This window comes from Equus przewalskii, chromosome 4 (genome assembly GCF_037783145.1).
Source record: "Equus przewalskii isolate Varuska chromosome 4, EquPr2, whole genome shotgun sequence".
Classification (NCBI taxonomy): Eukaryota; Metazoa; Chordata; class Mammalia; order Perissodactyla; family Equidae; genus Equus; species Equus przewalskii.
The window spans coordinates 52593341-52665429 of NC_091834.1; the positions used below are offsets into that span (position 1 = coordinate 52593341).

The 72089-nt window shown below is 46.2% G+C and overlaps 1 long non-coding RNA gene across 1 annotated transcript; it reads left to right on the forward strand.

Annotated features, from left to right (window-relative positions):
* The first annotated feature begins 8074 nt into the window (after positions 1–8074).
* LOC139082821 (uncharacterized) lies at positions 8075–52467 on the forward strand. The gene is made up of 3 exons (XR_011539084.1): positions 8075–8575; positions 14977–15109; positions 50422–52467. It is a non-coding gene; the product is annotated as an uncharacterized lncRNA (long non-coding RNA).
* The last annotated feature ends 19622 nt before the right edge of the window (positions 52468–72089 follow it).

Genomic DNA, 72089 nt, shown 5'->3' on the forward strand with positions numbered 1-72089 from the left:
CATGGCTGCCAAGCAGTGCCATGTCCGCACCCGGGATCCGAACCAGCGAACCCCGGGCCGCCGAGAAGCGGAACGTGCGAACTTAACCGCTGCGCCACCGGGCCGGCCCCTAGCGTCCTTAGCTTTTATCAGATTCTCAAAAAGTTGACTGACCCTAAAAACTTATGAATCAATGCTTTCTAAGGTAGATACATTCGGGAGGAGTAGATGTAAGCAAAATGTTTAGGTTCAAGTATAGACATATATTATATGTGTGTATGTGTGTATATATGTATACATATATATTTACATCATCTTCTGCCACTAATTTACAGGCTCCACAAATTCCTGTTTCAGTACTTACCACAATAAGACTCTTTAAATATGTTACATATCTACACTCTCTGAGGTGGTTGAAAATGTTTTTTGAGATTTACAAGTAAACTAATATCCAGCTCCCTTTCACACAAATAAACCAAAAAACAAACAAACAAACAAAAACTTATCTTATGTAATCACTATTTCAACCAGGAAGACAAGTAAAGTAATATAAATTAAAGTGGCTACATATGGAGATGTCCAGCAAACTTTTCTTTTAAAAGAGCATATGCAAAGAAAATGTAGATTCATTCTGTCCTATAACTGATTTCATCTTGTTCTCAAGCCATATGCTGCTAGATAACAAGAGAAAAACATTAACTTTTCCAACCAAAAGTATTAAATACCTTCTAGCCTAAAAGAATATACAAGTTATACACATACATTCACATGCACATACATGCATACATAGGATTCATGAAGACCCCCTCACTCCCTCATTCCCTCTGAATCCCTTGCATGCCAGTGTAGGCTATGAGGAACTAGGAGCCTCTCCCTCAAGTTCATATATCTAGAAAACTTCCTCTGCTAATGCTGCATTTTGGCTCTGAATCAGGATGTGTAACAGGGCAAATGTGTAGGGTGTCCTAAGTGCGCTCCCTGGGAAAGCAGGCCACCAACCTAGACATCTTCCCAGGTGCCCCCATATTCATCTGGATGTTACTATGGCACCCCACCTCCCCAGGTCCACTGCCACAATATTCCCCAAGAAGGGAAAAAGCGAAGACACTGCTCAATTTCAAATAATTTATTGAAAGAAGACCTTATATTATCTAAATTAAATTCTAAATATGAAAACCACAGAACCCAAACATGGCCCAATTAGATGACTTTAGATAAGTTAGAACCTCATTGAAAAAGCAACATCAGAAGTTTAGGTCTTCTCATTCCAAATTCATCCTTCTTTCCACACAGTGCTTTATATCCTCTTAATTCTGTCTTTGATACTCATGAATCAGAACACAATCCACATTTAAATAACAATGTAGTTGAATGTTAGTCACAGAGCATTTTCCATGTAACAGACATGCACATGATAAATTATCCATACCACAGTCAAAGTGGTATTTTTCAAAATACCTTTATTTACGTAGCAAACATTTCTATAGCATTGAAAATGTGTCAAGAACCATTCAAAGCAATTTACAAATATTAATTATTTGATCCTCATTCTAATCTCATGTAGCAGGTACCATGATCATCCCATTTTACAGGTAAGAAAACAGAGTCACAAAGAAAAAAATAACTTGCCCAAAGTCACCCAGTTGATGACAGGTCAAGGAGCCAAGACTCAATTGAGGCAGTCTAGCTCCATAGTCCATTCACTCAGATATTGTCACTCCTCTGCCTGAAAACATCCATTATCTTCCCATTTCATGCAGAATGAAAGTCAAACAATGAATTACTAGGTCCTACATATCACTGGTCTATCTTAGAGGAACCAAGCAATCTCCCATCTCAGGATCTTTGAGCTGTCCCTCCATCTGAAGCACTCTTCTTCCATATACACATTCAGCTTGCTCTCTTGCCTGCTCTGTTTCCCACCCAGGCACTGCTCATCTTCCCCACTCCGCTTTATTTCTCTCCAGAGCACTTATTACCTCTACATATTTATTTGTTTATATATGCATTGATTTATTTGCTTTGGTCTATTTCCACCCACTTAAATCCACCCCCGCCCTTGCAAGTTCCATGGGGCAAACGCTCTGTCTTTTGTTTGCTGCTGTATCTCCAGTGCCTAGAACAGTGGCTGGCATGTAGCAGACACTCATTTACCATCTGTTGGACAACTAAACAATGACAGAACGAATGTGTAGAAGATGCTCACATATGTGAAGAAAAAGAAGTAGGAATTCTTGATCCTACTCTTTCTAGTCCGCCGTTTTGACCCCAGTGCTATTTGACCTAACATTTGACTCTGCTGCTTGCTTTTTGCTTCAACAAGACCCAGAGTACAAAGTGATTCAAAGTATACAGAAAATTATACTTGCAATGCAGGAAGCCAATCTTGAACACAGAATAGTGCTAAAATATTTGTAAAGAATTATTATAGTTTTCTCATGACTTAGCTAAAATTTACATATAAGATTTTAAATAATTTATAATAAATATTACTAGTAAAAATAATCGACATATTCTAGTCATGATAAAATGTTTTATAAATTAAAAACTGACAAAAACCTATATCTTGCTGATAGAATTTATAGTCACAAGAACACAGCAAGAATTATACTTTGTACAAATAAACTATAAAAAGTAAATTGATAGCAGTTAAGCCTGTACAACTTATTCACTTAAAAATACTTACATAGGTTTATAAGCTTAGCACTATTCTAAGAGTGTTTAAAAAAAAATTAATTTATTAATCCTCCCATAGGATTAATCATAGAATTATCATAAAATGTTACAAAATATCCTATGAGTTAGATGTAAATATTACCCCTTTTTATAGCTGAGAGCAGAGAAACAGGAAGAAGTTAAGTAACATCCCAGAGACATAGCAGGCAATGGCAGAGGCAGGTCTGGAACCTGTCAATTTAGTCCTAGAGTTTGTTCTACGTACTGCTCCCTTGCAAAGAAAACTTTATTATTCATTAGAAAATTAAAGAAGATTCACATTCTTCCTATTGGAATTTATAGCTACAAATTTTGACACAATCAAATTGAGCTTGTTAGAAAGAACAGCCACAAAAGAAAAGTCACAATGGCAAAAGTTAAAATCAGTGCAATATGATATAAACAAAACAACTATGAACTAATAAATTTGGGGAATTTGCATAAAAAACAGTTGATCCTAGTGAAAATAATTTCTGAAAATAAAATGAAAAGAAAAAAATTTAAATAACAAAAGGATACTGTACAAAATAGCATCAAAGAAAGAAATAGGTTTTATGGAGTTGCCTCTTTTATACCAACTGAGATGAGCTAAATAAAGCAATGGTAACAGATGACAACCAATTTCAATCACTTCAATGGCGTGAAGCTGGAAAGTTTATTTTTCATTCATGCTACATTTCTACCATATTTTGGCAGGGGTTTCTGCACCCATTGTCCTCTCTTGGGACTTTCATCATCTAGTGTGTCACTGGTTGAGGTGACCAGCATCATCTCTCATATTTCATAGGCCACAGCAAGTCACATGGCCATGCCTACCTTAAAGCAGGTGGTGCGGTGCCATCCCCTTTGCACTGAGAAATAGAGGGGAGCCACCTATTAGTGAGCAAGTTTTCAGTCAATGTTTATCAGCATGTGGCTCCCAGATAAACACACAAAATCAATGCTCAGATTACAAGGAAGATGGAGCAGCAGGAAATGTCCGTAGGGTAGGCAACCAACATTTTCTGCCACCACAAATGATGGGAAAAAAATAAACATGATAATAACAGCCCGCATTTATTGAGAGTTCACAAAATGCCAGGCTCTGTGCTTTGTATGCATTTCTCATTTAATCTCACAAGGAGATTAAATTTTTTATTTTACAGAAAAGAAAAGTGAAGAATAGAGAAGTAGAATACATTTCTGGGCCTAAGAGCTAGTACCTACTGGAGCTAGGACAAGAACCTAGGCAATCTGATAAATACCCCTCTTAGAACTGCTCCCCTAGTCTGCTGCCCTTACTGTGCTTTGCTCCAGAATTGCACACGATTCAGAGTTTAGAGCACTTTACCTCTGGATATTGCAGGTTTTACGACAGTATTCATCAGTGGATCTTGAGTGCAAAATAGAATTTGACCCTGATGGTTTAGCTATAACTGGAAAAAACAATTTCCACAAAATTCTCTAATAAAGCCTGTTGCCAAGATCATTGAGAACAGCATGTGCTTTTCCAGATTACAGCGATAAGAAGAGCCATGTTGCTGAGAGCTGCAAGTCCTAACAGGGCTGCATGTCTCCAGGAGAGGGATATTTCCGCTGGCCTCCACAAAAGCCTGTGCACTGGCTTCTTGGGGAGGAGCTGGCTGAGACTACTGGGAAACACATTGAAGAGATTCCTGCTGTTGGAAGCGCTGTCAACAGGAAATGGTCAATAGATGGCCCTAAATCCACTGAGCTTGCAGAAGGGTACTGCTGCAATAGTCTGGACATGCCAGGCTGTCCATTCCCTTGAAGACTAAAAGACTCCTTCTGTTCTAAAAGCAGGAGTAATTGAAGAAAAAAGGAGTCTCTGCCTAAATAGGATGTATTCAAATTACCCACACCTGGGAATTTACACTAATCATACCAAAAAAAGAAAAAAAGGAACTATTACAGTGTCTGGTGTCAGCTGAGCTGTAAATCTCTTCAATAGGTGCTTACTGTCATGGGCTGGTAGACACTGATCATAATGGCCTCTAGCCATCATCCCTACCAACACACACTCCATGTCTTCCTAGTTTGGCCCCAAGTTCCTTCAAGCCACTGGATCTCTTTCAACACTCTGCACCTCTACTGGATCCTTTCTCTCACCTCTGGGGTACTCAGGACTCCGTGAGGAGGTCCTCAGAGCTATTAGCTCAGGCTGGTCTGCTATGCCAGCACCACGATAACCAGGGAGCTTCTGACACGCTTCCAGTCTCCCCTGGCTACACTTCGGTACCCTGGGATATCATGCACCAATTCCCTTCTGTTTGGGAGGTGGGAGTGAGGAGACACAGGGCAGGATTTGGGTCTCTCATTAACTCTTACCTCATCATACATTCTGTTGATTTTGGCACAATCTCTCTGCCTTGTTATCCTCAGGACTTTGGACTCTGATATCCAAAGCCAAGCTTTTGAATTGTAAAGTACCTTATCTGTCTCAAGCACTTGGCTTTCAAGACTTTTGTTTCTGCTATGAGTTTCAAAATCCATCCATCAATCCAACTGACGTCCCCTTTCTAATCTATATTTGCCCTCCCTCTGCAGGCAGTGGATAAATAAAATTATATTGGGCAGAAGGGAAATGGGATCCAAGCCGCCCAGTGGAGGAGCAGGAAAGTGGGGTCAAGAACTCTGACTAATGTATCTCAAAATATTGTGTGTTGGATATGCCTTCTGGAATGCTGGTAGTTTCCTGCTATTTTGAGGTTACTCTAACAATTGTTATAGCTACATTTACGTAGCACTTACTATGTGCCAGCACCTTAGATGACTTTATCCTCTAACCCTCACAAAACACTGAGTTGAAGCTTTTATCTCCTCTCACAGATAAGGAAAGGGAATCTTGGATACATTTATTAACCTACCTAAGTTCATCCAGGTAGTAGATGGTGGAGCCAGGCACTATGTTAGTACCGGGGTGTACAAAGACTAATCATACAGAGATGAATAATACAAAGATGAATCACCAACCGGTTTAGACATCAGATACTCAAATGGATCCTGATAGTGCATGTCGCTAGGACTGTTCTTGAGATTCACATACAAAGCAGAGGCGTTTGACTAAGGATTACGGAAGACTTCCTAAAGAGATTAACACCTGAGTTGATTCAAGAAGGATAAGCAGGAAAGTTATACAAGTGAAAGGAACAGGAAAGGAGGAAAAGAAACAGTATTTAGGTCCCAAGAAAGAACATCAACAAAAGCACAGAGGCAAGCTGAAACAGAATGGTTTGCTCCCTGTTTAGGACTATTTCTCCAGTTATCTAGCGCTGTGTAACAAGCCACCTGAAAACTTAGCGTCTTGGAACAGTTATTTGCAGTTATTTTGCTTATGAACCTGCAATTTGGACAGGGCTTTGTTGGGAACCCTCATCTCTGCTCTACCCGGCATCATCTGGGAGAGCTCAAAGGTGGGGCTAGAATCAACTGAAGGCTCACTCATATGTGAGTTGATAATGGCAGTAGGCTGAGACATTAGCTGGGTCTGTGGGTTCATAAACCTACTCCTGGGTGTGGCTTGAGCTTCCTCACAACATGGTAGCTTGATTGCAAGGGTGAGCATCCAGAGAGAGAGTAAACCAGGTGGAAGTCTTGTCACATTTTTTATCTAACCTTGTAAATCACAGTGTCACTTTCCCCACATTCTCTTTGCCAAGACAGCCACAAAATGCCACCCAATTTCAGAAAGAGAAGCAAAGCCCTCAACCCTTGAGGGGTGTATGGCAAGGTTTTAGAAGAGAATGTGGATTTGGAAATATGGGTGTAATCATTTTCTAAATATACAATCTGACACCACTCTAAACCCGAAAGAACAATATAAAATACAAATAGCCACCTCCCATAACAATGCTGTCTTTCCTGATCTAATCACACTATTAGCCACATGAGATCATTAACTGACTCACTGCTTACTAGGAGGGGGTTACCAGCACAAAGCCAAGAAAAGAATTGAAATCATTCACAAGGCATCAACACGACTTACCCACACAGTAGGCTGGCCACAGGGAAATTCGGTCATCACTGCACAAAATGCTTGTTGTGTTCTCTTGGCCACACAGAAAACAACACATTCACGAACCGTCTGCAACAAAGACTGAGCTAAAAATTGTGTCCAAAGGCTTGAATTTCATTCTTGCAACTAAAAGACCATTTCAAGCCATTTGTTCCAGACTGCCATGATGGCTTTATTTCTCTAGGCAATAATCTATATGCCTTGACCAAGAAGCCCTAATGACTGTGCAGAGTGATTTCAGGAAGGGTCTTATGGTTTGTAGAAATGTTCTCAGAATGGCTTGAATGCTTTTAGCTTCGTCTCACAAACTGGGTACAGCAATCATAGCCCCATGCCATTTATTTGTAACAGTGCAACTGGAAGACCCTGTTGTTTCCATATCCTACAAGGGCCCAGAGTGCAAGTGGCTCAGTACTGCACGTGATGCTAATAAAATGTACAGTTCCTGTTCTCCGGCACCTCGGAATGAAGCTAAAACGATTAGAGCGCTCCTATCTTAAAGAATTTATCTCTGAATTTTCAGCTTCTTAACACCTCACCCCACCACACCCAGCCACCCACGGGATCATCAGAAACACAGAGTAGAGAAGCAATGACGTTTACAATCTCCCACAGTGATGAGAGAAGAAATAACCGTGAGCAAACGCAGGCATGGGCCCTGTTACCAAGGAATTTACATTTTAGTCGGAGGAACAGAAATTAATCAAATAGTCACACACATATTGGATATAACTGAGAAGGGAAAATGCTATGAGGGAAAAGCACCTAGGAGAGCATATTATAAGGAACCTGACTACGCGTGGGGAAGGCTTCTCTGAGGCCCTGACGGTGGGGCGGGGGCTGAAGACCGAGTCTCAGCTAACACGCGGCGCAGTCCGGGCTGAGAAGGGGAAGGGGACGGAGGGAGTCCAGGCAGAGAGAACAAAATGAGCAGGGCCTCACAGCACGGAGCAGGGTGAGCTCAAGGAGTGAGATGTTTGCAAGTGTGGGACTGGGTGACACTGGGGGACATCTGTCCTAAGGACGAGGAGAAGCCATGAACCAGCTGGGAGCCTCTAGATCCTGAAGTTCAGTCCAGTCAGGCTCACAGAATTTCCGCCCAGGGAAACGGAGTGAGAGCCGCGCCGTCGTTTTCCTGTCGACCCTGCTCGCCTTCTGCCAGAGCCTGGCAGTCGGACACCAGCGGGGTTAGCGACGCACGTTCCCCTCACCTGCACCTCCTCTCCGGCTCCTTCCATCCCCCGCACCGCGGTGGAGGAGTCCGCCTCGCCCAGGCCCGGGGCCGCGGCGGCGCTGGCGGGAAAGCGGCCGCCGGAAGCGAGCGGCCGCCGGCAGGAGGACCCGGATCTTGACGCCCACGCGGCTGAGGAGCCAGGCTCCCGCGGTCACCACAAGGCCCCGGCCGTGGACCTCCGGCACCGGCAGGTCGTCTTCCTCTTCGGTTTCTGCGTCATCTTGGTCCTTGGCAGCAAGCACCTTTGTGGCTTCTCTGCCTGACGACAGATGCTGGCGTGGGCTGGCCGGAAGCTGACAGGCTGGAGAAACGCCGAGAGGCCGGTGGCCTCGCGACCGTGGACTCCAGCTGCTTCGACCCGGCGACATCAGCGGCTGGACAGGGATGCGGACTGCCCCGTGCCAAGTGGGACCCAGGAGGAGCCCCCTTCGCCACCCCTGGGCGCCATCCTGCGCTCTCCTCAGGGCACCTCGTTGAAGGCCTAGAAGTCTGAAAGGTCTTTTTTCTTCAGCCTTTCAGAACTTTATTAGGTGGCGTTTGGGCAAAAGAGAAAACCCCTGAAACAGCCGCTCAGCTGTTCCGACGACTGGAAGAGAGAAGCAGCCTTTGTTGGCTGACGTTCTCTCACTGAGGTGAAAGCATGAGCTTGGACTTGTTTTTAAGGGGAACAAACTGGCTGAACATCTCGAGTACAAATTCAGGTTATTTTAAAAACGGCCAACCAGAGGAAAGCAGGTCTTTGGGGCAGAATCAGAGCAGAAGCAGAAGCCCCTGCTCTATCTGAAGGCAAACAGGAGCCAGTTCTCTGTTGAGTGCGGGGGTGGGGGTGGGGGTGTCTCTGCGGTCTCCAGATCGAGATTTGATGGGGAGGGAACATGAAAAATGACGAAAGGACCAGGATACAGGAATTACACAGGGAAGAAAGCTCAGATGATGGTTTACAAGAGAGCGAGATAAGTACCTGACCCCAGTACCCAATCAGTTCATCTTCCTACAGTGGCATTCTTTTAGAGGCAAATTTAGAAGGGAGGGTGAGTTCCAAGGCTCCTCTTTGTCATTTCTGCTCCTATACTATGTGTGTCCTACGCAGCCTGCTCCCACTCTTCCCCAAATGAATCTTCCACTTCATCTGAACTCTGTATTTATTTCCACCTCCATGCTTGTGCTCGTGTCATTCCTCCTCCCTGGAATGATCCTGCTCTCTTCCTACCCTGGCCGTTGCTTACTCACCCATTAGAACACCCCACTACATCCAGCCACCCACGGGATCATCAGAAACACAGAGTAGAGAAGCAATGACGTTTACAATCTCCCATAGTGATGAGAGAAGAAATAACCGTGAGCAAAGTCCCACATCTGGGTCCCACATCTGTGGAAGCTTCCCGGTGCGCTCCGGTTTACATTTACTTCTCTCTCTCAGATCTTATAGCCCCTGTTACCTCTACCCTTCGTATTTGCAACTAGTCACAAATGAATGCACACTCTTGTGACATTCTGTAGCTATTCACAAAGGTCTTGTCTCTTCCAAGGAAAACACAAGTTCCTTGTCAGGAGTCATGTGTTTAATCTCTTGATTAACATTAGAGTTCTCTTGAGAGTGGGCAATTCCATTTCATAGCCAACGCTGTCATCTAGTGGTGGCAAAGTTGCATGGCTTCTTCTGACTTTTTAGTGGCTGGACAAGGCGTTTATAAAGGGAATGTTATAGATTATTCAATGAACCCAAATTATTCCAATTACACTTGCTCATGAAGGGATTTCAAATGCTTATTTTTGTGCTCTGCCATCCCAGTGCCTTCCCCACCCTCCTGTGGTCCAGAGACCCGCAAACTGCTGGTAAGGGGTCCCTGCATGAGCTCTTGCAAACCACAGCTTCTCTTTCCCTTAGGAAGATCACCAGAAGCTTTCATGGTGATTGTGTGATTTTTAATTCTCTGCTTCCTGTTAAGATAGAGTTTTATGTTCGTAAATATTTATTTTGGAAATAAAATATGTAATTTAGGAAGAAATTTGAGATGATAAATATGATACCCAGAGTAGAAACTCATTTCAAAGCCAAATGGGAGGAAAGCATTGTGGTACAGAGGAACGCTTGCGGACTTTGGCTCCTGAGGGACTTGGGATCAACTGCCAGGTCTTCTCACTAAAGTCACGTGGTAGTTGTGACAGACTATCAAATCTGGAACTCAACTTTCTCATCCCAGCCAGACAATGAAGATGATATATGCCTTGCCAGGCTGCTTTGGGGGGGATTAAATAGAATCGTGTACCATAACATTTTGGCCCAGAATAGGTAGACAATAAAAGATAGCTATTATCATTGTTTACATTTTACTAAAAATAATTGTCATCATGTTTTCAATATGATATTTTAGGAAACCAAAATCGTGTTTTTCAAGTTTGGGAATATCAGCAACTAACTTTGATTCTGAATAAAATTACCTCATCTCTCTTGGTTTCAGATGCTTAAGTTGTAAAGTAATGAGTTTGGGGAAAGTATATTAAATCTCTGAAAATAAAATAGGAACTCTAATCTACCACAGACATCAAAATTTGAATAGTAATGAAAGGTTTAGAAGAACAAGACCAGACTGAAATTATCTTTATAAAGACAACTTGAAAAATGACCTCTTTAACTCAAGTTATAAATTGTGAAGATGACCTGGATTTGTGGAGGGAGAAAAAAGCGCTAGGAATAAATACATAAACAAATTTATCGCAAGAAAATACTGTGAAGTACTGATTTGCGTGACCCCCCCGTGGGCAAAATATGAATCGCAATCACCCTTTCAAAATGTTTGTACTTTTTTTGGAAAGCATCATCTGAGTCTTCTAAGTTTTACCTGAACCCTAAGATAAAGCAAGAACTTGTTTCAGAAGTTTACATTTTTTGCTTATTATTTGGAACTTTGCAAACTTTTTTCCATGTAAGGAATGTTATATATGGTGGTTTATTTCCCAGTCGATCCCACAAGTTAATGTCACAGTTAGGCCTTGACTATATAACCCCACAAATAGTACAAGCCCCAGTAGCAACTATTGTCAGTGTTGTTTCTTTGGGAATGTCAAAGAACAATAGAATTTCTGGGTTGGAAGAAATTGAATGGCATTCTGGTAAAGTTCTGACCAATGGTCTCCAAACCTGGCCACACATCTCAGAACCAAGGGAGCTTTTAGGAAATGCATACTTCTGGGCCTTATGCCAGAGATTCTGATTCAGAAGAACTGAGATAGGGGCCGGCCCGGTGGCGAAGCAGTTAAGTTCGCATGTTCTGCTTCTTGGCAGCCCAGGACTCGCCGGTGTGGATGCCAGGTGCTGACATGGCACCACTTGGCACGCCATGCTGTGGTAGGCATCTCACATATAAAGTAGAGGAAGATGGGCATGGATGTTAGCTCAGGGCCAGGCTTCCTCAGCAAAAAGAGGAGTACTGGCAGTAGTTAGCTCAGGGCTAATCTTCCTCAAAAAAAAAAGAACTGAGATAGAGTTCTAGATTTTGTATTTTAAAAGCTCCTCAGGAGATGTAAAAGTAGGCAGGGAATCCCTGAGCTATAGGATCCTTTTAAGCGACAAAATTCTGCAACCTGTAGATAATAACTTCCCCTTTTTTGCAGGCAGGTAGGATTTTTGTTGTATTGCTTATGTAACTTTGTTTGAAACTTTATTATTTGTATCTTAATCTCCCTGGGTTTAACTAGAGAAGAATAACAGGTACTGATTTGCCCATAAGAAAGTCATGATGAAATTTTGCTCAGGTGGAGAAAGAGATGAGTGACAGAAAATTAAAAAGGAAAAATGCTTAAAGTGACCATGTAGCACTGAGTGCAGAAAATAACAGTGATGAAGGTGCCCATTCGTTCTGTGATCACAGGCTCTGGCTTAACATGTAATATTTCTTTGAAGCCTCAGGATAGCCTTATGAAGGAGGAAATATTATACATATCTTAATCTGGGTGCCAGAAAAGTTAAGTCACACGAAATGGTAAAGCAGGATTCACACTTGTCTCTCTAACTTTAAAGCAGAGGATCTCAGAGATGTCAGTGTCTGCTGTGCCTTCCAGGAAATTCCACCAGAGGCCACAAATAAAGGAGGGGAAGTGGATAGTAACTAGAGGGTCAAGGAAGCAGTATTTTGTACGTTGTAACACCTCCCAGGTGGCAACATTTCAGTGGTCTGCCCTCCTTGTTGTGCCCCAGCTGCCTTTGTTTGCCCCACCTACAGACCTCCCTTTCTGAAGCTGTCACTGTGAAGGCAACACTCTTATTTATGACCACAAATGTTGCCACGCTTTATCATTTACAGTGTGCAGTCACAGCTATCTCATTTACTATCCTCAAAAAACAGTATTCAACAAAGGCAGAAGCCAAGATTAAAGTGACTGGTCTAAAGCAGGGTTTCCAAACCTAAGTATTATTGGGCTGGATGATTTTTGTTGCAGGGCTGTGTCCTGTGTGTTGCCCGATGTTTAGCAACATTCATGGATACACCCATTAGATGCACCACCTCTTCCAACTGTAACACCAAACATGTCTCCAGACATTGTCAGATGTCCTCTGGGGGACAAAATCACCCCTAGTTCAGAACCACTGGCCTGAAGTGATGCAGCGAACAGGTAGAAGATACTCTCTGACCCACAGCTTCTGGCTACAAATGAATGCAAGTTCCATTGCATCCCTGAAGCCTCCCTGGAATCATGAAATTTTGGAGCCCAGAGCTTTTAGTGACGTCCAGGAAATTATTTTGCTGATGAGCAAGCCAAAGCACAGAGAAGTGACGTGACTATCACAATTTTATGTCTGAAAACCATTTAAAAATAATCTTTAGCATTCCTAAGAGTCTTGTGAAGAGTCACCTTACTGATATGCCTCATACGCTGAGGGCACCTCTTGTCCTGTAGCCACATCTGTTAGCCGTCGTATCTCTCACAAGAGAGTGCTTCTGTCATACCAGTCTTTGGATCATGAATCTCCTTCACCCTCCACTGCAAACTCTCCACAGGGTCTAGCAGTGCTGACTGAGTTATCAAATTACAACAGTGAGTTAATGGCATTGATTCCTGTGGATGATCTTCCTGAAATCAAGGCTTGTAGACACAAGGGTGTTATAACAATGGAGAAGCCAAGTTCATTCGCAGAGAGAGAAAATTTCACTGGAACAGCAGACTCGTCCAAGAGATGTTGTCAGGTCCCCCACTGTCATTGCCTGGCTCACAGAATGCCTATGGCTGAAGCTTATCTAGTCCCTCCCTTTCCCCATAATCGTTTTTGCCCCTTGCTAAGATCAAAAAAAGGATCTGTTCTTATCATTTTAACGTCCAATTAGCCTTTACCAGACTTGGAGCAACTTGAAGGCAAAGACTGTCCTTGGTTTATTCTCTGCTACGTCCTCAGTAACTAACACAAACTAGGTGGCCAATAAATAGTTATTAGACAACTTAAAAAGAAAAATCAGGGCTTCCTGATTTCATGATCCCAGTGTCCACCAAGCAATTTGTTTCTCTGGTCAACTTTCAAAATTCTGCCTCTTTGTCCTTACCCGGGAGAACCTACAGGAGTGATCATCCTCATCTGGTGAGCACCTTGGGGTTTCCAAGCACGAGTGCTCTGGCCTACCAGAGTTCCACATCTTCTGGTAGGGTGAGACTTGGAAAAGACAATTCTAATCCTTGAGTCTGTCTGTACCTGAAGCCAGCAAACCCCTAAGACTTTGTTTTCTGATTAAGCTATTTGGCATTGGATTTGTCACTTGTAACCTAAAGAGTCCTAACTAATACACTCCTCTCAAGGATATTCAACTGTGTTGTTGTTGGTTTTTAATGCATAAAATTGGAAACATAAACCAAGTGGGTAACCTTGTTCATACTACCAGTGCTGAAACAACTCATGCTATACCACTGCTACCCTTCATGTTGAGGCCTTTCAGTCACCCTCCTAAGTTTCTGTGGTACTAGAAGCCAGACTTCCAAGGAACATAAGATCTATCATAAGTGTTCCAGGAAGGTAAAAGGAAAACCACCTTTCTGACTGGATGGGGACATTTGGAAAATGGGGGAATGCTGTGCTCAAAGGCCTCCTTCTATGCTTTCTCTGACTCCTCCTTCCTGTCCCTTTTGTCTACATTCTGATCCCTTCTACTCCACAGCTGGGCCCTTTACCCAGTTCCACTTTTTTCAGAGGTTCTTTGGACAGCTTTAGCTCTGTGTGGGAGAGGTTTCCTTTCATCAAGAAACCAATGGAATCTTAGCTCACCCCTTGCCTCCGTGCCCATGGTGGCAACTGTTGAGATGTGCACTTCCTCAGGTTTACAGCTTTCTCAGGTCTCCTCTGTCCTTAACTCATGATGTTCAAGTCTTTGCTGTTCCAAGGAAAAAACTAATTATTACTTCTGTTTGGCCACACAGAATTTCAGAACAGATGAACCTGGATGCCAAATGTTGCTATAGAATTTAATGTTTTTCTTGCTTTAAATGAAAAACGCATTATAATACTTATTGTATTAGGAATGTAAAGCTATTGTTTTAAAAAGTGCCCTTTAACTCCTTGAGAAGTGATAGAACATTAACACATTACCTCAGAATGGTGCTGGTATATAGGAAACCACCCACCCACACATGCTACAAGTACATCTAACGTATGAGTTAAGAATCTGTCCTGTTTTATAGCAACCTCACAAGAACTTCCTCTGTATTAATCATGTTTGTTATTTTCTGTATTTTCTGTTGCCTTGACATATTAGGGCCTTGCTGACCCTGGAGGGTCTCCCCTTCCTAGGATTAGCTAATTCCTAGAGTTGGCAAATATCCAGAGTGCTCCTTTCATATGCAAACAGAGCGAAATCTGAGCCCATACCCTCAACCTTCTCCTTTTTTAAGCTATCACATGCTGAGCAAGCCACTATCTCCCTCCTTTAATCACCCCAAGGTCAGGTACCAGACAACTAGAAACAGCCCCTACACTCCAGAGTCCACTGAAATTATTCAAACTAACCAATTTTAAGCCTGCTTATCCTGCTTTGCCTTGCTTTTCCCACAGAAACCACCAAAAAGGCTCTTGCACATAGTTTCCCCTGCTTCCTCTGCCTCCTGGCCAAGCCTGGTGCTTCCAGGAGTCGCCTTGCATGGAGTGGCACTGCATGGAGTGGCATGCCTCCTGTTTCCAGGGATCTGTGAGTATAAACTTCTTCCTTCATGACAGTCATTTTCATGTCTGTATGTCTTACCACACCTGATTGAACAAATCCTGGGTGCCTTTTAAAACACCCCCCAATCCTACTAACTATTTACCAAAATAGCTTCTATTAATAAATATATTATTAATCTAATATTTTTGACACTGTTCAGAGGTTTCCTTGAGATACATTTTTCTTAAGTGAGACTCCATTGAGGCTACTTTGCAATGAATCACTTCCGTGTTCTTTAGAAAAAACTTAGTACTGATGAAAGTCCATTACGTTGAATGAGTAGTCTACAAAAGTCTCTATAATCTGTTTTTGATATGAATAAAATACCATGAGTCTTCTAAGGAAAAGTAACTTTTCCTCTTGTGGATTAGAAATGATTTCAGAAACCTTTATACAGCTCAAAGCGAAAGTCTTTGCTTCTAACAACTTGCGTAATGGTTCATTTAGATCCAGTGGTTTAATCTTGTAATTTATTTACAGAAGGAGCTATTAACAAGCAAGTGGCCCCCACATATGACTAGCTGGTGCTTCCTTACCTGGAGGAAATTAATCTTGTGACCAATTATACCTTTTCTTTTAATTGATGTTTAAATGAGAATGGAGTTGATGGCCTGTTGGTGGACAAAATACATTTATGAATGCCTGGCTGCCTGGCTGGGAGATTTTACACACAAGAGCTACATTAATGTACTCTTTCATAATTCATATTATGAAATTAAAACATTATTGTTCCAGAGAAGTTATTTTTCCTCCATTTAGAAGAGGAACTTTAAAAATTCTGTAAATAAAAACAACCAGGGATAGAGCCAGAGTGCCCATTACTTTATGCAATCTCAAACTCTAATTTGAATAAAATCACTTGTAGAGCTTGTTAAAAATGTGTGTTCATGGACCACACTCAGTTCTCTGAGAAGAGGCTCAAGAATCTGCATTTTTATCAAGCACTCTATCCTGACACGGGATTCCAAGAATCACAATTTAATAAACACAGAGAAACCACTGGCCTACTTTACCTGCTTCTCAAGACTCATTGTTGAGCCATGTGTGCAGTCAGCTGTCATCTTTTGGGTCCTAAAGTATCTCCCAGTAGCAGCTTCTCTCTAAACATTGGGCCGATACTATAAATTTCATGTATATATTATGTGAACATTCGTAGATAGATATATAGATCTAGATATAGATATATTGTTAATATCCCCTCATTAGGGTTCCAGGCATAAATAGGTAATAACTCCAGCTCAGTCACTTATTGACTGCCCAAGTCAGGGCAAGTTAAACACTCTGAGTCTCAGTCTCCTCATCTTTAAAATGGGATTACAATGCTGCTTCACAGAATTATGGTGAGGATTAAGGGAACAATTGTATATAATGCATTTACTCCAGTATCTAGCAAAGAGTAAGGATATAAGTGGAGGCAGTACAACCCATTGATGCCTTACATTTGTAAAGAAATTGCTATATAGTTTCCAGAGCTCTGTCATGCACATCATTTCCTTATATCCTCACAATGTGCATGTGAGGTAGAGGGTAGAAGATACTGTTCCAATTTACAAATGAGGTTCAATCTGAGTCTGCCCCCACGAGCATTTGATCTCAGACTCAGTGGAAAACAAATGATTGTCAAAGAAGCTGAGAGGGTAGGAGTTTCTTTCGCCTTTTGAAGCCAAGGAAATAGTCTGCCCCAGAATGCTTCTGTAAACTTTGGAGCTCATAATAAGTTTCAAATTTGTAGGATGGCGCAGTGGTTAAGAGCATAGGTTTTGAATAGACAAATTTGTCTCTGCCACTTTAATAGTTGTATTAACTTGACAGTGTTATTTAACTCTTCTAAGCCTCAATTGCTTCTTGTAAAAATGGGAGTAAAAGTGAAGATAGGGTGGTGAGCCCCTAGGCAGCTTGCCTAAGCTTAGAAGCTGGGCCCTCATGGCCTTGACATGACACCAAATTGACAAACGTGTTCATCAAACAGCCGCTCAGATTGTCAGCTCCTACTGCTGCCGCACAAGGCTGTGTGGCCTTGACCTTCTTTTCTGCCTTCTCTGGACCTCAGTAAGCCCACCTGTAGAAAGGCCATACAGATCCCTACCAGGTCAGGGTGTCAGACACCAGCCCATGCCTGGCAGGTCACTTCTTTCAACCTCCATCTCCTTACCTATAAAATGGGGCTCCACCTAGTGACTACCTCATGCAGTCGTGAGGACTTCAGGGTCCTGATTGGGTACTTATCAAGGTGCCCCTGACTCGGGTGGCTTCATCATGGGTGCCCTGGTTATTCTCCAGTGGCATTTGAAGCCCCAGGGACACTGTGGCCTTGCTGGAAGTGGATTCCTAAGTCACGTCTCTGCGGCTTCTCCCTGAAGTTGGCATGAGTGAGGGGAGTGCCAGGCTGTAAATGCTGGCCTAGGAGGGCCTGTCTGCAGGAAACAGGGCCAGGCACAGTGTTTCCAGACTGAAGTCAAGGGAGGATTCACAGGGAAAGCACCTTCTCCAAGCCCCAGGCCAGGCAGGCATAATCCAGCTGGCCAAGTGCCCCTTACCACCCGCCAGCCTTGACAGGAGGCCACCCATCGTGGAGTGGGCTCCTTTGTGCTGCTGTGGGCGCTCCTCGTGGATCAGCAAAGATGATATTTTAAAATCCCATGTGTATGCAGATAGCAGGCTGTTCCGCTTCTAATGAAGGAAGAGGTGGGTTTATTTACATCTCCTGGGTCTTTCTCTGATGAAACCCTTTAAGATTTCTGTGGGTCCCCAAGAAGCCGACAGATCTCTACAGCACCAAGAGGAGGTTGCCTTTGAAGTTCTTGACACGCCAGCCTGTGATCCGCAGACCTCCAGGCTTGGGAAGCTCTCTAGGCCCAGGTCGGCACAGGCCTCAAGGGCAGAGTCCTGTCTGCAGCAGCCCTCAGGAGCCCCTCAACAATCCCTGTGTGTCTCTGCCTGAGAGAACAGCCATCTTGGTTCTGGGCTGGGCCTGCTGTCCTGGGTCACCCCCACGCAGACCCCTGCCTGGGCCCCCAGACCACTTGTTCCCCTGCCTGGGACTCCCCTGCGTCATCTGGGAGACAATGGGCAAAGCCCCCAACAGCTGCTCTTTTCCAGCTCTTCCAGGGTGGTCTCTTCGGTCCCCTGCCCCCCTCCCAGTGAGGGGCCCAGAGCCCAACACGGGACTTTGGGTGGGGTGGGGAGGGCAAAGGACGTGGACAAGATGGTTTGTGCTGCTTCCCTCCTGGAGGGAGTCTCGGCAGCACACACGAAGAACAGGAATGTTCACATGGAGATTTACCTTTTTCACTTGAGGTCTGTAAGGGGATGGGGAGCGCACAGTCTTCCAGCTGGGAGGGAAGCAAGGAGACTTGTTCAGCTGCTCACACGGCCCTCCCACCTGCGTTCACTAGGAGATGGAGCTGAGTGGCAGGCCAGATGTGAGCAGGGGAGCAGAATGTGAGATGCCTCAGGGACAGCAGGCCTGATTCAGAGGAGGGCAGGGAGGGCTGACTCAGCCTGGGGAACAAAGCTCCCAAACCTTAGTGGCTTAAAACAGTGGTTTTCCTCTATTATCTCTCACAGCTCTGTGGCTCGGGACAGCCATGGCTCTGCAACAGCTGGGGCACCAGCTGGAAGACTCGAAGGCTTGGAGTGACTCAGTGCTGGGACTGGGTCATCTGGAGGCTTTGCCACTCCTGTGTCTCACTGACAATGCTGTTGTCATCTTGGGATCTAGCTGAGACTGTTGGCTAGAACACCCACCCCATGTGGCATGGGCTTCCTCACAGCATGGTGCCTAGATTCCTAGGGTGAGGGTCCCAAGACAGACAGACAAAGACAGAGAGACAGAGAGGGGAAGAAGAGAGACAGAAAGAGACAGAAAGACAGAGACAGAGGTAGATGGACAGAGAGAGGGAGAAGAGAGAGAGACAGAAACAGAGAGAAATAAAGGAAGACAGACAGAGGGAGACAGAGAGACAGAGACAAAGGGAGAGAGATAGGGAGAAACAGAGAGACAGACAGAGGGAAACACAGAGAGACAGAGACAGAAAGAGACAAAGGGAGACAGAGAGACAGAGAGAGGGGGAGAAGAGAGAGAAACAGAGACAGAGGGAGACAGAGACAGAGAAACAGAGAGATAAAGGGAGACAGAGAGAGAAAAAGAGAGGCAGAGAGACAGAATCATGTAGTATGTAACCTTTTGGGATTGGCTCTCCTGACTTTGGATAATGGCCTTGGGATCCAGCCAAGCTGTTGTGTATGTCAATAAATCATTCCTTCTTACTGCTGAGTAGCATTCTATGGCGTGGAAGGACCACAGTTTGTTGAAGGGCCTCTGAGTTGTTTCCAGTTTTTGGTATTACAAATAAAGCTGCTGTGGGGGCCAGCCTGGTGGCATAGTGGTTAAGTTCACATGTTCTACTTCAGTGGCCTGGGGTTCACTGGTTCAGATCCCAGGTGCGGACCTACACCCTGCTTGTCAAGCCATGCTGTGGCAGGCGTCCCACATATAAAGTAGAAGAAGATGGGCACGAATGTTAGCTCAGGGCCAGTCTTCCTCAGCAAAAAGTGGAGGATTGGCAGCAGGTGTTAGCTCAGGACTATTCTTCCTCAAAAAGAAAAAGGTTAAAAACAAATAAAGCTGCTGTGAACATTTGTTTAGAGGCTTTTGTATAAACATAGCTTGTCATTTCTTGGGGGAGTGTGCCCAGGAGTTTGGTTGCTGGTTAGTCTGGTAGTTGCATGTTTAGTTTTATAAGAAACTGCCAAACGCTTTTCCAGAGTGGCTGCACCGTTTTACATTCCTGCCGCCTTCTCTCCAGCATTTGGCATTACACTGTTTTTTATTTTCCTGCTTACCATAGGTGTGTGGTGGTATCTCATCATAGTCTTAATCTGCATTTCTCTAATGCTAATGATGTGGAACATTTTCATGTGCTTATGTGTCATCTGTATATCTCATTAGGTGAAGTGTCCCTTCATGTCTCTGGCATCTTCTAGTTGAATTTTTTGGTCTTGTTGAATTGTGAATGTTCTTTATATATTCTAGATGCCACTCCTCTGTCAGGTGTGTGGTTTGCAAGTATTCTTCCCAGTCAATAGCTTTTCTTTTCATCCTCTTCATAGTGTCTTTCACAGAGCAAATGCTTTACATTTTAATTAGGTACAACTTCTGGATTTTCCTTTTATGGGTGGTGCTTTCAGTGTCAACTTTAAAAAGTCTTTACCTAGTTACAGTCTTTGCCTCGATTTTCTCTGATGTTTTTTCCTAAAAGTTTTATAGATTCACATTTCCATTTAAGCCCATGATCCATTTAGTGTCCATTTTGTATAAGGCGTGATGTTTAGGTCAGGGTCTGCTTTATTGCCTATGGATGTCTGAACTTGGAAGTCAGTCTGTTCACGATTTCCACTGGTCAGGGCTGCTGGGAAGGTGGGTCCAGATTTCAGGCAGGGCACATAGACCCACCTCTCAGTCTCTGGAAAATGCTGTCCACCACAGGGGATGTACCCTGAGGTTTCCAGGAGGGCCTGCTCCTCTGAGATCACAGATTTGTGACAGATTTTAGCCGGTTATAAGGTTTGTGTAGAAATTAGCCTAGAGCAGCAGGACATTTGAAAGTGGGTTGGCAGTTATCACTCAAGCAGGAAACGGGGCACATTTCAGGGGAAACACAATACAGGTTGATGAAGGGATAAACCACAGAGGTGTGGGCAGCGTTGGCAGAGTGGACAAAGGGCAGTGCAGCACCTGGGGCCTGGCCACAGTGGGAGCTATTGCTTCACCCAGCTGAGGGGGTCGCCTTGCCAGAGCCCAGGGAGAGCTGAGGCTGTCGGAGAGGCGCCTCACGCAGCTTCCGCTGTAGGTCAAGAAACAGGGTTATTGAGCAGCTGCAGCCTGGCAGGGGGAAGCTGGGAATACATGCCTGACCTCCTGCCCATCTCCTGTTGATGCCTCCCAGTGACTGATCCAACTGTGTTATGGGCTGAACTCTGACCCCTAAAATTCATATGTTGAAGGCTTCACCCCCAATACCTCAGAAGTGACTGTCCTTGGAGATAGGATCTTCAAAGAGATGATTAAGTTAAAATGTGGTCATATAGGTTGGTGGTTCCTAATCCAATCTAATGAGTGTCCATCTAAAAATTGATTAGGACACTGACAACACAAAGAGAAGACCGTGTAAGGACACACGGAGAAGATGGCCATTTGCAAGCCAAGGAGAGAAGCTCCAGAAGGATCCAACCCTGCAGGCACCTTAATCTCAGACTTCCAGCCTCTGGAACTGTGAAAATTAAATGTCAGCTGTTTACGCCCACCAGCCTGTGGTCCTTGTTTTGGCAGCCCCTTAGCTGACTAATACAAAATGGAAGCCAGCTGTCCATTGGTGGAGGCATGCATTCAGGCCCCGAGCACAGAGCAGGTGGACAAGGGAAGACACTGGAGGAGTCATCTGATGGTGTCCAGCACAGAAAGTCAGGGAAAGCCTTGAGGAGGTGGTGAAGTTCAAGCTCACACATCAGCATTGTCGTCTCCAACTGCCTATTAGCTCATCACAGATGTTCCAGACACCTCAGCTTGTCATGCCCCCAGCTGATCCTCCCGTATTTCTTTCCTCTGCCTGCCCAAAGCTGCACACCTTGTTTTCTCCTCCCTCTCACTATAAATCTGTCAGCCAGGTCAGCACTCCTGACCTGCCTACTCCTTGCTGTCCCCTCCTCACTGAATCACCAAGAGCTGCCAGTTCTTTGAGATCTCTGAAACGCTTCTACAACCCTGTTCCAAGTCTCAGCCCTCACCCGTGTGAGCTGTTGTGCAGCCTCCACTCCCACACTCCTTCCCTGCTGTGTCCACTCTGTAGCCAGAGCAATCTTTAAAAAACCACAATGCTGATTTTTCTATTCCTTGTTTAAAACTCGCCAGTGCATTTCAGCACCCTCCTCCCCCGCCCCCATATGCATATTCAGAAATGGAAAAGGCAGAGCCGCTCTGCAAAGCAAGACAGACATTGTCACGGATCAGAAATGATTTGGAAACACAAGTCATGCATGGGCCTGAAGCTGTGAATCTGCTGAAATCTGGATTCAGAGGGAGCTGGCACGTGACGGGGCAAAGGGTAGCCCATGACAAGCGGGGGACAGGAGCCAAGCCCACCTTTGGGACCCTGGGCAAGGTGGGGTCCCCATAAGAGGAAGCTGAAAAGACATGCTGCTTACCACTGTTGGGCATGGGGGCTTCTGTTGAGCTGCCAGATGCTGAAGGGAGTGGGTACAGCTGCATGGCCAGGGCTGGGCCACGCCTCCTGCTGGCCAGAGGTGGAATCTGTCTTCATCGCTGTGGAGCAGGGGTTCTGGGTGCCAGCCTGAGACCTAGTTCTAGTTCCGTCTCAGGCCTGGTGGAATGAGGAAGGTGCTGGTTTGGGACAACACAAACTGCCGGACAGAGAAGGATGGGCAGGGGAGAGAGAAAGTGCTCCCACACAAGATGAGTCTGCAAACCAGAATTCCAAAACGCACATGAGGCGAGGCCACCACAAAGCCATAGAGAAGGTCCACTGAAGTAAGGGGTGCTTAGGATTTGCGTTAGTTTCCTGCAGCGGCTGAAACAAAGCACGGTAGCCTTGGTGGCTTAAAGCTCTTAAAGCAGTGGAGGCCAGAAGCCCCACACCAGGGCTGGTCTTTCTGAGGGAGAATCTTCCCCTGTCTGTCGCCTAGATTCCTGTGTTGCCAGCAGTCCTTGGCATTCCTTGGCTTGTAGATTCATCACTCCAGTCTCTGCCTCCATCGTCACATGGCCATATTCCTGCATCTTCACGTCATTTTCCCTCTGTGCATGTCTGTCTTTCCAAATTTCCCCCTTTTTATAAGGACACCAGTCATATGGGATTAGGGGCCCACCTGGATGACCTCATCTTAACCCATTATGTCTGCAACAATCCTATTTCCAAATAAGGTCATATTCTGAGGTCCTGGGGGCTAGGACTTCAACCTGTCCTTTTGGAGGAACACAATTCAACCCATAATAGGATACTTTAAGAGAAAACAGAGGAATGACATCCACGGAAAGAAACAGTTATGAAATCAAAAGAGACAAGGATAGAGAGAGATAAGAAAGGACCAATTAGCCATCCTACAAATTAAAAACATCATCATGGAAATCAAAACTGTAACGCCTCATAGAGGTCAAATGAAGAAAATCCTCAAAGAGACAAATAGAAGCTTTGAAACTAATACGGAGGAATTTTCCCAAAACAAAGCCCAGTGTATTCCTTTATTGAAGAATTTCTTCTTTGTCTAAGAATTAAGAATAAATATATGAAGGCCAGCCCTGGTGGCCTAGGGTTAAGTTCAGTTTGCTCTGCTTCAGTGGCCCAGGTTCGGTTCCTGGGCATGGAACTACACCACTCGTCAGTCGCCACACTGTGATGGCGGCTCACATACAAAATAGGGGAAGACTGGCATAGATGTTAGCTCACAGTGATTCTTCTTCAGCAAAAAGAGGAAGATTGGCAACAGATGTTACCTCAAGGCAAATATTAGGGGAAAAAAATAAAAGAATAACTATATGGAAAACCAGTTTAGGGACTTGGATGCCAAGCCGAGTGGCTTGATACAGGAGTTCCAGAAGCTGAGATTGAGGGAGTAGTTGAGAAGCCATTGAAGGGATAATGTCTGAATATTTTTGAGACTCAACCAAAGCACAAGTCCTCCTCAGGTAAAAAAGCAAACAAACAAAAACACACATGAAGTGCACAATAAATAAAATCTTTCTATAATGTCCATTGCCTTGTGGTAAAATCCAAACTCTTCCTCGCAGCCCGGGAGATCCTTCAGTGCCTGCTCTGAGCCTGCCCTGCAGCTGTATTCCTGCCGAAGTCCTGGAACTCTTGAGTTCCAGCCACACTGAATAGCTTGCAGTTCCTCCAGTGCAACACGCTGTTCCCACCTTCAGGTCTTTGTTCATTCTGTTCCCTACTCCTAGGGCACTCTTCCTAGAAAATATCTGCTTATCCAGTCCATGTTCAATGGAGAAGCTGCCTCCTCCAGGCAGCCCTCTAACCTCCTTGTTAAGTTAGGTTTTAACTTTTTTGCTCCATACTTAGGTCCATTACATGGTTTTCAAATTGTGAGTTCACTCTTCTCCCCAAGAAGAGTGAGTTTCTTCCAGGTGTCTTGACTGCCACCGGCACACAGCAAACTCTCTCCAAATGTCTGTGGTGGTGTCTGTTTATAGTACAAAGTACTATTAAAATGCAAGTTACTAGGGGCTAGCTCAGTGATGTAGTGGTTAAGTTCGGCGCTCTGCTTTGCTGGCCTGTGGTTCCCAGGTTTGGATCCTAGGTGCAGACGTATATACCGCTTATGAAGCCATGCTGTGGCAGGCGTCCCACATACAAAGTAGAGGAAGATGGGCAGGGATGTTAGCTCAGGGCTAATCTTCCTCACAAAAAAATAAAAAGCAAGTTACTGTTTTAATAAGAATGGTAATAATAATTTTCATTATCATGGTCTTGGGCTTTAGGCGGCTGGTGGATTGTTTATAGGGCTCTTGTTTGCCTGAAGGCCTCTTCCATGCCGGCTAGAAATGGATGGTTATTGGGGGGCCAGCCTGGTGGCGCAACAGTTAAGTTTGCACATTCCACTTTGGCAGCATGGGGTTCTCCAGTTTGGATCTCGGGTACAGACCTAGCACCCCTTGTCAAGCCATGATGTGGCAGACGTCCCACATATAAAGTAGAGGCAGATGGGCATGGATGTTAGCTCAGGGCCAGTCTTCCTCAGCAAAAAGAGGAAGATTGGCGGCAGATGTTAGCTCAGGGCTAATCTTCCTCAAAAACAAAAAAGGAAATGGATGATTATTACAGACAATTGGTCTCCTGCCGGTGCACGGTTTTGTTTCGCTTTGCTTTGTTTTAATCCTTGGAACAGAAGTTAGGCCCTGTCTAGCCCATTATGGGGATGTCCTTAAGCCATCAACAGTCCTCAAAGTTGCTTGTTAAGAAGTAGACAGACCTGTTCCCGGGCATTGCCGACACCACACACCACTCCTTCTTGATGCTGCTCCTCTCTTTATGGAAAATGCAATTAATAGGGACTTAATAGGGATGAGCTATGTGAGCGTAGAACAGCATTTTGACAAGGGTAGAAATGTATGTGTGCATTTTCAGTCAAAAGAGGAACCTGGCAACCCGTTTCGAAGCAATGAACTGCATGCACGCAGGCTGTTGTGAGAGGCTAATGAAATGATTCCTGGCATCCTTTATAGACTTGGAAAATTCTGCAGCTTCCACCCTTTATGAAGGAGATTTTGAGGGTGAAGGGTGGGGAGTTTGTCACTGCCCAGCCGGGGTCTGCACTTGGCTAACATGCTGCCACTCATGGGACCCATGTTGGAGGCGAGGCTGGAGCAGAGCCCACGCCCTGAACCTGTAGGCTGGGGCGGTTCCCCCGAACATGCAGTCACTTGGCTGGCACAAGGAGCTTGCATTTCCAGGTGAACAGCCCCATTGGTGGGGTCCCCACCTTCACATAGGAGAGTTATGAAAGTGACCAGCGGCATAAAGGTTATTGCCCAGAAGCATGCTGATAGGGTTTTTTTCCTTAAATACTTAGTGATTTTGTAAAATTGATGAGTCAAAAAGAATGTTGAAGCCTCCAGGGGAGGATTGGGCCAAATGACCTTAGGAAACTTCCAGTCTCTGGTGTCTAAGATGCTCAGAGATTTAATATAAAAAAAGGAGAAATGTAATAAAAGAGCTAAAGAGTGTTGTCTGTGCCGTCTCAGCAGGTAAGAAAGACAGTGCTGTGATCCTCCTGTCTCTCTTTCCCCTGGGACGCAGCTGCTTCAGGAGGCTGTGTGCCCCTGGGCTGTGTGGCTGAGGCCAGGCTGGATGAACTGTCCCCAAGTCAGCCCCACCTAGAGCCTCATAGCCACACAGAGATGCCTTTCCAAGAGTCACATGTCTGGGGTGGCTGTGCCTTGGGGCGTGCTGCATTCTGACTGGCACCCAGGCTTCTCTGAGGCCCCCCAACTGCCTCCATGAGGGCAGTCCCTTGGATCTGCACTCAGGACACTGTTCACCCATGTCTGTTTCCACAACACGGCTTCCCATCAGGCCTCAGACCCCTGTCTCAGAGTCCTCCCACCCCAGGCCTGCCAGACGGTAAATGCTCAAAGAATGCTTACGAGATCAGTGCAATCTGGGGAGCACACCAGAATGGGGAGGCATGTTTGAGATATTTAATACTTCTTTCCCAAGCACCAATCATTCACAAAGGGGCCAGCTGGAGCTTTCTGTGCCAGGGGTTAATTCTGAATCGTGGGGAGATCCTGGGGTCCTGCAGGAGGGGCACCTGAAGGGGCTCAGGAAGCTGCTCTTTATCAACTGATGTGCTAGTGTTTCCGGATTTTAACAACCAGGACTGCTGTTCTCGAGTGTGCGGCCTGCCCCAGAGACCAGGACCTTCAGGACAGTAAATAAACGTGCTCAAAAGTCCGGATGGAGACAGCATCCAGAAACACAGCTGTAGGTGTGCCTGGTGCTTGCACAAGGCAAAATAAATAAATAGGAGGAGAAGAGTTGTGGGAATATGAGGAAGGTATTCCCAGGCCGTGCCTGGCTCTAGAAAGGTTGGGGTCCAATATTAGGGAACTCTATTCTGAGCTTAAAAAAGGAGATAACTTAGCATTTTTCTCTGGCCTGGAGATAGAAACAGGCTGAGTCAGAGCAGGGACTGCTAACAGGATGTCACAGAGGGCGTGGCAAGGTGGAGCAGCTTGCTGAGTACACCCATTGGACCACATGCTCTGCTTGCCTCTGGGGCACAGTGGAGAAGGGCCTAGAAGTGTCCCTGTCAGAGCGAGGATGGAGGGGGCTAGGACCAGGGACTCAGCCAGGCAGAAGGGTTTTTGGAGACAGCCCAGATCTGTATCTCCCGTCTAGGGGCCCCTCAACAATTTTCCTCTTTTCAGTGTATTTGCCTGTACTATCAATTTATAGTTTACTTTGAAGTAACTTACATGTTTTATTTATATAAATAATTTAGAAGGGAAAGCTTTATTTTGCTCTAGGCAGACGAAAACCTATATTCCCTTGCTGTTAAAACAGCATGAACTATCAACCGGTGTCATTAAGTCCTAGCTAGATTCTATTCAGGTCTGTTAGAAAGGGAGGTTCCTGAGTTACAGAGATGTCAGGATCACACTCTCACCTACCAAGACGTCCTCCTGAAGGAGGGGGACTGAAAAAGAACCAAAAATGGGCCTAGCTTTCACCTCAGCACCTTGAGTCATTTACTGTAGATCCATGGGCCGCCAGGGCAGGGCATGCAGGGTGCACAGCCCAGCGCCAGGAGGTGTCTTGGTTCTAGATGGGCCATCAGGGACAGAAGATGCAAGCCCTGGGTAGTGGAGGTCCTGAGATGGGGAGTCTGGGAAGCAACCTCAACTGGAGATGTGCACCTATCCCAGGTGCCAGGCCCAGGCGGTCAGGGCAGATGGGGCTTTGTGCCACCAGTTTCAGAACTGGCTCTCAGGACTGCTGGAGGACTTCAAGGGCAGAAGTGAACAGAAATGAAAGGAGTCAGGTGTTAGCAGTGGGGTGAGGCCCTCATGAATTGACTAAGAGGAACGGGATCAGGTCCTCAGGCTAGTCGCCCGCCATGGGAGTAGGACAGCTACAACCTGGCATCATGTCCTGGGCTCCAGCATTTGGGGGCTTGGTGGGGGCTGCAGGCAGGGCTGTAAGGTCACCTTCTGCTTGAAGCACTGCTGCCTGGTGTCCCAATTCTCCCTGAGATGGTGATGTTGCTGTCCTGAGAGCGCGCTCTTCCAAGATCAACGGCCATCTGTCTGGGCTCCCCTCCGGCTTCCCTAACACTCCCGCCACCAGCTGTGGTGACACAGGGTCACTTGGATGCTTCTAACAGGAAGAACTGTGAAGTCTAGCTTAGGGTCCTTCAAGGAGGGCCTTGATTTTGCCTCCAAGGACTGTTTTGCCACCCCTTCCCAATCTGGGGCATCCCCCAGGCTGCATGGCTCCCTGGCCGTGACCACTGCCAGACCCTGGAAAGTCATGCCACCTCTCATCTCTGTAAGTGTGAACAATGATGGGCCCTTTGCTAGGGCTGCTGAGAGGTCCCAGTGTGCCCAACACAGCACTGGGCACCTGGGATACTTCCAGTATGTGGTGCCAGGGATTTGTTCCGAAGTGATGGTTGCTGTTCTGAACTCTGCACTGGGGGATGTGGGCCTGTCTGGGTGGTGGTTGTTTGTGCAGTTCTCAGGGAGCCCAGACAGCCCAGGAGGAGGATGAGGTCAGAATCTGCAAGCTAGGATGCTGGGCTTCCTGTGTCTGCCAGGTTTGCTCACCAACCAGGATGACCCCTCCTTATCCCACTGCAGCAGGCTCAGAGCAGCTCATTCATTCATTCAGCAAGTACTTATTGAGTGCCTACTGTGTACCTTACCTGTGTTGGTTTAAGGCTGTGAACAAGGCAGATAAGGATCCTGTCCTCAAGTCCAGTGGGGGAGAGTGAGGTAGCTGTCGGCACACAAATGAAGATATTTCCAGCAGAGCGGATGTGCCGTGAGGACCATCAGTCAGGGTCCAGCAGGGAATGGCTGAAGCACCAGGGCCTCTGAGGAGGTGGCCTTGGAGCTTAGACCTTGAGCGGAGGACCTGGGGAAGAGTGTTGCAGGCCGAGCGGACTGCAGGGCAAAGGTGCCCAGGGAGGAGCAAGCCCACGGGAGCAGGCACGGGCTCTGATGGAGCCCTCGTGATCACGGGACAGAGGAGCGGGCCACAGCACTGCCTGTCCTCAGAGCAGCCTATACTTTGCTGTCCCTGTTAGTGGGTACAGAGGAGAGCTTACAATGTGTGCCCTGGGGGAGGTCTTTGGACGACTTATTCTGGCAAAAGAGCGGGAAGCAGGGAGGGAGGGTCCTGACTGGACTGAGAGGGACAAGGCCTTCGGAAGTCTGTACCAGGGCATTTGGGGAGGGTGGCAGATGTGGACCCATTGGCTTGAAGCAGGACTCTAGCCAGTGTCTAGGGAGTGGGAGAATGGGGCCCACCCCAGGGCAGTGTCAGAAAGTGTCCCCAAACCAGGAGTATGCTGTTGGGCTGCAAGGGAAACTGAAGCAGAAGCTCATTAGCACAGAGGGAGCTGATCTCATGGGGCACAGGCAGGGAGATTACAGTGTGGGGAGCTGGTGAGCTCCAGGGGTCCCCACTTGGCAGTTTAGAGACAGATAGCACAGCTCCCCCCAGTCTACCCGGGCATGGAATGGAGCTGCTGCAGCATGGGTTTAGGCCTGGGCAGGCTGGGCTAACAGATGGAAGGATTTGGGGATACAGGTGAGAGAGACTGGACAGAAGCCAACATGCAAAGTCTAAATTCCTGACGGAGTGGGGGCAGGTTTGGGTCCCAGGCTTGGAGTAAGTGGAAACAACCCAGTTTATCAGTCTGGACAGAAGCCCAACTCAAGTGGACTTTAAAGGCCCACTAAAATTCCAGTAAAGGAATTTGGGGCCCATGAAAATTAAAAATCCAAACAGCCTTCAGGCATGGATGGATCCAGCCTTCAGGTGTGGACAGATCCAGGGACACAAATACTGGCCCTACCTCTTTCCCTCTCTCAGTTTTGCTTTCCTCTAGTCAGCTTCCTCCTCTGGAGCCTCTTTCTTTGTGGTTATCAAGTAGCTCCAAGGTTGCAGTGGAATGAAGACATCTCTTGTTCAGTAGATTGAGCCCAAGTCTGTGGACTGACTTTTGTCTGTGTGTCTTTGGCCTTTTCTCAAAAGACATGGTAGTTTAGAGTAGTTTGGAGCCAGGCAGCAATATCCAAATCTTAGCTTTGCTCCTTAAGAGCTGTGTGACCTTGGGCAAGTCACTTAACTGTTCTGGGCCTCAATTTCCTCATTTGTGAAATGAGGATAATAATAGCTCATGCCCTTATAAGGTTTTGTTGTTGTAAGGATTAAAAGAGGTGGTAAATGAAAAGTTCTTCAAACAGTGCCTAGCATATAATTGATGCTTCCTACTATTCTTACTATTCTTATACCTGAAGCATTGATGGTGACTCAGGAGTACAGGGCTCTGATTGGGTGGGCCTGGGTCACATGCTCACCCTAGAAGTGGAAGAGGGTGCTCAGCCCCCACGTGCACCTCCAGGTGGAAGGGAGGAAAATAGGTCAGGATACAGTTACAAGAAGGCAGGGAATAGAAGCTGACAGGACAAAGCAAACAGATGCCCATGACAAGGCATGAAAAGAAGGAGAACCGGAGGTGATTCCCACTTCAGAACCTACAAAAGCTCTGAAAGGCAGATCGGCAGGGCAAGAGTGGTTGACGTGTTCCCAGGCAAAGAGAATGGCTGAAAATACAAGACAAAAGTCAGGGTCAGGAACCAGAAGAGAAGTTTATTTAGCATATAAATGTTTATTGAACACCTACTCTGTGCTGCCCATCACTCTAGGTTCTTGGGTAAAGCAGTGAACAAGACAGGAGCCGTCACTGCCCTCATGCAAGCCACATTCTGGTGGGAGAGGTGGACAATAAATGTGTTAGCAAATAAAGTATATTCATAATTCAAAAATTTGTTCTCCAGAATATTTTCCATATTAAAAACATATTCAAAACACATTCAAAACAGGTAAAACAGTGATTCATCAAACATTTACTGAGGGCTTTTGCTGTGCTAGGTGCTGGGCATATGGGCTTCTCCCCCTCAGTGACCCTACTGTTCCTGCTGCATCTATCTGTCTCATGGCACCAACCATACTGCAGGAGAAATGATCTGTCTACACTTCTGTTTACCTGGCTACCCTGGAAGCTCCTAGAGGGACTTGATGCATTTCTATTTAGTATAATTCCTGGCCCATAACAGATGCACAGTATGTGTTTGTGGGATAGATGGATGGAGAGAGGGATAAGTATACATTCTGGTGTCCTTGGGTGGAGTGTTCTGTAAATATCAATAGGTCAAGTTGGTTGATAGTGTTGTTCAGGTTTTTCTATATCATTACTAATTTTCTTTCTGCTTACTCTTATCAATTGGTGAGAAAGGATAATTGAAGTCTAACTATAATTGTGGATTTATCTATTTCTCCTTTCAGGCCTGTGAGTTTTGGCTTCATATGCTTTGAAGCTCTGTTATGTGAACACACATTTAGGATTGTTATGTCTTCTTGGAGAATTGCCCCTTTTATCACTATGTAATGTCTATGGATAATGATATTTTCACTGAGTATAGAATTCTGGATTGACAGTTTTCTTTTGACATTCTAAGCATGTGTTCTGGATTGCATAACTTTTGGTGAGAAATCTGCTGTAATTCTTATCTGTGGTCCTCTATAATTATTGTACTGTCTTTTTAGTCAGGCTGCCTTCAATATTTTTTCTTTGTCTCCATCTTCCAGCAGTTTGAGTATGATGTGCCAGCGTTTTTTGGTTTTGTTTTTCTTTTGTATTTAACCTGCTTGGTGTTCTCTGAGCTTCTTGGCTCTGTGGTTTGGTGAAGATTATTAATTTTGGAAAATTCTTGGCTATTACTCTTTCAAATGTTTCAGGTAAGCCAGGACTCACATCCTCTCTCTTTTTGAAAGTGCCTGCCTCTTCCTGGATTTTAAGTTTATTCATTGCCTAAAACCTGAGCTCTCTGATGAGCTGAAGAAAAGTTGTGAATTAACATATCATCTGGCTTGTCATCATTGTTCTTTTAAGGATGGGAATAGCTCTCTTTCTAGTTCTCTACTTCATAAGAAGAAGCCAGAAGTCCTGGTTTGTCTTTTGTTTTATTTTATTTTTTAAAAGCTATTTTACTGTATGTTATATTCTAGAACTTCCGTTTGTTGTTCCTGATTAAATAATTAAGCTACATCCATGTTATTGCACAATAGTTATAGTCAGTTTACTTTAACTGCTGTGGGGTGCTCAGCCATGGTTTGTTTATCCATTCTCCTAATGACAGGCATTGAGATGTTTCCATTTTGAGGCCATTTGAATGACACTGCTATGAACATTCTTGTGCACACCTCCTGGTGCTCTCGAGCATAATTTACATTGAGCATGTTCCTGGGAATAGAGTTACTCAGTCATAAGATAGGCTATTTTTCAACTTTACATGATTTTACAACTTAAACTCACCCTCCAGTGGTGATAAGAGTCCTGGTCTCTCCATGTCCATGTCAACGCTTGGAATGATCAGACTTCTTATTGTTGCCAGTCTAGTGGATGCCAAACAGCATCTCGTCATGTCTTCATGTGTGTAACCCTGATGGCTGGTGAGGTAGGACAACTCCTCATGTGTTGAACAACCATTTGTTCTCCCTCTGGACTCCCGGATCTTCTCTGCTCCACTTCAGGAAGCCCAGACCTCTACCTTGAGGGTCTAGCCCCCTGACACCATAACTCCCTTAGGTTTTTTCATAACTATTACCTTCTGCCTGGAATGGTCCTTCATTAGACTCCTTCTCGTCTTTCAGAGCTCAACTCAGATCCTCAGAGAGGTAACCCATAGCTAAGAGCCCTCTCCTTCACTCTCTCCCACGCCTCCCTGCTTTGTTTCACAGATCTTCCCACTGTCTGAAATGAGCCATTTGTGTATTTGTTCACTTGTGGACTTTGATGCCTAGGATGCCAGTTCCCTAAGAGCAGAGACCAGGTGACTGTCCAGCTCTAGCACCTGGCAGAGGACCTGGCACATAGTAGTCACTCAGATATTTGTTGATAGGAATAAATGAATGAATGTCTGAGAGAGAGATTGGCCAAGACTCAGTAGCCTGTGGGATCTCATAGGTCTCTGGCATTCAGTGTCTGTCCCCAGGGCCTTATGACCTATGGAAGAGGAATGCAAGAGGACAGACATAGTACAGCCAGGGGGTGCCCTGCCATCAGGGTGTGGTGGTGGCTTTCCCCCACTAGCCCCAGCCCTAGTAGGACACAGGCTTCCTCTTTTCTCGTGGGGACTGTGTCTGTCTCCTCTGGTGTCAGCTGGCCAGTTTTGTCTAGAAGCAGCTGTGCAATCTGTTAAGGCCCCTGCCACCTTCACTTGGGAGGCCCTGTGGCTAACAGTATGACCAGTTGTGTGGTTGTTCGTGTGGACTGCGGAGTGACCAAGAGCGTGACCAGCAGTGTGGTTGGCTGTGTGTGCCAACAGCTGCTCCACCAGCAGAAGGACCAGCAGGAGACTGCATGGCACAGGCAAGGCAGGCACCACATGGTTTGTCTTCTTTCTCTGCTCAAAGACCATCAGTGGAGTACCTCTCTCACCTCACCTGTGGAGCACAGACTCAGAATAGAGGCCCAAGACCTTCCCAAACTAGGAGTGGGAGTACGTGGGAGTGAGGGACCCATGCAGCGTATACCACAGTGCTGACCACCTGGCTGATGGCCAGAGTTCCAGGGTTAATGCCCTCAAAAGAGATGAAACTGTTTATGTTCCGAGGCCTCAGGTTCACGGGAGGGAAGGCCTCACTTCTGGAGTCCTTCTTAGCCCTGCTGTGTGCCCCTCCTGGCCTGTCTCATCTCTCTGCCATTATGAGTTCTCAGGGGAGATTTCTGTTTTTCTCTCTCATCAGCACCAGGATAGAGACGGTAAAGCGGGTTTCCTCGAGGCCTGCGTGGTGCTGCTCAGGTGCCATGTTTGGCATCCCAGCCGAGCAGGGCCTCCTGGTACAGCACCCTTCCTGGCAGCAACCACACTTCACTTTGTTGTTTTAATAGTTTTGTTGGAATATAAATCACAAACTTTAAAATCCACCCATTTAAAGTGTACAATTCAGTGGTTTTTATTATATTCACAGAGTTGTGCAGCCATCACCACTATCTAATCCCAGAACATTTTCATCACCCCAGAAAGAAACTCTATATCCATTAGCAGCTGCTCTCCATTCCTCGCTCTCTCCAGCCCCTGGCAATCACTAATCTGCTTTTGGTGTCTACAGATTTGCCTGGTCCAAACATTCCATATAAATGGAATCATATAATATGTGGTCCATTGTATCTGGCTTCTTTCTCTCAGCACAGTGTTTTCAAGGCTCATCCACACTGTAGCATGTGTCAGCACTTCATTCCTTTTTATGGGCGAATAGTATTCCATTTATGGATAGACCACATTTTTTTTTCATCCATTCATCAGTTGATTTATTATTGTCTCAACTATTTGCTTAATGTTGTGATAGCTCAGTGATACATTTAAAAGGTCTCCCTGAATATGTTATTGCTATTTCAGGCAGGAAGTTCCCTCTGGGTTTCCCATCTGCCCCAGGCCAGCCTCTTTGTCTACTTTGCTTTGACTTCCTTCTCTCCTTGCTTCCTGGCACCTCAGGACATCAGAGGGTCTCGAACAGCCCTGCTGGGAGGAGTTCCCTGTTCCCTGAACCCCGCCCTGGGACGTGGTGCTTGTTTGGGATTTGCTTCAGGAAGGAGAACCTAAAAGCTGTATTTAGAATATTTTTTTCCTGCTGCTTTATAGGCTGGTCAGAGAGAGGTAATTAAAGGTTTTCACTTACCCCAACTGATGTCACAAAATGGCATTTAGTGGATGTGCCCAGGGCTCAGGCTGGGGCTCAGGGTGGAAGAAGGGGCCCTCACAGGGGTCTGGAGTGTCAGAGGGGAAGGGGTTGTATTGTAATTTCTTGCTGTGTTGCAAATTACCCAAACTGAGCGGCTTAAAACCTTAATAAAAATGTACTGTCTTTACGGTTTCTGAGGTGGCCTGGCTGAGAGTCTCCATGAGGCTCGTTGTCAACTGGGGCTACGTTGTCTGAACACTGGACTAGGGTGGGAGGATCTGCCCCTAAGCTGGCTCACCCTTGCAGTTGTTGGCAAGAGGCCTCAGTCCTCCCCACACTTCTCTCCATAGGCTGCTTGGGTGTCCTCACAACATGGCAGCTGGCCTCTCCCAAGAGGGCAAGGCAGGCAGCAGTGTCTGTCATGACCAGAAATCACCCATCATGATTCTGCTACCTTCTGTTCATTAGAAACAAGTCTCTATGTGCAATAAAGGGGGGCATTCAGTCCCTCTTTTTGAAAACAGGAGAGTCAAACATTTTCTGGACATGTTTTAAAACCACACCAGGGGTTCAGGCCACTTCTTGGATAATCCTCATATTTTGCAGCTATAGGAAATAACATTTAGAGAAATGGACTTGTCCAGGGTCACACGGATAGTAGGGGCAGAGGTGGATTACAGCCCAGGTCTCCTGACCACTGGCCAGGAACCCTTGGCCCATAGCATATAATAATGATTCTAATAACAGCTAATTGGACATCTGCTGTATTCCAAACAGTATGTACATATTAACTCATTTAATTTCCATTACAACCTAGAGTGAAGGTACATTTTACAAGTGAGGAAATGGAGGCACAGAGAGGTTAAGTACCTTGCCCAAGGTCACACAGCTGGTAAGTGCCTGAGCCAGGATTCAAACACCAGCATTCTGGCCAGCTCCTGGGGGCTCACAGGTGGTTGGGGGGAACATGTCACATGCAGACAGACCAAGACTAGCAAGGAGTCAGTGTGGTGAGAAGGGAAAATCAGGGAAAGCCTCACTGAGGTGGTGACATTTGATCAAAGATCTGAAGGAGGTGAGGGAGCTGTGTGGACATCAGGAAGAATGTTCCAGGAGGAAAGACCAATAAGAACAAGGGCAGGAATGGTCTTGGTGAGTGAGACAAGATGTGGAGGCCAGTCAGCTGGAGTGTGGTGGGCAAGAGGGAGAGTGGTGGCAGGAAATGAGGTTGATTTGTCATCAAGGCCTGGTAGGGCCTGGCTTTGCTTCAGAGGTGGCCATGGAGGGTGTTGAGGAGTGGAGGGATGTAACCTGATGTGGTTTGTCTGTGGTGTGTGGAGAGCAGACTGTGGGAGTGAGGGCCTGGCAGGGGACGACAACCATTAGAAGGAGGGCTGGCAGAGGTTTGGCCTAGATAGGGGCAATGAGGGGATAGGGAAGGAACAGATGCCGGGTGATTCTGAAGGTGGAGCCACCAGGACTGGTTGATGGATGAGAGGAGGGTGCAAGAGACTGGGGAATAGACAGACAGACAGCTTCGGCCAGGTGAGGTTGAGACATCTGCCAGACCAAGCGAACATGTGAGAAGGCAGGTGGATATACCAGTCTCAAGTTTGGGAGAGAGCTTGGGGCTGACTCTGTATGCTTGGTTTCCAGCCCATGTTGATTCTTGTTGGAGGTTGAAACCCTCTTGTTGAAACAGGAGACAGAACCTTCCTGGAGTTGGGCAGAGGCAAGGTGGCCGGTGGTGAGGGCTGCCTGCACAAGGCTTCTGAGATTAACTTCAGAGCCCTCAGGAATGCTCCAAGGGCTGTCGTTAATCCAGAGGAGGGCCTGAAAGCCCACCCTTTCTAGGAGTTTGCCTTCCTCTGGGAGCAGGAGAGCCCTCCTGTCCGGCTGGGTGAGGTTGCTCTGGGTCTGGTCTCCAAGGGCTGACCTGGGAGCTGAGACTGCCCCTGCCTCCTGCAGTGCTGGGGCTGGGGGAGGAAAGGCTGCAGGTGCTCTGAGGTTGGGAGGTCCTGAGGCACCCAGAGGCCTACCTCTGTCTGGGATTGGGTCTGTCAATGAAAATAATCCATACCCAATCTATAAATGAAAATTTGAGAGAGTTTATTCTGAACTAAAATGTGAGGACCATGGCCCAGGGCCTTTCTTCCAGAAGGAAGAAAGGGTACCAAAGAAGGTGGGGTGTACAAAGTGGTTATATACCCACAAAGAGGATGTTTCACATGATTGAAATGTCCCTTTTACAATAGTCACAAGACTGCTCTGTTGGCACAGCAATTGATGGACACAGTAGGTAAGTCTGCTGTCTCAGTGGACACAGCAGGATGGCAGGTCCATTGTCTCAAGTTGAGTGGTCACAGGTGAGCTGGGTGGTCAAAGGTGAGTGCAGCAATCAGTTCCTAGCCTAAGGAAAGATGCTTATCCTTAAGGAAATGCCAGTATGGGGGGAAGTTGCACCTTTATCTTAAGGGCCTTTGTTCTTGCCATAGTAAATGTTTAAAGCAGCTATACAATGCATGCTCAAAACAACGAAGTCAGGCTGAATTAGGTTTACAGCAAATGGCTTCCTCATATACTCCAACATATCCTATTGCTTGCCATTTCTATTTGTCAGGTCTCTGGGGGCGGGCGAGGGTCAGCAGTTCAGCCATGCCAGTGGGAGGGGACAGAGGGGCACAGAGCCAAGGGCCCCTCTTCCTCACACACAGTGTGGCTGAGGTGCCTTAAAAATTCCAAACAAGGTGCCCATCTGAAGAGAGTATTGGATTTTGTTTCAAGGTGACTGGCTGATCCAGAACTGAAACATAAGGTGAATCCTAAAGTCATTGGGAAGTTTCCCAAATTTTGTCAACACTAAACAATTCTTTCCAGATTCATCTTAAGAGAAAAAAAAAAACCTCAAAATGCCAGCAAGTTGGGTTAAAAGGGGTGTGGGGGACTGGAATAGGCCACCCCAAGATATGTCTCTTTGGCATGAGGATTATTTTGGTCTGGTTACTTTTAAAAACTGCAGACAGGAAAGAAACTCTGAAAAGTAGAATTTACTTACCCTTTGTTAAGAGATATTTACATTTGTAAAGGAAATCTCCACCTGCAAAGGTGTCTCCCTCTCTGTACCAGATAGAAGGGGGGATGACCTTATCTCTAGAAACCCTTATCAATGTAGAAGGCAAGGACTCAAGTCTGCATAATAACCTGACTCTTGTTTACTGTACTTGTGTGGTGATCTCCCATGATTGACTGCCCCCACACCCAACATCCTCCTTTGCCTTTAGCTGAAGATGATATTTAAGGTGGTGGCTCCGGCCATTTTGGCAAGTTTCTCAGTTTGCCTGAGCCTCTCCCATGTATACACGTTATAAAGCTTTGTTTAATTATCTCCTGTTATTCTGTCTCATGTGAGTTTAATTCATTTTCCAACCAGAAGGACCCAGAGTGGGTAGATGATATGTCTTCCTCCCCTACAGGGGCCTTTCAAGGAAATCATCTGAGTTTTTTTCCTTCCTCCTGAAAATAACTAGGTGTGTGAGGGCTTCCCCAAGGGTGGTCTTGGCCTACAGTGCAGGGGAAAGGTCGTATGTAGTCTTTGGGGTTAGAGAGAACCACCCTGAGAGATGGGTGTTTATTACTCCTGGTTCACAGATGGGAAAGCTGATGCCCAGGATGCTGAGGAACTTCCCCAGAGTCACACGGCTAGGAAGCAGCAGAGCACTCTGTACTGTTTGACCCACTGGCCCCAGAGCAGGCTGCCTGGGAGGAGCCCAGTGCCACTGCATAACAGCAGCATGACCTCAGGCAGGTCACTTTGCTTGTCTGCACAAAGGGGACAGTGTCAGTCCCCACCTCACAGCATTATCATGTAAGGAAAGAATGAAGTAAGAACACTAAGAGTTCAGAACGTGCCTGGCAACTCACCCTCTCTCAGTAGTGCTCGTCCTTGTGATTTTTTCTTTTCGTACTAGTCTACTTTGCACACCCCGGCTAAAGGGCTAGAGTACCATTTTTATCTTTTATTCCTCTGCTTCAGATCTAGCTGTGGCTCCCTGTGCCCTGGACATTCTTTGTCAGCACTCACTGTTTAAGTCTGACACACAGCATCACTATTCCCACCTCTGTCCTTCATTTAGCAACCATTTATGGAAGACAGGCCCACTGTGTGCCAGGGCCCTGTGCACCTCCTGGCCATGGCTGCAGCTGCTCCCCAGGCCCCACCATCCCCCATCGACATTCACAGGCTGGAGGCTGAGACCTTGCTGTCCTCCAAGGGCTCAGCTGGGAAAGGAGGAAAGAAGAAAGTGTCAAAAATTATTTTCCAAAAATAATTTGGACAGGAAAGATGTGTCCCACCCTTGACACAGCTTCTATATGGTGCATCCTGCACACAAGCCAGTGTGTACAGGTGGCAGTTCTCCATGCCTGCAGTCCTCCAGGGTGGGGCCTACGTATCCCACCCCAGGTTCTAGAGGAAGGAAGACAAGTTTTGTGCTGTCCATCCAGGTGGCGGTTGCCCTCAGGTCTCCTCTCAGGAGCATCTCTGATTGCCTCTCCTGACCCTGCGCCCTGGGTCTCTTGACCCCACCTTGCATACTGAGCCTCACACACACTGAGCCCTGAGCAAGTTGCTCTCTCCCAAACTTGGTTGACATCCATCCCAGAACCAAGCACGGAGCTGAGTTCTGCAGAGGCTTCCTGTGAAAGCATGAGCACCGACAAACGGAATCACACGTACTGTGGAGCTATTTTACCTGCGAAACACCATCTACGCTTTACTGACCGCACTGCCCAGCCAGGAGGTGTTTTATGGACTTAGTTTAACAAAGAGGAATAGTCAGATCTCAGCATCCTGCTGTCTTCTGGTGGCTGAAGGGCCCTTGGAGATAGTGCAGTCCCTTATTTCTTCTGCACGCCTTCTCCACCAACCCTAACTCCAGGGACAGGGAGCTCTATCATTCGGGTGCAACCATTCCGTCTTGAGAAACCTGTAGGTATTCAACAGTTTTGCAATGGAGAGCCCCACTCTGCCTTCCCTGGTGGGGCCGTCACTTCCCCTGGGGTCCCTGGCTTTACCTGCTCCCCCACCCCCGTCACTCCTCACCAGCTGGATGTCTCCGCTAGACACACTCTATTTCCCACTCCCCACCCCCACTGCCCCCAGCACCTGAGACCTGACTAGTCTCATTTTTCTGGCAGGTGAGATAATTAGCTCTGGGCTGGGCTCATTTTGGTGGCTGAGAAAATGCCTCAGGGGAATGAAGCCTCCAGAATTCCTGGATCTCATTGACAGGAACTCTCCCCACTACCATTCCTGGTGCTCCCGGGAGGAATGCCTGGGGAAATTTCCAGCGGATGAGTTGACCTGATGGTGGGAGGATGAACTAAGCAGTACCACCAAAGACTAACACTCACTCAGGACTTGATGGAGCCTTTTGGATACGTAATTTTTATTCTAAATCACTCCTCCCTTTCTGAAAATCATCTGTCCAAAAGAGTTCATAATTCTCACTAAGGGGACAGCAGAAGCATTTAAAGAGGGCAGACAGCTTCAGTTGGACCATTTCTAAGGTTTCAGCTTGCTGCCCTCAGCTAGATCCAGGGCGTATTGATTGTTTTGCCACAAATATCTTCTATGATTGAACATTTACAGGAGGACAACTTTTGGGCTTCTTACCCCTGGAGCCAGAAGCCGCACTGACTGTGTGATTATGCACGCTGGCCCCTGGTGCCTGCTGCCTCTGTGGTGACTGGCCCCTGGCTGTGTAGTTCAGGCCAGCCTGGTTGTGTGAAATAGAATGTCCTTCTCCATTGAGGGACCCTGACACAGACTACTCACAGTGCCCCCTCCTCTGTGGAAACCGAAGCTCTTTGGAGAAGATTTTTAACAAAGGTAGTAGATGCAGTTTGGACTCATTACACTTGAGTCTTACGTTGCCATGTGAAAGGAGGAAAAAAGGGCAGCCATTCACTCATTTATCTACTTCTTCATTCAAAAACATTTACTTTGAGCCAGGCCTGATGGCCTAGTAGTTAGGTTGGGTGCTCTCACTGCTTCAGTGGCCCAGGTTCACTTCCCAGTTGTGGAACCACACCACCCGTCTGTAAGTAGCCTGCTATGGCGGCAGCTCCCATAGAAGAACTAGAAGGACTTGCAACTACAGTATACAACCATGCACTGGGGCTTTGGGGAGGGGAAAAAAAGAGGAAGATTGGCAACAGATGTTAGCTCAGGGTGAATCTTTCCTGCCAAAGAAAAAAAAATTACTGCTTGTCTTATGTCAAGCCCAGAGGTGGAGATTTGCTTATTTTTCACTTATACCTGTCTTATTCCAAAATGACCTTTCCTCATTCTTTCTCTGGTTTTTAATATCCCCATTTTACAGATAGGTAACTAGAAGCCCAGAGTGGGTAGGATTTTCCTAACGTCACAGAGCAGGGAGGGGAAGGTAGGTTCCATAATGGCCCCGGCAGACGTACAGCCATGAATCAGCAGGCTCTGAGTGGCAGAAAACAGCATCATCTACAGAGGCCTTGGGCTCTGCTTTTCAGGTGTCTGCTATTGTTTGGAATTGCGAGGTCTGGCGCTGAACTCAGACAACAAACACCTGTAGCCCTTCCTGGTTCCCTGCCGCCTTCCACTGGCGTTCATTCTGGTGGGCCTTGCCTCTGCCCTGCCACACTCCCCACTCCTCCCCACTGCCTCTCCAGGGTCCAGGCCTGTGGGACCACGTGCCCTCCCCCAGCACACCCTTTCCCCTGTTCCTTCACACTTGCTGTCCCCTTATCCCTGCCTAGGCTTCCCACTGAAGGAACACATTATTCGCTGAAAACATTTTTGTGCCAAATCCGCTGTCCACCAGATGCCCCACTGGGCTTCAGAAATAGAGCAGCAAGGGCTAAAATTCACTCAGGGGTTCCAGGGGCTTATAAGGTGAGAGCTGAAGGAGGAGCACGCACTATCTAGGCCAAGTGGGAGTTGAGATTCGAGGAGGACCTGCCTGGGCAAAGGCTCTGAGGTGGCCGTTTTGAAGCACTGTGAGATGTCCATGTGAGTTCAAGATGGGGACAGTGGGCATCCTGCCCGTTGACTCAGGACCAAACCCTGTCCTTTCCCACCCCAACCTCCTTCCTGGATTGGCTTTATAGTCAGAGGGCTTGAGTCTGAATTTGGGTCTGTCACTGCTCATAGCTGTGTGACCTGGGCCAGTGGCTTCCCCTCACGAAACCTCAGTTCTCTCATCTGTGAAATGAGGGGGAGCTGTGCAAATAATAGGACAAACTCGCAAGGCATTGGAAAAGTTTAGACAAACACAAATAATGTACCTGAGACGCTGTCATGCTCAGTGCTCAGTGTGCACTGCTATTTTCTACTATTACCATTATTATTACTCTTTTTGTTTACAGCTGAAATGACTTGTAGAGGCAGTGTAGGCTAGTGGAAAGGTCACAGGCTTTGCTGTTAAACTTAGTCAAGGAAGTGCTAGTTCCTCCGCTTGCCTGTTGTGTGACCTTGGGCAAGTCACTTAACCTCTCTGAGCTACAGAATGGGGAGGATAATTCTAAGAGATCCTTCTGATATGTGCTTGCATGTGTTGGCATAAGGACAGACTGTACATATGAAACAGCTCACCTTGGTTGCTCCAAGGGAGTGGAAATGGAGCAGGGATGGAGAGGGAGAGAGCGGCTGGCGCGAGGGAGACTGTGAACTTGCTCTTTACACATCTCTGTACTGTTTGATTTGCTCCAGCTATTTCTTTTGCCGTTAAAACAAAGAAGCCCCAGAAAGTGGAAAAGTTAAATTAAATAAAGGTAAAATCTTCCTCCTACGATGTAGTAAGCGTTAAATGAGTTAATACTTATAAAGTGATTAGATTAGGGCCTGGTCTGTGGTAAGTGCCGAGTAAATGTTAGTTGTGATAATAATATACCAATTATTATTATTATATTACTATTAGTAGTAGTATATTATTATCATTATCACCATTAGTTTTCAAGCAGCTCTGCAAAATCTTTAACATCTGTCATGTACTCTGAGGTAAACAGGGGACCTCTAATCCAGAGAGGTAGGGGGTGCCCGGAGGCCCAGGGATGCTGAGTTGCCTGTTCCAGGGAGGAAGGTGAGAAGGTCCCAGATGGTTCTGGGCAGGGAGCTGGCTTCCCAGCCCACCCCCACACCCCAGGGGCAGCCCCCATGCTCTTATCTGGTCCTGCCAGCTTGGGGGCTCCTCTGCCCAGGTGTGGGAAGGACAGATGCATCCCTTTAGTCTGGACTGAGAAGTCCTTGACTGTCTGGGAAGGCCCAAGGGGTAAGGAGGGGGAGATCTGGGTGGAAACTGAGTCAGAGCCAAGCACCGGAGCCTGCAACTGTGACTTCCAGCCCTCCTCAGTGCTGACCAGTTAGAAGGCAGGGACAGGGGTCCACGGGAGGCCCAGAGATGAAGGTGGCTCTTGTGGACTACGAGATCTGGCTCGGAGTTCTATTGGAGCTGCTCCCTTTCTGCAGGCTGGGGCCCCCAAGCACTGCCCCAAGGAGAAGCAGAAGGATTTGGTTTTATTTTTAAGATGAAGAAGACCTTAAAAGAGGCATGTAAACATTTCACAGAATGGGTCTCTGTGGATGTCATTTGCATAACAAGTGTCTAAATCATTAGTAATAGGGAAGAAACTGCAAATGAGGAGGAGCAGAGAGCCTCTGGCGGGCAGAGGCCTTCGAGCCCCTGTTTCCAGTTTATGGCAACACCTTGGGTTTAGGGTTCTTGGAAGGGGAGAGACAAGGAAGTGGGAAAGAGCCCCAGCCTTGTGTGCAGTTGGGGGTTGGGGTTGATCTACGCCTTGTGGGGCCTAAAGCTTAGAACTTATATGGGTTTTTGGGTAGAGCTTTTTGAGAAAAAGAACCCAGAATTAGGGATCTAAGAAGGGGCCTGCACAAGTGAGGAGCCCTGTGGTTTCAGCTTCTGCAGCTTCCCAGGAACCTGCCTCTACTGATGCCAGAGTTTTAAGCAAGAAAACCTTCATCCATGTATCTGCCCTTGACTGACAGGTTATGTGACCTTGACCCAGCCACCTCTCCTCCAATGGATCCCAGGAGATGGTGCTTTTGAAGGCCCTGTACATGCATCATAATAACAACACTGAGAATTTCTTCCTCGGGTGAGATGAGTGGCACGAGGCTTTTTAAACACTCCAAATAGGCTACTGTAGCATATTGAAATGCTGTTTTGACTCAGGCACCCATTAAACTACTTAATAGCTGCCTAACATGTCTCTTATTTTTATTCTTGTCTGAAAACTGATTATGTATCATGCAAAGATGCCAGTAACGTGGTATAACCCCCTATTCGACTTGACCAGCACTCCTCCTTGTTGGGAACAAGCACCCACCATCATCTGCACTGGTCTGGCCTCTCTGTGTGTCCACATGCCCGTGTGTGTGCACACTCTTGGGGTTTCTCTTTCTGGAGTCTTCTTCCCTCCTTAGTTTGTGTTGAACACACTGACACACACGAGCATCAGTGCCCAAGCTAGTGCTTTGCAAACTTCGATGGCTTTGGTCCTAGCTCTGCTGTGCACTATCCCATCCAAATCAAGTCAGCACCAGATCTGGTTTGACCTGGGGGCTCAAATTACGTCATCAGGAGTTACCTTAGCTCTGCTTTCCAAGTTGGCCTCACTCTTCTGTCAGTTTGCTGCACGTAGTCACCCTGGCAGCCCCTCAAAGGGGAAAGAGCGTCTCATTCATAGGACTTCTGTTGCAAGTCCTAGCATGGGTTTGCTGGGCCCAGGTCACGTGCCCATCCTCAGACTGGTTACTGAAACAAAGGAGAGGGGCCTTTGTCATCTATGTCATATGCTTACCTTGTGATTCTGGTATATAGACGGTTATCTTCCCTCAAACCACATGGACTAGGAAAGGCTAGAGGGGATCTTCAAAGGAAAAAAGAGATATTGGTGGCATGAGATGAGATAGAGGGAGAGGACAGGCAGGAAAAATAGACACAGATGTCCACTACCCCACCCAGGGCAGTGGAGCATCCTGGGATCTGAAGGGATAAGTTTACCCTACAACTGGTGAAAAACCCAACTCAAAACCCCTAAGAGCCACATATGATAACATCAGGGGTTACAGAACCTGCAGCTGAGAGCCAACTGGAGACAGTGCCCAAGGCACGCAGAGTGGAAACAAGCACAGGGTTCCTGCTGGCCTGGAAGGCTGAGGGTTGGGCAGAGGCACAGATGCCCAGGGGCTGTGTGAGTACAGAGCCCAGACACAGATAAGAAGGAGCAGGCAAGAATGTTATCAGGATGGAGGCCTCTGGAGGAATTCTCCTGGGAGCTAGTTAGAAATGAGCGCCTCCAGCTCCACTCCAGACCTCTTGCTTCAAAACCTGAATTTTGGGCCAGCTGGTCATTCAGCGGTTAAGTGAGCATGTTCCACTGCAGCGGCCTAGGGTTCACCAGTTTGGATCTCAGGTGCAGTCATGGCACTGCTTGGCAAGCCATGCTGTGGTAGGCATCCCACATATAAAGTAGAGGAAGATGGGCACAGATGTTAGCTCAGGGCCAGTCTTCCTCAGCAAAAAGAGGAGGATTGGCAGTAGTTAGCTGAGGACTACTCTTCCTCAAAAAGAAAAACACTGAATTTTAATCAGACCCCCAGATGATTCACATGCACCACCAATCTAAAAGACTTGTCTCTGAGCCCTCACATTCAGGAATGGTAGGACGTATGCTAGGTCTTGAGTTCAGACCTTCTGGAATGCAGTGAGTCAATGTGTATGAAGGAGCCTTAAAAATATTCGTGCTCTTTGATCCAGTATTTCCACTTCCAAGACTATTACTTAACCAGATCATCAGAGGCAGGGACAAAGAATGTTATGCACAAAGATATTCATTGCAGTATTACTTATAATCAGAAACTATGACATATTCATAAATAGTAAAGTGTAAAGTCAAGTATGGCACATTATACATCAACTGTTATGCTATGATTTAAAATAACATTTTAAAAGAACTTTGCAGGGACTGGGCAAGGAATATAGTCATAAACAAGACAGACACACTGCCTGCCTCTTGGAGCCGACATTCTTCTGGGGAAGACAGACAATAAACAAGTGGACAAATGAGATTATCTCAGATTGTGACAAGTAGGCTGAAGGAAGATGGGATAATGTGGTAGAAGATCATGGGTGGGTTGGGAGGGCTGTTCAGGTGGGGGATACAAGGAGAGCCTGTCCTAGGAGTTGACATTTAAAGTGAGATTTGATAGATGAGAGGGAGCCAATAAAATGAACAGCCAGGAGAAGATCTTCCAGGCAGAGGGAATAAGAATTAACAAGATGCCAGAGTTGTGGAGCTTGGCTGTGTGACGGATGTGATGGAAGATATGTGACTGGAGCAGGATAAGCCAGGGGGAAGTTGTAAGTTGAGGAAGCTGGAGAAGTGAGCAGAGCCAGATCCTTCAGGCCCCGTAGGCTGTGGGTGGATTTTGGGTTTTGTTCTGAGAGCACAGTGTTAGAGTGGCTGGAGGGGGGTTCTGATATCAGTAAGATGGCAGAATAGGAGTCCCCACCCTCATTCCCCACAGAAACACTGATCTGACAACCATCTACAGACAAAAATACCTTTGTGAGAGCTCTAGAGTCCAGTTGAGAGGTTCCAGCACCCCAGTGGACCACAGAATCCAAGATTGGTCACATTGAAAAGGGTAACAAGAGCAGTTTCACTTGGCTCACATCACCCCTCCCTGAGGCTGACAAAAGTCAGAGCCAAGAGAGATCCTCTAGCCTGCTTCTTTCATAGCAGAAAGAGCAAGCGAGGGTTCGGCTCCCCACCCTTTTGGGGCAATGTCCAAAAGGCCTGCTTGTGTTGATGCACCTAGAACACTGAGCGAATCACCATGGCTAGATCTTCTTGGAGCAGCTAAGAACAAAGAAAAGTACAGAGACTCATAGCAACCAGAGCTTGTGCCCCAAAACCACAATGCCCCACAGATGGTGCCCCGCACACTCCCACAGATGGCACATGCATCACAGTAGCCAGCAGGGATCTCAGCAACCAACTTGACTCTGCAGATTTGGAGAAGGCCACAACCCTGAGACTGTTCTCTCAGGAGGGAGGGACAGAAGTGGAACTTGTGCCCATTGTACTGGCATCTCAGTGCACTGCCCTAGGGAAAAGGGATGGGTGACTCTCAGCTCTTGACATGGCTCTTGTGGGATAGGGAACAGGCATACAGTCCTAAGACTACCCCTCACCCCCTAGAGGGAGTTAGAAGAGTGGAGTGGGCACATCTATAGAAAAGCTTTGAGAGATCCCCAGAACCTCTAACCAGGCTGCCTGGTGAAGGTCTTTCCCTCCTGAAGCCAGTCCATAAAGTCTAGACAAGGTCACTACTTCTTCAAACGTGCAGACACCAACACAGGCTACAAGGATCACAGAGAATCAGGGAAACATGATACCACCAAAGGAACAAAATAAAGCTCCAGAATCTGACCCCAAAGAAATAGAGATCTACAGATTGCCCGACAAAAAATTCTAAGCAGTCATTTTAAACAAGCTCAGTGAGCTACAAGAGCATGCAGATAGAGAATTAAACAAACGCATTCTGGAGCTAAAGAATACAATGACTGAACTGAAAAATTCAGTAGAGAGCTTCAGCATCAGACTTGATCAAACAGAAGGATGAATCAGTAAACTCAAGGACAGGTTATTTGAAATTATATAGTCAGGAGCAAAAAGAAAAAGGAATGAAAAAAATGAAGAAAGACTATAAGACTTATGGGACATCATAAAGAAAACCAATATAACATAATGGGTGTTTCAGGAGGAGAAGAAAAAGAGAAAGTGGCAGAAAGTATACTTAAAGAAATAATAGCTGAAAACTTTGCAAAACCTGGGAGAGAAATGGACATCCGGGTTCATGAAGCCCAAAAGACCCCAAATAAGTTGAACTTAAAAAGGGTCCACACCAAGACACATTAATTAAATTGTCAAAATTCAAAGAGAAATAGAGCATTTGGAAAACAGCAAGAGAAGAATGACTGATCACATACAAGGGAACCCTATAAGATTATCAGCATACTTTTCAAGAGAAACCTTGAAGGTCAGGAAAGAGTAGGATGATATATTTAAGGTGCTGAAAGAAAAAAATCTACCAACCAAGAATAGTATACCTGGCAAAACTTTTAAAAAGAAGGAGAGAGAGGGGCTGGCCCCGTGGCCGAGTGGTTAAGTTCACGCGCTCCGCAGCAGGCGGCCCAGTGTTTCGTTAGTTCGAATCCTGGGCGCGGACATGGCACTGCTCATCAGACCACGCTGAGGCAGCGTCCCATATGCCACAACTAGAAGAACCCACAATGAAGAATACACAACTATGTACCAGGGGGCTTTGGGGAGAAAGAGGAAAAAATAAAAATAATTAAAAAAAATTTAAAAAAATAATAAAAAAAAAAAAAGAAGGAGAGAGAAAGACTTTCCCAGAGAAACAAAAATTAAGGGATTTGTTACCACTACACCTGTCTTATGAAAAGTGCTTCAAGTTGAAATGAAAGGATACTAAATAGCAACACAAAAGCATATGAAAGTAGGGGGCTGGCCCCATGGCCGAGTGGTTAGGTTCGCGTGCTCCACTGCAGGCGGCCTAGTGTTTCGTTGGTTCGTATCCTGGGCGCAGACATGACACTGCTCATCAGACCACGCTGAGGCAGCGTCCCACATGCCACAACTGGAGGGACCCACAGCGAAGAATATACAACTATGTATGGGGGGCTTTGGGGAGAAAAAGGAAAAAATAAAATCTTTAAAAAAAAAATTAAAAAAAAAAAAAGCATATGAAAGTATAAATCTTACTGGTAAAGGTAAATACATAGACAAATATAAAACAATGTAATACTGTAATGGTGGTGCATAAATCACTTTTAACCCTGGTATAAAAGTTGAAAGACGAAAGTATTAGGAATAACTATAACTAAAAAAACCCTAGTAATTGATGCACAATATAAAAAATGTGAATTGTGACATCAATAACATAAAATGTGTGCTCAGGACCAGATGTCTTCACAAGTGAATTTTACCAAACCATTAAAGAAGAACTAATACCCATCCCTGATAAACTCTTCAAAAGAAATAGAAGAAGGGACACTTCTGAACTCATTTATGAGGCAAGCATTACCCTGACACCAAGGCCAGACAAAAAATTAAAAATAGAGCTACCAAATGATCAGCAATCCCACTCTGGGTATATACCCAATGGAATTGAAATCAAGATCTCAAAGAGATGTCTACACTCCCATGTTCACTGAGCATTATTCACAAGAGCCAAGACTTGGAAGCAACCTAAATGTGTATCAACTGATGACTGGATAAAGAAAATGTGGTATACACACACAGTGGATTATTCAGCCTTGAAAAAGAAGGAAGTCCTGCCATTTGCAACAACTTGGATGAATCTGGAGGACGTTAATTTAAGTGAAATAAGCCAGACATAGAAGGACAAATACTACATAATACCACTTACATGAGGAATCTGAACTAGTCAAACTCATGGAAGAAGAGAGTAGAATTGTGGTTGCCAGGGCCTGAGGAAAGGGGAAATGGAGAGATATCAGTCAAAGGGTACAGTCTCTGTTACTCAAGATGAGTAAGTCCTAGAGATCTATTGTATAACAGAGCACCTCTGGTTAATAGTGCTGGATTGTGTACCTAAAACTTCGCTCAGAGGGTAAATCTTACAGATGACTTCTACTTGTTTTTCTTAAGCTTTCCTGTATTTTTTTCACACAAGACAAATAGAGGTGACTTCAGGATCTGAATTTGTGTCAGTCACAGTGATTAGTTGCAAACAACAGAATCCACTCTTTCTGGTTTGAGCAGAGGGGAATTTATTCATGGGTGTTAGGACTGAGATTTCAGGACTACCAGGGGACCAAGCTTGGATGCCCCATGGCCAGAGACAACACTAACAATCACCTGGACAGTCACTAACCCCTCCCTAGACTGTTGCCCTGGAAACACCACTGCCTGTGATGCTCAGGCCCAGACACTGGAACATGCTGCTGTGGGAGAACCAGACCCCTCTGTTCCCTGCCAGCCAGGAGCCCCATCCTCCCCCACCTTGGGTTGCTCACTTCCACCTTTTAAATCTGGGCAGGCATCTATCCAGAGGAACTGAGGCCACTGGCAGGACCCTAGCTGCAAAGGAGTCAGGGAAATGTAGATTTCAGCTTTTCCAGAGACTCACATGCAGTCAAGCATAGAAGGAGGGATTGACACACATATTGAATGAGTCAACTTGCAGGGTTCACCAGAGAAGTGAAATAAGAGTGACAAAAATGATCTCTTGCACCCTTGACCTTCCGAAGGCCACATGCAGGCTCAGTTATCCATTGTGTTACAATAAGGACAGCAGGAGGCTCTCTTAGTCCCGGGAGCACTAGCTATCAGAGCCCCTTGCCCTAGCCTCCTCAGTACATGCTGGCCTGACTTCCAGCTGCCAGCACTTCTCTGCCTGGGGACTTTCTTTACGGCTGGAGATTCCTTGGACCCCTGTGTGACAGGCTGAAGTGTGGGGTCTTGCTGTCCCCAGGAGCTGCTCAACCTTTGGGTGGGAGAGCTCTGAGTGGCATGCTCTGCACTGGCTGCCAGGGCTCTCTGGTGGACCCAGCTTCTGTTGCCCAAAGTAGTGGGTGTCCAGACTGGGGGGCCCCCACAGTGGTGGGTCCCTTGATAGTAGCTATTACTAGCCACCATCTCTTCCTTCTCTCACTTCCCGACCCTCCTGCCTTTGCCTTCCAGATAAACTCCTTGCTCCAGCATCCTTCTCTCCAGTTCTGCATCTGGCACTACACAAGCTAAGGCGTCCATGGCCTAAGCATGTGCACATGTAAAGCCTCGTCCTGGCTCTGGAAGACCTGCTGGGGACAGTCTCCTGCGCCATGAATTAACAAGTGTGAAGCTGCTTCTGTGACCTCGCATCTGTTTACTCCAGTTTGGAAAGTCATCCTGTTCCTGGGTCTCATCCTCCTGGGCAGAAAACCAAAGGGCTCCAGGACACTCTCAGCTGCCCGATGCCCCACCCGTGCTGAGGCCAGGACTGCGTGTACACACAGGTGTCATCCACCCATGGGTTCTGCCTGGCCCCTCTCTCCCTCTTCTCCCCACATCATTCAGTGCTCCTTCTGCCCTGGAACTGGTGATGATACTCCATGGGGTTCAAGGGCATCCTCTGAATGTGCTGTCTTTGGTTTAAATGGGGCTTTGCTGTGTGTTACTGTTAGTATGTGAGGTTGGAGCCAGCTTTCTCATGGGTTCACACAACAAACAGTCTCCTGGAGCCTACTCTACTTGTTGCACGAGAATGCTGGCTCTGGTACATGGGGATGCATCATCTGTGACAGATGTCAGCTGCCCTCCTCACACTGTAGGTCTGCCCTTGAGCAGTCGTCCAGCAGCCTAGCAGCAGGGAGCTCACATCCTCATATTACACCTTCAGGCAGGTGGTGAGAGGAGGAGCTTTATTGATCAACTACTCCATGCCAGGCACGTGCCTTGCCTCTTTACAACATTCTTGGGGGCTAATTGTTACTATCATTCCCAATCCACAGATGAGGAAACCAAGGCTCCTACAGGTTGAGTGATTTCTGAGGTCGCTTAGGGCTGGGGCTGAGGCTGGGAAGGTCTGACTCAGGGTCTTGCTTGTTCCCTGGCATGTTCCAACCTCTCAGACACAGGACATCCCAGAACCATGGGGCTCCTGGTTTGCTGCCTTGCTGCACCTCAGCCATTTATCAAGGGGCCTCTGTGTTGTCTTGGCACTGGGAACCCTACAAATCCCTTGTCGTTATGGAGGTTTCCTCCTAACAAGGAAGACAGAGACAGTAAACAGACATGAGACGGTTTCAGGGGGCCGAGAGTGAAGGCTACCACGCAGGGGATGGTGGAGAGGCTCTGAGGAGGAGACTGTCTATTGCTGTGTGACAAACGACACCAACGCTTAGAGCCTACAGCACCAAATGTTTGTTGTCTTGGTCTCTGTGGGTCAGGAGACCAGGAGCAGCAAGGCTGGGTGGCTCTGACTCAGGGCTCTCATGAGGTCACAGTCAGAATGTCGGCTCGGGCCATATTGTCCCAGGGCTGGGAAATCCACCTGTAAGCTCACGTGTGTGGCTGGTGACTGGTGAGGACCTGATGCCTCACCACATGGACCTCTCCACAGGGCCGCTCACAGGCGGGGCAACTGGCTTCCCAGGGGGAAAGAAGGAGATGGAGATTAAGATTGAGGTACACACACACACACACTCACGCATGCACCGCCCCTGCCTGCTTTCCTTCTGCACAGCTGTGATGAAATGGAAAACAGAACAAGGAAGAAGCACCCTCTCCCGCTGCTCCTGGACCATCCTTCCTCACCATCTGTGGCTTGCTTTCCTTCTGACTTCCTGAGAATGGCTTTGGAGAGTCATCCAGCTGACAGAGGGTTGTCTGCACCTTGTCCCTGTCCCCTGAGGCAAGAAGACAGCACAAGTTTCCGCTGGCCATTCTGGTCTTCTGTCACCTGCCAGTACAGGGGTCAATGTGGCAGGCACTGATGGCCAATTGAACTTGCTGGACAGGGAATCCAATGTCCTAGAACATTTAGGGTTTACGTTTAGCCAGCTGGAACACGCATTGCTGGAAACTACTTGCTTTGGGTCTTATTTGCTGCTGGCAAGAGCACAGGGGAGATTGGGCGCTGCCAGGGGAGGCCAGGTGGTCCACCTGTGACAACAGGCCTGAATGTTCATGGAGAAAAGTGTGAGCTCTCTCCCCTTTTTTAAAATAATAACCCATCGCTTTGGTGAACGATTGCTCATTTTTCCATTTAAAAGTTGTGACTTCTACACTCAGAAGATGCACACAAAATACTTATGCATTCATTTGGATGTGTGTGTGTGTGTGTGTGTGTGTGTATACAGTTTAAAGATTCATGTAGTGTAGACATCTGTATTCACTACCCAAGTCAGTAAATGAGACATTTCCAGCAGCCCAGAAGCACTCGTGTCCCTCCTGACACCAACCCCTCTCCCTGGAGTGACTGGTGCCCTGACTTTTGTGACAGTCTTGGCCTCATAGTCTCACTCCCCATTGGGCACCACTCAGCTGAGGTGTTGCATTTTGCCCATTTTTCTTCATTCACCTGGATTGTGGTGTGTGCCCTCTTTGGGGACTGGCTGCCTGGGCAACTCACTCCACTTCTGGGGGTGGCCAGGGCATATGCATTCCCGTGGCTGTTTAGCGTCCCTTGTGTGGATGGGCCACATTCATCCATTCTCCTGTTGAGACACACTGGGCCCATTCCAGCTCGGGGCTCCAGGAGCACACTGCCCCAGGCCGTGTCCCACGCTTCACTGGCATTTAGACTTAGGAGTAGAACTTCTGTGTCAAAAGGTTTTCTGACCTTCCTGGGCAGTGCCGCTGTCTTTTCTAAAATGAAGCACTTATGTGTGCAGGTCCTGTGCTGAGCTCAGGGAGGGGCAGCTGCCTTCCAGAAATCTCAGCTGCAGACCGGCCTGTGCTGTGGGAGGGTCAGGATGCTCAGAGAGGGATGAACAGGGAGGGAGGCCTGGCCAAGTGTGTGGAGGGCTGTCAGCGATGCCCCCTGCATTAGAAACACAGTTGCTGAGAGTGACCAATGGCAGGCATTAACTACCTGGAGTGTTCCAGGCAGGAGAAGGAGTGTGCAGGGCCTTTGAGGCTGGAGGTGATCCATCTGCTCAGCTGCCACAACACAGTGCCACAGACTGGGCTGCACAAACAACAGAAATTCATTTTCCCACTTATGGAGGCTGCAGGTCCCAGATCAATGTCTGACAGGGTGCGTTGCTGGTGGGACCTCTTCCTAGCTGGTACCTCCCCTAGTCCTCACATGGCGGAGAGAGAGCTCCCGTGTCTCTTCCTCTTTAAGGCACTAGTCCTACTGAGTTAGGGCCCCACACTTACAGCCTAATTTAGCCTTTAGCACCTCCTCACAGGCCCCATCTCCAGATAGGGCCACACTGGGAGCTTAGGGCTTCAACATATGAATTCGGGGGAACACAAACATTCAGTCTGTAGTGGGGTGAGGGGAATTTGAAGAACTGGAGCATGCATGGAGCAAGGGATGAGGTAGTGTTTTGGTTATCTATCATTGTGTAACAAAACACCCCTAACTTAGTGGTTTAAAACGAGAATCATCATTTACTCAAGACTTCACAGTTGGGGAGGGCCTAGGGGCACAACTCTTCACTTCCCTACGTGACATCAGCTGAGGTCTTGCTCACAATGGCTGGCAAGTTGATGCTGACTGACAGCTGGGAGCTCAGGGTAGGGCTGATGGCCAGGGGCCTCAGTCCTCTTCCGTGTGGCTGGCCGTGTGGGCTTCCTCACAGTGTGGTGGCTGGTTTCCAAGAGTGAGAAAGGAAAAGTTGCCAGTACTTTTAAAAGTTGGGCCTGAACCTGGCAGGAGTGTCATTTCTGCCATCATGGAAGTCACAGAGTCCAGGTACAGCTACTGGCTGTTCATTTGACAGACCTAATCTTTTTTTTTTTTTTTTTACTATTTAAAACTTTTTGGTGGGAAGATTAGCCCTGAGCTAACATCTGCTGCCAATCCCCCTCTATTTGCTGAGGAAGACTGGCCCTGAGCTAACATCTGGGCCCTTCTTCCTCTACTATATATGTGGGACGCCTGCCACAGCATGGCTTGCCAAGCAGTGCCATGTCCGAACCTGGGATCTGACCGCGTGAACCCTGGGCCGCCAAAGCGGAATGTGCAAACTTAACCGCTGCACCAGCAGGCTGGCCCTTCATCTTTTTTTTTTTTTTTAATAAAAATGATATATATTTAAGGTGTACAACATCTGTTGGCATACACATACATAGTGAAATAGTTGCGGGCAATAAAGCTAATTAACATGTCCATCTCCTTACATTGTTGTCTCTATTTTTCATGCTGCAAGCACCTGAAGTCTATTCTTGGCAAATTTCCAGTTTATGAAATGGCATTGTTAACTATAATCATCGTGCTGCACATTAGATCTCTAGACTATTTATCCTACCTAACTGCAGCTATGTGCCCTTTGACCACACTCTCCTCATTTCCCCCCCACCTGGCCCCTGCTGACCACACAGACCTTGTCTTGGCCACATGCTGCAGGCAACGCACCCCCTTTTATGTTGGGCATCACTTCCTGGGCTATATATCTTCTTGTCCTTAAAGCACATATTGGCCAGCTCTTTCCCCAAGCCAACACAACCCCAAGTATTTAAGACACAGGGCGGGAGCACACCAAAGCTGTAAACATCAAGGCCAGCTGTCCCAAATGCTCATGAGTCTGTGGCTCATTCCTCTGTGGCCAGTGCATAGGACTCTCCATGGCTGGAGTTGCAATCGAGTGTGTGCTTTTTTCTGGAGCAAGGTCCACAGCTTTGGTCAGATTCTCTGATGGGGCTCTTACCCAGACATCAGGTGCCATGATCATGACCATGGATCTGATCTGACTCCAGCTCTTTAGCGTGGCTGTGAGAGGAGAGTGGTTTGTTCAGCCTCTCTGAGACTACCTCAGAGAAGCCGTGGTTTATCATGTGCCCTACTCACCACCTGCCACTTAGCAAGAGTCCAGTAGTGCATGCATCCAAATTCACTTATCTTGTGCTTTGTTTTTTCAGCTTTTTCTTGTGGAAAATTTCAGATATTCATAAAAGTAGGCAAAACAGTATAATGACCACCCCCTCCCCATGTGCACAACTTCAACAGTTATCAGCTTATAGCTAATCTCATGTCATCTATGCCCCTTCATCCTTCCCCCTTTCATATCTTTTTTCAAATTTTTTATAGAATAGCACACACACTGAAAAATGCTTGTGTCCTAAGTGTGTGGCAGGGTGCGTTTTCACACTGTGTGCTCACCTGGTAAAGATTCTGGTATGCAATTCTGGCATGTGTTTAGGGGGCAAGTGTTCCCACACCATTAAGCAATTCTCTGACACCTGACAATTCAACTCAATTCTGACACTCTCTGCTAGAAACAGAATCAGATTCCACAGGTTGAGGGCTCAGTCCCACAAGAGTGCTGCCACTTCAGATACCAATTGCAAGCCCAGGTTGTCACCTGTGCTTCTGACTAACGGGATATAAATCAGAGGTTGGCATGACCCCCTCTTTGGATTTGATTAATTTGCTAGAGTGGCTCTCAGGACTCAGGAAACCAGTTTACTCACTAGATTACTGGTTTATTGCATTAGATATTAAGATACAAATCAACAGCCAGAAGAAGAGATGCATAACGTGAGGTTCCTAACAAAGGAGCTTCTGTGCTTGTGGAGTTTGGGGTCCGGCATGGTGGCACATCGAAGCATTCTAGTTCACCAACCTGGAAACTCTCTGAACCTCTTTTGGGTTTTGGGTTTTTATAGAGGCTTCATTATGTAGGCATGATTGATTAACTCATTGGCCATTGGTGTATTGATTCAACCTCCGGCCCCCTCCCCTCCCAGAAATCAGGGGGTGGGACTGAAAAGTCCAACTCTCTAATCAGACTTGCTTCGTCTGGCAACCAGCCCTCATCCTTAGGTGCTTTCCAAAAGTCACGTCATTAACATAAACCCAGCTGTGGTAGAAAGAGGCTTGTTATCAATAATGAGACACCCATTTCACTTTTATGGCTCTGAAGCAGTTTTAGGAATGGAGAACAAGAGACCCAATATTATAACAAAAGATGCTCCCATTGCTCTTCTCTCTCAGGAAATTCAAAGGGCTTTGGGAGCTGTAAGCCAGGAACCATAGATGAAGACCAAATATACACAAGAAATATATTTTGGTCATCTGAATGACCAAATAATTTATTTCTCATAAGTCACAATATGGCATGTGGGTAGCCAGTACTTGGATCAGGAGCCAAATATTATCAGCACTTGCAAGCCCCCGATGGCCACCTTCCATCAGGAAGTGAGTGGAGTGGGTAGAGTTGGCAAATCTGGGTTCAACATGTGTCTTGGCACTGGCTGGTCACGTGACTGTGGCAGTTATACAGCCTCAAGGAGCCTCAGTCCCTCTTTTATGCAGTGAGGACCATGCTGGACCTGCCAGGTTGCCATGAAAATCATTAATAACATGTGTCAGGGCCCAGTCCAGGAGTGGCACTCATCATTATCGTCACTCATGTTATTTCCAAGTTCACACCTGTGGTGAGACAGAGGTGGCCTGTGGCCCTGGCAGGCGTTGTGTAGCTGTGGTGAGAGCGGTGGACAGCCAGAGCCTTCAAAACAGCTGACAACTGCTTTATGGTATCCTAGGGAGACTATCCTGCACCGCACTGTCAATTAGCTTGAAAGACAACCTGAATAACACTGTCACGGACACAGCAGACATAGCAAAGGGGCACAGGATGGCCTCCTGTGATCAGCAGAGATGGTTCAGTGGGAGAAGCCATCCCCTGGGCTTTATGTGCTGATGGGGCCATGCAGCTAGTTTGTACGATTACTGAAAAGGCGGTTTACCAAAAGAAAAGTTGGCTGACTTTAGGTTAAGTGTGTTTTTATTTATCTGGCAATAAAATACAATTTGGGATGTCCAGGGATTAGACTCCTGAATGTGCTTGCTCGAAGTCCTTTGTTGCTTCAGGCCCAGGAAGCCCAACCATGGCTTTAGCTGTCAGTGGCATGTAGTTTAACCCCAAAGTCCCTTTCCTTCTGTTTACAGAATGGGAAGGCATCACTGGTGATAGAGGCTATGTATTTCACAGTCCACGTGAAAGTTCAAGTGTGTGTGATACGATCTAATTGTCCAGTTTCTTGACATTCAGGCTTGTCTGCTTTGTAAAGCAGTGTAATTGATCTCTGGGTACTTGAAAATAGAGCTGGTAGTGAGGAAACATGCTGGAAATACCAAATAGGGGATGTGTGTGGCCAGCCGCACCACCCCCACTCATCCGTCCATTCATTCATTCAACTGCTGCCACACGGAGCCCGGGGCACAGTGTTCTGGAGCCATAGGCTGTCCCTCTTGGATTGCTCCTCACCTCCTGGGATGTTCAGATCTTGAGCAAACAATTTCAGTCAAGGTGATGGGCAGTGGAAGGGGCTGGGAAAGGAGCCCTAAAGCTTCCAGGAGGAGGTGGCTTTCAGGGTGGAGTTCCAGGTCCAAAGAATGTCAAAATGCCACCCTGGGGGCAGTCTGCTGAGGCTGGAGAGAGATCCCAGAGTAGCTGGGGACCTCATGGGTCTGCACATCTTGTGTCCTCAAGTGGGTCTCCTGTCCCGGTGGGTACCAGCATTCTAAGTATGTTCTCTCTCATTGCAGGTCTGAAAGAGACAGCTCCCTGAGTGTCAGGTATGCGTGTTGTCAGACTCTGTCCATGCATTGCATCCTGGGAGCAGGGGGCTTCAAGGAAACCATGCACTTTGATTTCTCTCTGATGGGGTCTCGCCATCTCAGAGCCCTGCTCCCCTGCCTCTCCTGGCCCTGGCCCGTGCCCAGGGACCTTGGTTGTGCTCTGTCTTCTGGCTCGGTGTCCTGGAACGATAATGCCAGTTCACTGCAAAGTCTTTCCCGGTTCTAGAATGACCTTTGAGGAGGTCACCCCACCTTGGTGGCTGTTCCTTCCCGTCAAGGACTGTTGGTGGTGTCCAGTTTGTCTAGGCTCTGATCCATCTAGGACCAGAAGCTTCTCAGCTCTGACAGCCCCTGGGACCAGGCTGGGTGGGATGGGGCAAGTCTTTGGGATGTTTGATGGAGGCACTGGCTCCCAGCCAGGTTCCTCCCTTGAATGGGTGCTGGGAGATGTATGTAGGATGAATGAACCCACGTGGTGGCAAGATTTCTGCCCTGAAGATAGCTTGAGGGCCATTCCCCACAACCCCCTGCCTCAGTGTTCTATGTGGTACACTGTCAGGAAAGTGTTTTTCAAGGCAGGTGACGTTGGAACCGAGCCCTGCAGGAGGAGAATGATTTTCTGAGCAGGAGAAGAGTGGGAAAGACATTTCAGTGGATGGAACAGCATGTGCAAGGACCTGCATGGTGGGAATAAGGAATGGCCTTGCAATACCAGAAGGGGGACTGGTATGCAAAGTTGAACATGTGCTCCCAGCTTGAGCCAAATGGTTCTCAGCAGGACATGTGGAGATGAGGAGCTGGGCAAGGAAGAAAACTGATGTAAGTTCAAGCAGAAGAGCTGTAGTTCAGTTCTTCTGGGTCTGAAGAACTCCTAACAATGTCTAGTCCACTTGCTATGTGGACTCCTGGGGAGGGATGGGTCCAGAGACCTTTAAGAGTCATGGTAGAAAACATTGCTAGGACTTTCAGATGCTGTTGTCAGCCTTTGACTGTGTCCCATGCTAGGCTCTGTGTTTCATCTCCAAGGAGCTGTGGTCACAGGTGTCGGGCCTCAGTCACACATCACATCCTCTGTGCACAAGCATGAGCATAGGGTGCATATATAAAAGCCTTCCCTTTACTCAAGACTGGAAGCCCCCAAACCATTCAGATCTGACCCCTGGTAGGCCCGCTCCCACCTCCATGCTTCCAGTCGCTATGTACTGAACAACTGCAGAATCTGTTTTCCTGGTAAGAGTGTCCATGAGGTCTCTTTCCTTAAGTGAACCCAATCTCCTTCGGTGTCTCCCACAGCACCTCTGCCCTCTCAGGCCCCCCAGAGTGGTGTTCCCAACCTTGAGTCTGACAGTGGCCCTCCCTGCTTCTCTCAGTGCTGTTATGCTGTAGCTGTTGTTCTCACGGAGGTCCCCTCTGCCAGACACCCCTGCCCACCTGTGAAGCCCCATTTCTGCTGTAGGGGAGGAAGACATATCATCTACCCACTCTGGGTCCTTCTGGCCAGAGAACGAATTAAATTCACATCAGACAGAATAACAGGAGAAAATTAAACAAAGCTTTATAACATCTATACATGAGAGAGGCTCAGGCAACCTGAGCAACTCACCAAAATGGCTGAAGCCACCACCTTAAATAGCATCCTCAGCTAAAGACAAAGGAGGATGTTGGCAGTGGGGGGAGTCAGTTACAGGAGATTATCAGACAAGTACAGTAAAAAAGATGCAGATTTAAGTCCTTGCCTTTGGCATTGATAAGAGTTTCTAGAGATAAGGTCATCCCCCCTTCTTCCTGGTACAGAGAGGAAGACACCTTTACAGATGGAGATTTCCTTTACAATGTAAATGTCTCCTAACAAAGGGCAAGCAAATTCCACTCCTCAGAGTTGCCTTCCTATCTTCAGTTTATTAAAAGTAACCAACCCCAAACAATCCTCATGGCAAAGAGACAGATCTTGGGGTGGCCAATTCCAGTCCCCCACACTACTCCTGTTCCCAGGCTGTGCCCACCAGTGGTGTCACTTGCTCTTCTACACATGTCCAGTGATTTCCTGCCTACCTTCTGGCTTCTTTGTGTGACTTGTCCTGTTTCCTGCACCCATCTGTTACCAAAATTGAACTAGGTTCCCTCCTGGCAAGTTAAATCCGACTCTCCCCCAGAAGAAATTGTCTCACAAGGTAAAGTGTATTTGCAGCAAATAGGAGACCACATGGAATCATTTCCAGAGTTATGGCATCCCCGAACAGAGGGAAGCAGGAACATTTATTTCTGATGGGCAATGAATATTCCAAAAGGGAGAGGTGGTGCCCGCCTGCGCAGCTCAGTAGGAAAACATGCTTCCACATGCACTCCACGTTATGGCAATCAGGCCTAAGCTCCTCCTGGAGAGATCTTAGCGTTAAAGACAAGTCAAAGGTCATAGGCATAGCTCTCCAGGTGAGGCTTGGTCTGGTTCAGGGAGGTTGGTGATTGCATCTCCTTAACATAAAAAAGGAAAAAAACAATTTGGAAAAACAATTAAAATATCCCAACCCACCCTTGAGTTCCTTGGGGTAACTAGTCTGTGACAACTCCATTCGGCAGACCCCACACCTTTCTCAGAATCCCCCAAGCTGCTGCCTCCCTGACGCTTCCAGGGGAGTCATAGCTGAGGTGCTGTTCCTTCTGCTTGAGCTCTGAGGCTTTCTGTGCTTGCTTTTGATATCCAAGTTCAGTCTGCTTTGTGTCCCAGTGACTTGAGCACTTGTGTTATTCCTCCAGGCAGAGTAAGAGACCTGGGATGAGGCCTCTGGGTTGTCTCCAGGTGGGGCCAACACCCATCAGGCACAGAGCAGGCACCAATGGGCCTTAGTGTTACGGAGCAAGGGCTCACCACCCGATGCACACAGAAGCTGACACTGTGGCAGACCAGTGTTTGAGGGAGGAAAGGCTTTGCTGCATAATCAGTCCACAAGGAGACAGGAGGCCAGGCTCTCAAATCTGTCTCACCTGTCCAAAGTATGGGGGAAGGTTTAAGGGAGCAGGGAGGGCTGGCTGGTATGTGGAAGTGGTAGCAGGATGAGTTTCGATTGGTAGATCAAAATTTTCTTTTCTCTGCATGCTTCTGGGTGGCTCACAGCCCTTGAAAAATAGCTTTAACATCCTATTGTTTAAGATGGGGTCATTTATGGGAGGTTACTGGGAAAAGTATAATAAACAAGTGTAAAGTTGTTATGCAGATTTAAGTCATTACCTTCTCCATTGATAAGAGTTTCCAGAGATTTAGAGTCATCTTCCCCATCCTGGCACAGAAAGGGAGGCATCCTTACAGATGGAGATTTCTCTTATAAATGTAAATTTCCCTTACAAAAGGTCACTTCTACTAAGTTTTTAGAGTTTCCCTGTGTCTCCCGGGTTTTGTTTTTTTTTTTTAATAATCATCAGCCCCAAATAGCCCTTATGCCAAAGAGGCATATTTTGGCATGGCAAATTCTCTACCTGGTCCTGTGGTGACATTAGTGGAATAAATTCCACTTGGTATTGCTGGGAACCCTAGGTACAATGCCTTAAACAGAACAAGCACAAATTAATGTTTGTTTAATTGGATTCCTGACTGATAAATATTTTAAAGCCATAAACTAGAAGAAAAAAGAAAAGTAGACCATTCACCCTGCTCAATGGAGAGCTTCCCTTGTCCCGCCTTCCGCAACAAACCCTCCTAAAGATAGTGGGCAGAAGGGGCTACATTTGATGACTCAGAAAGGTGATGTCTAGATTCCATTAGCTTGGCTTACTAAGGTATTGATGGGTGCCAAGAGTTGATGGTCTTTGCTAAATATGAAGGAAATGAGCCCTGAGAGTTCCTCCTGAACCCCATCCCCTACCCCTGGGGTCCCTGCTTGGTGATGTTGCTTTTCTTTAGACTTGAGTGATCCAAGCTGCCACCTTTCTGGTTCACTGTTTCAGCCTCCCAGAGGAGCAGGGAACTGTTTGTACTGGAGAAGCGTGTTTGTGAATTCGTGTACACTACTTTCCCCCAGGTGAAACATTTGCAAGATCAGATGTGTTCATTTTCCACAAATGAAATTGTTACCGAACCAGAAGTGGGTTCGCTCACACATCATGCAGCAAGCCGATCTCTGACCCCCGGTTTAGTGGAAGAAAGTAGCAGTTTTATTGCAAAGTGCTGAGCAAGGAGAACAGACAGCTAATGCTGTAATCTCAAACTCCTCAAAAAGCTACAAGCAAGGGTTTTTATTGGGGGTTTTAGGTAGGGGAGGGGGAGCATTCATGTGGCCTTAGGGGCTGAAGTTCTGAGAGTCCTCTGTGCAGGCACAACTGTGTTTCATATTTCTTCATGGGTCACATGTGCAAATTCGGGGAGGTTCTATGTGTTGCATGCAGTGGATTTTTAGTCTGTGACATTGCGACATCTAAAGTTACAATCAGTTATTTCAGCTTCTCAGTGCCTCTGCATGATGTTTAGTCAGGCATGGGTCGGGGAGGCTGTCAACAAGCTGCTCTCTTATCAGCATCCTCCTACTCTTCTGCAAAACAAGCTCAGAAACTAGGTTACTTTCCTTCCCACCTCAACCTCATGGGTACAGGCACGGTTTCACCCTAATCCAGTGAAATTTTAACTCTTTCATTCTCGGTTTCAAAATGACTCATTTTTTACCATTTTGCAAATGTAGGACTTTGCTCCTTTTTCCCAGGGAGCATGTGTCTGCTTTTCACTCTATTCTGAGGGAGGCTCTGGAGGCCCCCAACTTTCAATCTTCTAATGATTTATTTAACAGGGAGCCATAGGAAGAGAAGAGGTTTGTGGAGTTTGGAGTTTGAAAAGAAGGAATAGCTGCACAGAGGGCCCAGGAAGAGTGCTGATACTGTATTTAAGAGGCAAGGACTTTCTGCAGGGTAAAAGCATTATCTTTTTTTTTTTTCCTCCTGGCTCTCATCAACCCCCTGAAATTAACTCAGCCGTGTTCACTAATATAAATAATGTTGATGAAAATAATCCATAATCAATCCATAAATCAAAATTGGGATGAGTTTATTATGAGCCACTTCTGAGGACTAGCCAGGGGTCTTCCTTCTCCAAGGAAGGAAGGGCACCAAAATGTGGGGTGTACAGAGTGGTTATATGCTATCTTGAAACAAAGAGCATATATGACAGTAATATCTCTTTTACTGCTGTCACAAGATGCTTTACCTGGCACAGAGGGTTGGTGGTGAGCAGGTCAGTGGTCACAAGGTGAGCACAGCAGGTCTACAATTAATCCTTAGTTTCCAGGAAGAGATGCTTATCTTTAAAGAAATGCTGATATAGGGGGAAGCTACATCCCTATCTTTACAGGCACTGTTCTTGTCTTTGGGACATAGTAAATGTTTAAAGAAGATGTACAATGCATGCTCAACAGGCCACATCAGGCACTTTTGAAAAAACAAGATCAGGCTAATTAGTTTTACACCAAATGGCTTCCTCATATACTGCTATATATCCTATTGTTTTTCATTTATTTATCAATAAGTACTACTTAATGAGTGTTGCCTATGGGTTGGGGCCTCACCTCATCTGCACAACTAACCCTACCTCTTCAAGAGAGCTGGTATTAGCCCCATTTTTCCAGCTCTGGGAAATCGAGACTGAGAAATACTAAACAGCTTGCCTAGGATGATGCAGCTTTCAAGGGCAGAGCCAGGATGTCCACAAAAAGCTTTTCCAAGTCAGAATCGCCTGTGGTGTTTGTTGAAAATACAGATTTCTTGGCCCCATCCTTATCATGTCTGACCTGGGTAGGTCCAGAGTGTGGCCTGAGAATATGAATTTTTTTTTTTTTTATTAATGTTATGATAGATTACAAGCTTGTGAGATTTCAGTTGTACATTTTTGTTAGTCATGTTGTGGGTACACCACTTCCCCCTTCGTACCCTCCCCCCACCCCCCCTTTTCCCTGGTAACCACCGATCAGATCTCCTTCTCAATATACTAATTTCCACCTATGAGTGGAGTCATATAGAGATCGTCTTTCTCTGACTGACTTATTTCGCTTAACATAATGCCCTCAAGGTCCATCCACGTTGTTGTGAATGGGCCAATTTCGTCTTTTTTTATGGCTGAGTAGTATTCCATTGTGTATATATACCACATCTTCTTTATCCAGTCATCAGTTTCTGGGCATGTAGGCTGGTTCCACGTCTTGGCTATTGTAAATAATGCTGCGATGAACATAGGGGTGCAACGGATTCTTGAGATATCTGTTATCAGGTTCTTAGGATAGATACCCAGTAATGGGATGGCTGGGTCATAGGGTATTTCTATTTTTAACTTTTTGAGAAATCTCCATACTGTTTTCCATAGTGGCTGTACCAGTTTGCATTCCCACCAACAGTGTATGAGGGTTCCTCTTTCTCCACAACCTCTCCAACATTTGTCGTTCTTGGTTTTGGATGTTTTTGCCAATCTAACGGGGGTAAGGTGATATCTTAGTGTAGTTTTGATTTGCATTTCCCTGATGATTAGCGATGATGAACATCTTTTCATGTGTCTATTGGCCATATTCATATCTTCTTTTGAGAAATGTCTGTTCATGTCCTCTGCCCATTTTTTGATTGGGTTGTTTGTTTTTTTGTTGTTAAGCAGTGTGAGTTCTTTGTATATTATGGAGATTAACCCTTTGTCGGATAAGTGGCTTGTAAATATTTTTTCCCAATTAGTGAGCTGTTTTTTTGTTTCAATTCTGTTTTCCCTTGCCTTGAAGAAGCTCTTTAGTCTGATGAAGTCCCATTTGTTTATTCTTTCTATTGTTTCCCTCAACTGAGGAGTTATAGTGTCCGAAAAGATTCTTTTGAAACTGATGTCAAAGAGTGTACTGCCTATATTCTCTTCCAAAAGACTTATTGTCTCAGGCCTAATCTTTAGGTCTTTGATCCATTTTGAGTTTATTTTGGTGTGTGGTGAAAAAGAATGGTCAATTTTCAATCTTTTGCATGTGGCTGTCCAGTTTTCCCAGCACCATTTGTTGAAGAGACTTTCTTTTCTCCATTGTAGGCCCTCTGCTCCTTTGTCGAAGATTAGCTGTCCATAGATGTGTGGTTTTATCTCTGGGCTTTCAATTCTGTTCCATTGATCTGTGGACCTGTTTTTGTACCAGTACCATGCTGTTTTGATCACTGTAGCTTTGTAGTATGTTTTGAAATCGGGGATTGTGATTCCGCCGGCTTTGTTTTTCTTGCTCAGGATTGCTTTAGCAATTCATGGTCTTTTGTTCCCCCATATGAATTTTAGGATTGTTTGTTCAATTTCTGTGAAGAATGTTCTTGGGATTCTGATTGGGATAGCATTGAATCTGTATATTGCTTTAGGTAGTATGGACATTTTAACTATGTTTATTCTTCCAATCCATGTACAAGGAATGTTTTTCCATCTCTTTATGTCATCGCCTATTTCTTTCAAGAAAGTCTTGTAGTTTTCATTGTATAGATCCTTCACTTCCTTGGTTAAGTTTATCCCAAGGTATTTTATTCTTTTCGTTGCGATTGTGAATGGGATAGAGTTCTTGAGTTCTTTTTCTGTTAGTTTATTGTTAGTGTATAGAAATGCTACTGATTTATGCACGTTAATTTTATACCCTGCTACTTTGCTGTAGTTGTTGATTATTTCTAATAGTTTTTCTGTGGATTCTTTGGGGTTTTCTATGTATAAGATCATGTCGTCTGCAAACAACGAGAGTTTTACTTCTTCGTTACCTATTTGGATTCCTTTTATTTCTTTTTCCTGCCGAATTGCTCTGGCCAGCACCTCCAGTACTATGTTGAATAGGAGTGGTGAAAGTGGGCACCCTTGTCTTGTTCCTGTCCTCAGAGGGATGGCTTTCAGCTTTTGTCCATTGAGTATGATGTTGGCTGTGGGTCTATCATATATGGCCTTTATTATGTTGAGGTACTTTCCTTCTATACCCATTTTACTGAGGGTTTTTATCATAAATGGGTGTTGGATCTTGTCGAATGCTTTCTCTGCATCTATTGAGATGATCATGTGGTTTTTGGTTTTCATTTTGTTGATGTAGTGTATCACGTTGATTGACTTGCGGATGTTGAACCATCCCTGTGTCCCTGGTATAAATCCCACTTGATCATGGTGTATAATCTTTTTGATGTATTGCTGTAATCGGTTTGCCAAAATTTTGTTGAGGATTTTTGCATCTATGTTCATCAGTGATATCGGCCTGTAGTTCTCCTTCTTTGTGTTGTCCTTGTCAGGTTTGGGGATCAGAGTGATGTTGGCTTCATAGAATGTGTTAGGGAGTTCTCCATCTTTCTCAATTTTCTGGAATAGTTTGAGGAGAATAGGTATTAAGTCTTCTTTGAATGTTTGGTAGAATTCTCCAGAGAAGCCGTCTGGTCCTGGACTCTTGTTTTTGGGGAGGTTTTTGATTACCGTTTCTATTTCCTTACTTGTGATTGGTCTATTCAGATTCTCCATTTCTTCCTGATTCAGTTTGGGGAGATTGTAGGAGTCTAGGAATTTGTCCATTTCTTCCAGGTTGTTCAATTTGTTGGCATATAGTTTTTCATAGTATTCTCTTATGATCTCTTGTATTTCATTGGTATCTGTTGTGATTTCTCCTCTGTCATTCCTGATTTTATTAATTTGCGATTTCTCTCTTCTTTTCTTGGTGAGTCTGGCTAGGGGTTTGTCAATTTTGTTAATTCTTTCGAAGAACCAACTCTTTGTTTCATTGATCCTTTCTATTGTCTTTTTTGTTTCAATATCGTTTATTTCTGCTCTTATTTTTATTATTTCCCTCCTTCTACTGACTCTGGGCTTTGTTTGTTCTTCTTTTTCTAGTTCTGTTAGGTGTCGTTTGAGGTTGCTTACGTGAGCTTTTTCTTGTTTAGTGAGGTGAGCCTGTATTGCGATGAATTTCCCTCTTAGGACTGCTTTTGCTGCATCCCAAATGATTTGGTATGTCGTGTTCTCATTTTCATTTGTCTCCACATAATATTTGATTTCTTCTTTAATTTCCTCAATGATCCATTGTTTGTTGAGAAGCGTGTTGTTTAGTCTCCACATTTTTGCACCTTTCTCTGCTTTTTTCTTGTAGTTGATTTCTAGTTTAATAGCGTTATGATCAGAAAAGATGCTTGATATTATTTCAACTCTCTTGTATTTATTGATGTTTGCTTTGGTTCCCAAAATATGGTCAATCCTTGAGAATGTTCCATGTGCACTTGAGAAGAATGTGTAACCTGCTGTTTTTGGATGAAGTGTTCTATATATATCTATTAAGTCCATCTGGTCTAATTTTTCATTTAATTCTATTATTTCCTTGTTGATTTTCTGTCTGGATGTTCTGTCCATTGGTGTTAATGGTGTGTTGAGGTCCCCTACTATTACTGTATTGTTGTTGATGTCTTCTTTTAGTTCTATTAAGAGTTGCTTTACAAATTTTGGTGCTCCTGTGTTGGGTGCGTATATATTTATAATTGTTATGTCTTCTTGGTGGAGAGTCCCTTTTATCATTATATACTGTCCCTCTTTATCTTTCTTTATCTGTTTTGTTTTGAAATCTACCTTGTCTGATATTAGTATAGCGACACCTGTTTTCTTTTGTTCATTATTAGCTTGGAGTATTGTTCTCCATCCCTTCACTCTGAGTCTGTGTTTGTCTTTGGGGCTGAGGTGTGTTTCCTGGAGGCAGCATATTGTTGGATCTTGTTCTTTGATCCATCCTGCCACTCTGTGTCTTTTGATTGGGGAGTTCAATCCATTTACATTTAGAGTGATTATTGAGACGTGGGGGCCTACCACTACCATTTTGTGTCTTGTTTTCCAGTTTTCTTCAGTTTCCTTTGTTTCTCGTCCCATGGTTTAATCTGTTCTGATGTAGAGCTGCTACTCTCTGTTGTTGTCCTTCTACTTATCTCCTCTGCTCTTGGTTTTGTAGCCCCTTTCCTTTTTTGGATTTTTCAGGAATGAGGGTTTTCCTGAGGATTTCCTGAAGAGGAGGTTTTGTGGCAATGAACTCCCTTAATTTTTGTTTATCTGGGAAAGTTTTTATTTCTCCATCGTATTTGAAGGATATTTTCGCTGGGTAGAGAATTCTCGGCTGTAGATTTTTGTCCTTCAGATTTTTGAATATATCATTCCACTCTCTTCTAGCCTGTAAAGTTTCTGCTGAGAAATCTGCTGATAGCCTGATGGGGGTTCCTTTGTAGGTTAGTTTCTTTAGCCTGGCTGTCCTTAATATTTTCTCCTTGTCGTTGACTTTTGCTAGCTTCACTACTATATGCCGTGGAGTTGGTCTTCTTGCATTGATGAAGTTTGGAGATCTATTGGCTTCTGTCACCTGAAGATCCATCTCCCTCACCAGATTTGGGAAGTTCTCAGCCATTATTTCTTTGAATAGGTTTTCTGCCCCTTTCTCCTTCTCTTCTCCCTCTGGTATACCTATAATCCTTACGTTGCATCTCCTAATTGTGTCTGATAATTCTCGGAGAGTTTCTTCATTTCTTTTAAGTCTTGCTTCTCTCTCCTCCTCTGCCTGCAACAATTCTATATTGCCATCTTCCAAATTGCTAATTCTTTCCTCCATATTATCGGCCCTACTGTTCAGAGCATCTAGATTTTTCTTAATCTCCTCTATTGTGTTCTTCATTTCCAATATTTCTGTTTGGTTCTTCTTTATCGTATCAAACTCTTTTGTGACATAGCTCCTGAACTCGTTGAGTTGTCGGTCAGAATTCTCTCTTAACTCATTGAGAATCCTAATGATGGCTGTTTTGAAGTCATCATCATTTAGGTTATATATCTCATTTTCTTTGGGATTGTTTTCTGTGTATTTGTTACTTTCTTTCTGTTCTGGAGATTTAATGTATTTTTTCATATTGCTTGATGATGTTGATTTGTGCCTCCACATGGAGATAGAGTTTAGTTGCTCCTTTCACTTGTTTCAGCTGCTGCAGTGGGGGGAGCAGCTGTTTATACTGCACCAACCAGGAACCCTGTCCGTAGTTGCTAACTGGGCCTGGGCCCCTCTTCGTAGCCACAGTGGCCCTTTGGATTCCCTCCTCTGCCGTGGGGGCCGTCACAGGGGGGCTTCAGGCTGCAGGTGCCTACTGTTGTTGCCCACCTAGATGCGCTCTCTCCTTGGGGTCTGCAACGGTGTTATGGGCTTTTCCAGCGGCCAAGTGTGGGATCACTTATATTTGTCGCTCCGTTGCTGTCAGCACCCACCAAATCTCACTTGTCCTCTATGGGTCGCAGGAGAGCTATTGGCATCTTCTATAGTCTGTGGTTAGTACACCTAGCTATGCTGCTTTTGCCCTGGGGTCTTCCAGCCTTGTGGCTGGTGGCTGGGTGCCTTCTACTGGTGCTGTGCAGAGGCTTTCTCTAAGGCTGCTGTGAGCCTGTAGGGTTTCCCCCTAGGCTACTAAGCTGGGTCTCTGGAACTCTCTCCAGCCCCAGCCCTCTCCGAGATCTCCGGCAATCCCTAGCCTCACGGGGTGGGCAACGGCAGCTGGGGGTCGCCCCGCCCTCTGGGATTCTCTCCGGGCCTCTCCCGGAGCCGTGACTGCTCAGCGTGGCCCCTCTGCTAACGGCACACAGAGAGTTTTGTCTGCTGCCCGGGCGGAGCTCCAGCGCTTCCCCTCCGGGTCGCCGAACCGGCCTTTGAAAGTTCCCCCAGCCCCGGTCCTCTCCGAGTCCCCAGCCCCGGTCCTCTCCGAGATCTCCGGCAATCCCTAGTCCCACGGGGCGGGCAACGGCAGCTGGGAGACCTCCGTGCCCTCCGTGTTTCTCTCTGGGACCCTCCGGGCGCCCCGAGCACCAGGCTGGGTCTCCCCGCCAATGGCGGGGAGAGACTCTCCCCGCGGGCTCAGGTGTGCAACTCCAAAGTTTCCCTCTGCGTTTAGGAGTAATTGCGGGGGGTTTAGGTAGGGTTCTGGTCACCTGTTTCCACCGTCGCTCCTCTGTTGTGTTCTCGCTCCTGCCCTAGATGTGCGTGGATCCTCTGGGGTCGCCCGTTGGAAGAAAGCCGCTTGCGGGTACTAGGCTGCCCATCGGGGTCGGAGAGTTTTCACCTATTTCCACATCCTCCTGGAGGAAAGTCCATCCGCCTTCCGATGTATAGTCGCGTGGGTGTCTCAGACGTCCTGAGATGCTGTCTGGATATCCTTTGTCAAGTGATAAGTGTCCAAATAATTGTAGACTCGAAGGGCGAGAGACAAAGAGGACTACTCACGGCGCCATCTTGGCTCTCTCCGAGAATATGAATTTTTAACAATCCTAACAAGCAACCTGAACATATGGCCTCTCCGTGTCCAGTGTTAGGCTATGCCCACTTCACAAGTGTGAAGCGATTAGTCCTTAGAAAAACATTGAATGAAGCAGTTCCTTGTAGGTCGCCTTCCCTGTGTGGAATTCTGAAATGTCGACTGGCATTTTCCAAAGGCAGCAGTAAGTGGCCCAGGGCTGGGAGCAGCTGGTAAAATCCAAGGACTGCGTGTTTGGGGAGCATGGGAACTGCTTCTGGAGAAGGTGGGCTCAGTTTCAAATGTTGTCTTAATTGGAACCAAGATGTGTAAGTGAAAGCAATTAGTCAAAATTAATTCATTTTCCAGTGAGCATCCCACCTCACTCTGCACCAAGGCAAGACAGCCCTTGTAATTAACCAGGCCTTTTTCCCCAAACCAAAAATGAGAATGTGCTGTTTGTGTGCAAAGAGGTATGAAAATTGCTGAAGGTGGCAGATGAAGCTGGGAATGTTTGCTGAGCTGGGTAAACAGAGCTGAACTCTCAACCTCCAGGACAGAATGAGAGCAAATCCCAAGTCAGAGATGGCCTGGAGGCCTTCTCCTGCAACCATGTCCAGAGGTGCTGGCCTAAGGGCTGAGCAGATGGCCTCCAGAGGAGAGCAAACATTTCTTAGCACCATGGAATGGAAGGAGTAGAAACACTGGGGTCAGATAATTCTGAATTCAAATCCTTTCTCCTCATCTTACCCTCTGTGTCACCAAGGACTAGACACTGAACTCTCCAAGCCTCAGATCTCACACTCAGTCAACAGTCTTGGGCACCTACTGCATGGACGTTTTTGAGCTAAGCACTAAGGGCATGAAGACCAATAAGATACAGTGAATATCTGCTCCACAACAAAATGGGAGTGAAGATCTCAGCCTCACAGCCAATGGACCTATTAAATGAAGCTGTAGATGAGACAGTGTGTGACATGTAGTAACATTCAGTTAACATCCACTTCCTGCTTTCCTTTCTCCTCTCTCCACCACAGTCTCTGGAGACTCACCTCAGAATCCTGAGGGAGGGTTGGAGACAAGCCCATGTTTGCTTGAGAAGGAAGTGCTAGCCCCAGCATGGGCAATATTCCATTTTACTCTCTTCTGTGCTCCCTTCTCTCCCGTGGGATTCTGATTCAAGTTTCATGGGACTTCTTGTCTTTCACTTTCTGTGTTTTACATTCCCATCTCCTTGGCTTTCTGTGCTGCATCTTGAGCAATTTCCTCTGGATGGTCTTTCAGTTCACTAATATTCCCTTTAGCTGCATCCAGTCTGCTGTGTGGACATCCACTGTGGGCTGAGGCTCTTGGATGGGGTCTATATGTGTTCATCCTGATTCTGGAGGTACTGCTGGTTGTCTCTTCACACAGAAAGCAGAAATATCTTATAGGATCCAGATTCAAGCCACTGGGCAAAGAATCCATCTGGCTGGATATTTTAGAAAAATCCTCTGTTGACTGTCTAGAATATGGTCCAGAGATATTTGGGGAGTATCAAGGCAATGCCAGCCCCATAGAATGAGTTAATGAGTGTTCTTTTTCCTGAATTTTTTGGAAGAGACTCAGAAAGATTGAGGTTAGTTCTTTAAATGTTTGGTAGAATTCACCAGTGAAGCCATCAGGTCCAGAGCTTTTTTTTGTTGAGCAGTTTTTGATTACTGATTCAATCTCGTTACTAGTTACATGTCTATTCAGATTTTCTGTTTCTTTGTGATTTAGTCTTGGTAGGATTTGTATTTCTAGAAACTTGTCTATTTCATCTAGGTCATCCAATTTGTTAGAGTACAATTGTTCATAGTACTGTCTACTAATTTTTATTTCTGTAGAGTCAGTCATAATGTCC